The sequence below is a fragment of the Hibiscus syriacus genome, unplaced genomic scaffold (genome assembly GCF_006381635.1).
Source record: "Hibiscus syriacus cultivar Baekdansim isolate YM2019G1 unplaced genomic scaffold, ASM638163v2 tig00109957_pilon, whole genome shotgun sequence".
In the NCBI taxonomy this organism is placed as follows: Eukaryota; Viridiplantae; Streptophyta; class Magnoliopsida; order Malvales; family Malvaceae; genus Hibiscus; species Hibiscus syriacus.
The window spans coordinates 530,792-602,880 of NW_024062539.1; the positions used below are offsets into that span (position 1 = coordinate 530,792).

A 72,089-nucleotide genomic window follows, 5' to 3' on the forward strand; every position below is an offset into this window, starting at 1 on the left:
GCAGATCTATTTTATTCAAAATATGTGACTTCCATTATAATCCTTATTTCAAGCAAGTGAAAGCAAACAAATAAACCAAACAGAAGTGAAGGGAAGTGAACTTAAAGTCATTACATTTTTTGAAGTCATTACAATTTCGCTAATGTTTGTTCTTCTCATTGCATGATCGCTTCTCAATTATTACATAGTTTGAAGTTATTACAATTTCATAATGTTTATTTTTCTCTTTGCATGATCGTAAATATTTTTGAAATGTGTCGAGAAGAGAGAGTATTATTGCTTTGGTATACTATGATGGCAAAATGATATGTGATGCATCTCTTGACGTCGTCTTCTAGTCCGCACATATTGTGACGATAATGTTGTCGAGAAAATTAACATATAGGAAGTTGATGAAGGAAGTCAAGAACAATGTTCCACATTATCGTGGGAAAAAAACTTGAACCTACTCAATATAGAATGTTATGGTAATGATGTGGACATGATGCTCGATTCTCACTTACAGTATTCATTAGGAGGGCACATTAAGTTATATGCAAAATTTTCTGATGATAATGATGTTACAAATTTCAAAAATTGGAGATGGATAGATTTTTACTTCGATCCTAATGTTCAAAGTCTGACAACTAATTTATGTAATGATTTCAACTTATTAAGTACACAAAATGGACTCAATGACTTGGGTGCATCATCGTCTTCGATGCCAAGGCATTCTTGCATAGCTAGCTTCAACTTTGACATGAATATATCATCAATGTAATATTCAATGTACAATCCATACAATATTGGTGTGATTGCATCATCTTCTCAGTAGGACATGAGGTTGCAAGACCATAATCGTTTAACCCATTTGATGATTTCTCGGTATACATGGGGGAGACATTCTTGTGCTGGTGTTGTTGACTTTGATCTTGGTAATACGATTCGTGAGCCTTCTCTTGATCAACGCAGATTTGCTACTCCTGTTATCCCCGCATTTGACGACATAGAACTATTCTGATTTGAGGGGATATTTGTAACCCCCTCAACCTATATCCGACCCAGATACTAATCTGAGGTGTCACATTGACTTTTCAAAACATTTACTTTTTACAAGATAGTTGAAATTCAAACATACGTTTGAAATAAAATGGTGGAATCTCCGATCGAAATTAAATAAACAGATTTCAACTTATATTAAAATTAAAAAACTCACTAATTTATATAAATATAGTAGTGTATGTTTAAAAAAAATCAAAGAAAATATGATTTAAACATTTAGTTACATGTCGACATCTTTAGTACAACAAAATAACATATTGTATAAATCGTTTCTGATCTGATCTTCTTGTATGATTATGTTGTCTTGCCTGATCTTAGCTTTGATCTTCCTGCTTCGTTGAACCTATGTGTGAGACACTCACACGCTAAGTCACTGACTTAATGAGGCATATAAAATGCAAAAAAGACCTTAAACACTTAATATATTCTAAACATTTCATACCATCATATAATACAGAAAATCATAAAACATATGATATAATGAAATGCAAACATGAATACATTTATACATACCATCATTATCATGCAATGATTACTTATATCTTTTATTTTAATAGCCCTTGGTACATCATTGAGAATTTAAGGTATGTGAATGCATTTAGGTTGTTCACAAATGCTGTCACCATAGCTCGTATAAATTGCATCGAAGTGCCACGTAGAAATTGCATCGAAGTGCCACATAGAATGTCTCGAATGACTTCATTGTATTGTCCCGAAGGACCACGTAGAAATGTCTCGAAGAACCACGTAGAATTGTCCCGAAGGACCGCGTAAAGCCTCGACTCTTGGCATGCCAATTATACCTTTAGCTCTCATATCATATACTTTTGGACTTTATTAATTATACCGATTCACATAAGTTATCACATAGACATGTATTCACTTAGCTCATGATCACATAGCTTATATCATTTTCTCATATATCCACGTAGATCTTGTAACACATAGGCTAGCATATAACACAAAGCTCATGTATGTCAATAAATGTAACATATAGACATATGCTTGTACTCATGTACATATAGAAACCATATCAATAACCTACTTGTATTCATGAAATCTTGCAATCAAACATTGAAAATAGACTCATCGCAAGTCTTATTTCCATATGATCATATTTCCTAATAGCATTCACTCACCTTAGCCTCACTTAGTCCAAGCAACGCTTATAACTCTTTATCTCTCTCTTGTTCAAACATATATCTTCGATTCATCCCGAAATGGCTTTCGTTCGATATCTACACAATAATACGATTTTTATAAATATCAGAATTCGTATCACTATAATAAATCCTTAATAACATAGGCTAAATGAATCACTTAATTCAACATTTCACTTTGAATAGTATCGGTACCCAAAGTACAGTACATATACTTCCTTATTGTGGTATTGATATTATACTTCAGTATCGATACTCTTTCTACATTCTGGAATTTGTTTCAAAAAAATGGTATCGATACTTGAACATTGGTATCGATACCCCTAGTACCGATGTTACTACTTTGGTATCATACTCTTTGAAGGATTCATCCACTTTTACCTTATGGTATCGATACTGTTCATCCAGTATCGATACCCAGATACATATATCACCCATTTTTACTTTGAAGTATCGATATTGTTCATCCAATATCGATACCCCTTGCCCAAAACTTACTCATTTTACCTGAAAATTTTCCAAAACTTTGATAACTTCATTACTTTTCTCTTCTTTAAAACCTTTAAACTCAACTACACTTACACAATTCAACTTATATCACTTTAACTCATCTTAACATCCAATATCTAACTAGAAAACTTGAAACTAAAAATCTTACCAAATATTCAACTTTTTTATTAATCATCTCTAACCACTTAAATCTCTTAGTCTGACTGATGACAAGTCAAATATGACTTCAAAATCCATTTACAAACTTTCTCTCAACAATTCACTTAAAACCCCCTTATTTTTAATCTCTCATAACTTGTCAATCTTTTAGTTTTTACTTCTCTTTAACCATTCTTAAGCTTTCCTAACACTTCAAGAATCAAAACCAACTTAAAAATAAAAGGAAACATTAACTTAAGACCAACTTACCTTACCAATGGAGTCACAGGAAGAGAAGAAGATTATAGATGAACCAAAGTCTCCAGATTTTTCTTTACCCTCTATTTCCTTTTTCCACGTGAATTTATATAACACCAACAATGAATTTTTAATAATTTCCTTGTCTAATAACCATTTTTCCATTTCAGCTTTCAATCTTTGTTATTCAACCTACACAAGATATTCCAATTAAGTCCCTAAACTTTTAATTTTTTTGAAATTAGACACAAAGTTTTAAAATCTTACACTTTGGTCACTAACCCGATTTCTAGGATGTTACAATATTTCTAACGAAAAACTGGTAAGAGAGACCAGTCCTGATGGTGACGAGGTAGACATTTTCAATGAAGAACCAGAAGACCTTGACATCCCAGTGAGAGTGAATGATGATGACATTCTACATGTTGTGACTCATGTTTCTTATTACCAGCCAACATCCCACTTCACAACAGTTGATATGGAAGATTTCAACATTCCGGAATTTTCACAATTGCTACAGAGCAATACAACTAACATGTTCATGGTGAGCTTTATATTCAAATAACGTTCATAACAAAAGAATATGTTGTGGTTGTCATTAAGAACTATAATATACGCCGCTCAGTTACGCCCACTATGAAAAAAACATACGCAAAGAAGTACATGGTTGAAATCGACAAATATGTTCTTGTTCTTTTTGTGAGAGAGTGTAAGAGACTAATACAAAAAACTAAAGGAAATAGGAAGAATCAATGATTTAGAGAATAAAACAGAATAAGGAAAGAAGCATAACGACATATAAAAGAAACCATATTCATTTCACTCATATTTTTCTTATATTCTTAACCTCAAACATATTATATTTATAACCTATGAAGCACAAAACTTGAAAGTCCACTATACATTTATTTATTTGTGTGAGCGCCATTTTTTATTTCACAACCGACCTAGAAGTAGACCCAAACTGAACCCAACCCGAACAGCCCCAAACCATACCCAACTAAGACCTGACCCGGGTCTAACTAACCGCCAACCCACCAATCAACCTACACCCTTCCTCTGACCCAACCAGAGGCCACCCCTCTCCGCCCCACTGCTAGAGTCACTCCCACACGCCACAGTCACCCCTCCTGCAAGAAACAACCTAGAAGAAAACAAAATTGATCATTGTAATTGCTTTGTAAATAGGTATAAAGAATTATACGAAAAACCAGAGGACTGGCTGGATTTCGAAAAAAGATTGTAAATGTTTCTTCCAAAGAAATAAACAAACACCAAAGTTTATTTTTTACTTCGAATTTCTTTTGGTCTTATTTATTTGTTTACATTTATTTTTTTCTTTCTTTTCTTCGTTTGTTCTTTACTGTTCGATTTTTAATCTCGGTAAAAAAAGGAAAGATTTTTTTGTTTTTTATTTTCTCCAGCTTCGAAAGCTACAATGATCCATTAGTCTCATTTCAAAAATAGAAACATCATATCAAATAACTAACAAAAACAAATTTTTTGAATCGAATAATATAAGGAAAATCGAGGTTTCCTAACAATAGTCAAACTTTTTTTACAGTAAAAATATGTTAAAAATAAAAGGGATGTATATCGGAGTTACCTTGGGTCGTCGGAGGAGTCACTAGAGCCTAGAAAGTCGAACAGTCTATGTCGTTTTCACGACGATGGAGGCCATTTCATGTGAAACCGAGCCTAGATCCGTGACGAGGAGCCCGAGATGAGTTTGCCCACGAAATTTGGTGGCCAATCGCCACCGGTGACGGAGGTGACGCAGCGACCAGCGAGGGCCCGACTACCAGAGACAGCCGTTTTCTAGAGAGAGAGGCTCTCTCTCTCTCTAACTTTTTTTAAAACAAAAAATGAAAAAATTATAAAAAAGAAAAAATTGTTATTTACGGAAAAGTTTTGGGGGGAAATCACGCAGAGGTCCCCCGAGTTTTCCTATGTTTTTGCAGAGAAGCCACTGACATGGGTCGTTTTTTATAATTTACCTGTTTTTGGTTTATGCTTTATATTTTTTTGGTGAAATTTTTGTTTACTCCACTTACATTTAGAGTGTTTTTGCATTTTAGTCCCTGTAATTTTTCCGTGTTTTTACATTTTAATCTCTAAAATTATTTTTTATTTTGTTTAGATTTAGCCATTTAATTTTGATTTGTTTCATTTTAGCCCCATTATATGTTTAATTTATTCTCTTTTATCTTGGTAATTTGACAATTATGCAATTTGGTCCTTATGCATGCTTATTTTTTTATGTTGTGTTATTTTTCTTTTTTTTATTATTTTAATTTTAATTACTTTTTTTAAAATATTCCTTATTTCGTAATTTAAACATTTTGACTTAGTTCTTAGATTAGATTAACCTTTGAATCGAATTTAGAAATTAGGATGACACTCTAGTTTAATTAGAGAGCAATTCGAGTCGAGTTTTCGTATAAAATGCCCGATTACTCGAATCGATTGCTCAACTTTTTAAAATTTATTGATAATTATTATTTTCTAAAATATACTTTAGGTTTAATAATTTAGATAATACTTAACATTTTGGTTTATTAATGAGTCCTCAACTTTAGAAATTGTTGATTTAGGTCCTTATTCTTTGAAGTCTTTTAGAACTCGATATTTTAGATATTGACCTTTTAGTCCTCCAACCTTAATTAGACCTTTAAAATTGACATAATCAAATAGGTTAAATAGAGCATCCATTTTTAGCTAGATTTTGATTTAGTCTCTTTAATTTAGGGAATAATTCGAGGTGACCCTCACTTAAATGCTTGAGGGACTATCTTGGTTATTCGATTCAATAACTAATTTAAAAATCGAATAGAGTAAATATTAGAGCCTACATTTAGGTTTAACCACCTATGTTCCTTAATTTTCATAATTTGACACTTTAAGCTAGAAAAAGCCTTAATTTACCCTTAGCTTAATTAGGATAAATAAAATATGTTTGATTGCATTTTATTTTTAATCCTAAGGCAATGTTCACTTATTAGGGGATTAATAGTATATATCCCGCAAGTATGCTCAAGGGGTGACTACCGATGATTCACAAAGTAAATCGACATCCTTTTCAAAACCACATCATGATTTTTAAAATTAAGACAATGTCCGATTATTAGGCACAATAGTTGATCTCTCGCTTTTATGCTAGGGGGTGAATGCTATCAACTTTAATAAACGAATACCTCTTTTCAACTTTTTGCATCCATAATGATTTTTAAATTAAATAAAGATCGAACTCAAAATTTTTGATTTTAAAAATAGGGTAATCAACTAGGTATTAATTTTTGGGCGCTTGTGGGGGTGTTAATTCTTCCCTAGGCGTAACCAACCCCCGAACTTGATTTCTGGATTTTCGCAGACCTTAAAACTTGATATTTTGATAAAAATAAAATGTTTTATTAAAATCATCCGGTTTTCACGGTATCCTAATCGCACTTTAAATGATTGGTGACGACTCCTCACATTTCGAAAAATCTTTTCAAAGAGAAAATCCCCGAGTCAGAGAATCAATAATGAAGAGCAGTGACCTACACTGTTCATGGAAAAAAGAAAAGAGGGAAATTGGAAGACACTCTCCAGGGGGCTCGAACTCATCAAACTTCACACAGGGTAACAGAAATTACCGGCCCGATCAAAGAAGCTCGCTTTCTCCTATCAAACATAGAATCCATTCACACAGCTGCAAATAATGGATGATCTGACATCAACTATCGCAATGAAAACTAACACCGGAGATGTTCTTGATTAAGATTGCGTGAAGTCCACGTTATGGCAAGTGGGATTGCATGGATAAGGGCGGTCAATCTGTTTCGATACTTTCCGACCAAAGTACCAATCACCCACGGACTCGGCAATGGTCTGTTTAAAAAACGTAACCCCACAAAAAAAGGGGGGTACTTTTTCTGGGGTTACTAATTAAAACTCCAATTGAAGAACAAATATGAACCTTTAGCATAAGTATTAGACAATCCCAAACCAGACCAGACCAGACTGCAGCATTCATAGATTCAGATTCGTGAGTCCTATAGACCAATCGGTTTTAAGTCCTAATTCTACCTCACCACCATCGTTTTCGATCACGAAAAATAGTGGCAGATCCATAACACTATCATTTTCATCTTCATAATGCAGTACATGGTAAATCATTGCTTACCTTATTGTTGATTCTTGGAGAATGAGGTGAATGCCATGTATCCATCACAGTCAGGCAATGAGCAAAGCAGGAATTTATAAACATTCCCCCTTCCTTGTTTTCCTGAAACATGCTTAATACCTCGAGCATAGAATCACGGAAACCTATACGCCAGAAGCAACACTAAAATCAGGCCATAACATCAGTACTTGGAAATATTAACAGCAAGTCAAATCTCCAATTTTGACTGGAATAGTTAACAATGTCGCCAATTTGAACCAAGTAATGATATTATAAAGATAGAGGGACCAAATTATGCCAAATTAAAGTACAGGGACTAGATCCCAAATTTGAGCATACTAGATTTGATCATATTACATATCCAACCACCTTGTAGTCTTTTGATCTGTGTAGAATCACACTTCTGAATGCTCAGTCTGCAACTGCTCCAGTAGCCCTGAGGATCTGATGCAACAGGGACTAAAATATTTTGTATCTAAAAGGTTAAGTCAGTGTTAGAACATGCAAATGGAAATGCAAATAGCACTAAAAACTTCGCAAATCGATCAGTTTGAACAAGTTACCTGCCAAGAATCATAAGCTGGGTTGACAATGAAAAATGGGGTCCTAACATTTTTTATAATTTCTCGAGGAAAGACACACTGCAATGGTAGTTCACAACAGATCATGGCAGGTACGTGTAAAATTTGTTGAACTTGAACATCAAAGATGAAAAAATAAAAAGAACAAAACCTGCCTTAAACGGTTCCATTATTCCGACACAGTTCTTGCCTAAATTTTTCGCTACGCCCTGAAATTACAGGCAGACGAGAAATTAGCAACTTTCGCTAAATAACTATGATATATGGACATTGAAGAACCACCTGAAGTGTGACAACATCATGGTAGAAAGCAAGTATGGTTCGAATTCCAAGAACATCTGGCCTGCATTGCAATGGAGCAAATAGAAGTAGATGAATTTTAGACATTATGATGCATGAAATATCAAAGGGATAAATGAAGCACTACTTAAATCTAGATGGCTTTAATTCTGTTGTAATGCATGCTTGCATACATAGACTGATAGATACGTTCACATATGGGATACATAGAAGCATAGGAAGAATTGTTAGAACTGAAAGAAACCTACTCGTTAAGGAAAAATCCTGCATCTGCAACACACTTCACGGTAGCAACCTGTGGCAGATGATCTCGAAAATTATCGCAATGTATAAAAGTTGCCAACCCGCCAGTGGAACAGCCTGAAAGCAGTGCCTGCAAAGTCATCAAATCCATCACCATTGCGACAAACCAATTGAAAACAAAGTAGCAAATCACCATTAAATATGAATCTCTAATACCTGTTTCTCCTCAGACAAGCCAAGTGATAAGAGTTCATTCATAATTGCTTCCCAAATCAGTTGGCCTCTGAAGAAAAGTTCTGTTCCATTCTATTAAAAATAACAACACAAAAGTGACGACGACGACGACAACAATGACCAAGAATATCGGAAATGTAAACCGTATATCATTTCATAATTCATAAATAACTAACAAGGTTTACCTTGAACTCACTTTCAGGGTTGCCAGCAAAGGATGCACCATCACAATAACGTATCTGAACTCTGTTCCAATTATAAAAATCTAAAAAAGAAAGCGAGAGAAAATAAGTATACTCATCTTGAAAGCACATTCTTTGAACATTATGAATTTAGAAAAATAAATGAAATGAACAATGCAACAAATAAAAACCAGGATTTTGAGAAGGGTGACGGCTTAAAATCCCATCAAATCGAACTTGGTCCATGTACTTTGAAGAACCTAAAGCTGTTCCTTTTCGAGCATTACACGTTTTTATTGAATTACACCAACCTCCACCCTATACTCCATAAAACGAAAAAAAAAAGGAAACAAAAAGTCAGATTATTGTTTAAAAAAATAGATAGGAAATATTTTAAGCAAAAATAAACCTGAAACGGACTGAAGGTCAGATTATTGTTTTGCTTTCTCTGTTATGCTCAAATTTGGTCTGGTAAAATAAATTGGTAATGTTAATCCAAATGATTACACGTTATACATATTCCGATTAAAATACTACATGATGCTAAAATGGATTTTTAAAAAAAGGTTGAAAATAATATTTTTTTAACAGAAATCCATTATAACATTTTCGATATATGCACTAACTGATGATATTATAAAATAAATGTCCAATAAAAGAATAATATTAAATCTAATTTAAGCATGTTAGAGGAACCAAAACATAATTTGATATTTTTATTTTATAGATTTTTTATTACCGGAGAGGGCTAGGGCTTAAACCCAGTACAGGAAGAGTGTCGATCCACGTAATCCGAGATAGATCCAGAGAGATTTTTAGGGATGCAAATTAGAAAATTTTACAATTAAGTATTTTCTTTATATATTCTACTGCTAAGCTTAATATTTTACATATTGTCACTAAAACTTTATAAGTTCATTCATATATAAAATAGGGTAAAGTATACAAATGGTCCTTTGATGATAGGGTATTACTTTATTAAGTTAATCGACTATAAGTTATTACTTTATTGAATCCCTCAACTATTAAAAGTTATAAAATGATCCTCTGATTATAGAGTGTTGCTTTTTGGGTTCTCTCGACTATTAAAAGTTACAAAATGATCACCCTACTATTCATTATGTTCCAAACTTGTTCTTTTCCGTTAAAAATTGATAGTATTTTGAGTTGAACGGTTAATATGGTGACTGAAAAATGATAGCCGTTTGAGATTTTGGGATCAGATTTTATTATATCACAGGCAGCAAATTAACATTCAACTCAGCATGTTATCAAAATTTTATGGAAAAAAGACGTGTTTAGAATATAATGAATAGTTGGGTGACTATTTTGACTCTTTTAATAGTCAATAGACTCAACAAAGTAACATTATATTGTTATGAACCATTTTATAACTTTTAATAGTCGAATGGCTTAATAAAATAATATCTTATAATCGAGAGATCATTTGTATACTTTATCTTATAAAATATTGAGTATGCCTCACACATAACCACTAGGGGTGTAAACGAGACGAGTCGAGCTCGAATATTGCTGAGCTCGACTCGAAAACTTTGAAATGGAGCTCGACTCGACTCGAAAATTCGCGAGCTTAAAAATTTTAAATTCAACTCGAACTTGAAATCCTAAACTGAAGCTCGTGAGCAGCTCGAAAAGACTCGAAATAAAAAAATCTTAAACTTAACAAGATTGAATCCTCAAACTCGAACCTGAACCTTAAATACATGAAACTCTTATTGTATTTAAAAAAAATCAACACATAAATGTTAATATTATTAATAATTTATTTTTAAAAAAATGAAATCTTAATATATTATATTTTCGAGTTGCTCACGAGCTTTTCGAGTCGAGTATCAAGTAGCTTGTTTCGGCTCTTTAAAAATTTGAGTCGAGCTCGAGTTTGAGTCGAGTCCATTCAATCCGAGTATTTATCGAGCCTTGACCGAGTCGATCTCGAATAGCTCACGATCTGTCTCGTCTTATTTACAGCCCTAATAACCACTTTCAAGGATGTTGTTATTTTATAGTGAAATTGAGTTAAAATTTGGAATGAGAAATGGAGCTATGTTAGAGAAACTTTTAAAATTCTTAAAGAGTAAAATGTAAAATTCTGAAAAATGAAAACAGATTATAAAGAGTAAATTCTAAAATTCTAAAAAGTAAAACAAATTATTAATAAAAAATTACAATAAAATATTTAAAATATAGACTTAATAAACTTTTGAAAATAAAACAGATTATTAATAAAAAATACAAAAACTAAATTCAAATATTAGACTGAACATTGAAACTAAATTCAAATATTAAAATATATTTATATTAAAAAAGTTAACAAAATTACTAAAATAACTTATATAAACAATATGTAAATTCAAATAACTAATATACCAAAAACATCATAAATTTCAAATTAAATCATTAACTTCAAATAAGGGGTGTTTGGTAAACAACCGTTAACTGATTCCAATAGTTGGTTTGACTAACTGGTTTGATTAGTTGATTTGAGAAGTTGATTTGAGAAATTGATTTGATTAACTGTTTATATAGAAGTGTTTGGTAAAATTTAGCTGATAGATGATATATGTAAGGTATGATACATTTAGTTGTTAAGTGCATATACATTTTATAATACTTTAGTCTTTATTAGGGTGAAATTATTCGGATAAAATGTTTTTGACAAGGAATTAAAAATTCCTTAAGAAAATTAGTGAATATTTTAAAAAAAAATTTAAATATATTTTTTAAATTTTATATTTACTAATATTAACCTTGTGGGATTAATACATACTATTAACCTTGTATAAAATATCAACACTACATTTTTTACTATATTTTCTTAACTAAAATATATTTGAGAATATACAACTAAAAAATAAAATAATAAAATAAAATTTCACTAATTCATCATTAGATCAAGTGGTTTAGGATGGAGGGTATTTCATTAGATTAGGTTTTATGGCAAAGATGTAATCATAGAAATAATAAGGTCAAATATGTCATTTAACATCTTATTTTGCAATCAGCTCTCTCAAACCGCTGGTTTTTCCAACGTTTTTATTTTCAGCTTATTTTACACAATCAACTATTTAAAAAATATGTTTACCAAACATTAAAAATGGAGAGTTTGATTGTCAATTAGCTATTTATGCTCAAACAAACTAAAAGTTCTTTAAAAATTGTTACTAAGCTCCCTAAGAACTAAGTGCATCCCATTATTTAGGACCCATCTTAAATTTCTATATCTACCGATGCCCCTATATACCTTTTCTTCAAATATTTGCCATTTTAGACATACAATATTTGCCATTAACTCTTGTTAGAGGGTCATTTTGGCGTGGTCCTTACATTATGTAACCTCTCAAAGGTTGGTGCTATTACTTTATTGGCCTCAAATTTTATATTTATGTCTTCTCTCAAGGTTTGTGCTATTACTCAATTAACCCCAAGTTTTGCATATTTTACTATAATAAATTAATATTTTAAAAAGTTTATATTTATATTTTATTGTACGTTTTATTTTTTTGCATTTTTATATTATATTTTACGAATATCTTTTCAATTATTTACGGCATTATATTTATATAGTGTATTAATTCATCACATATATTGCTTGATTAATTTATTAATATAATATAATTTTGATATTAAATTTTATTTAATTTAAAAATAAATCATTTACATTATTTATTAATTTATTTAAATATAAAATTAAAAGTTTAATAATAGTCAGTTGATTTTATAAAATTGAATATTTATCAATATTTAATTTAAATTAATTGAATTGGATATCAATCTTTAAAAAAAATAATATAATTCTTAAAAACATTCCGACAAGTATATTCCAATTTATTTAATTTCAATCATCTTGATACATTTTAGTATCTATGATTTTACACGTGTTTTGTTCCTTTACAGTTGTAAGCATATTACAATCTGAGTAATGAATCGGAGCATTTGATTATTCACTCGTAAAATTGGTGGTGGCTCGGGAATACAGTAGAGATGAAAAATAGAAAAGATAACGAACAAGTTTCTTAGGCAATCATCTCTCACTACCAAAGAAATAAGAAATATAAGTGAAAATAAAAATACCCAAAGTTTCCAACACTCATCAATTCTTTCAAGATCATTGTCCAAACGACAAGATGAGGGAACCAGAGAAAGAAAAAAAAGATGATGAAACAAAACTATGAAATCGCAAAAAAAAAAAAAATTACTTGCTCAGACAGGGCAGTTTTTGAGGCTCAGCCCATCGTTTCCTCCCCGTGCTCAGAAACACTTCCTATGCACAATTGAAGGGCCAGATTCATCATATTCAGCTTTAGCGATCCACATCTGCAATTACACCAATAGTTCAGTACCGTGTTAGAAAATTGCTCGTAAAATTTTGCCAGGAATGTAAACTTACCTGTTGAAAAGTGCTGAGGGATGCTAATATGGAACCACCGATCCACACACTGTACTTCCTCTCAGGTGGTGCAACCACCTTAATCTTCATGCTGTTAGGAGCCAGTGCTGTAATCTCTTTGCTCATTCTATCGGCAATACCAGGGAACATGGTGGTGCCACCACTGAGCACGATGTTTCCATATAAATCCTTTCTGATATCCACATCACTTCATTATGGAGTTGAAAGTTGTTTCATGGATACCAGCAGCTTCCATACCAATCATAGATGGCTGGAAAAGGACTTCTGGGCATCGGAATCGCTCGGAACCGATGGTTATCACCTGACCATCAGGCAACTCATAGCTTTTCTCAACGGAAGAACTGGTCTTGGCGGTTTCTAGTTCTTGTTCAAAGTCAAGGGCAATGTAAGCCAACTTTTCCTTGACGTCCCTCACGATTTCCCGTTCAGCTGTAGTGGTGAATGAGTAACCACGCTCGGTTAAAATCTTCATCAGAGCATCAGTGAGGTCACGACCGGCAAGATCGAGACGCAAGATTGCATGTGGAAGAGCATATCCCTCGTAAATAGGGACAGTGTGGCTAACACCATCTCCAGAATCAAGCACAATATCTGCACCAAACACACGACAAATATCTCACATCAGATAACTTTGCATTACCATATTAAGTACAGCAAGTCAAGCATAACTATAATTCGATTTGTAATATGATGCAAGAAACAAATACATTTTCTCCTATGCTAAACACAAAATCTTCTTATAAATCATGTTCCATTCTTGAAAGTTCATTTCTCCGAAATTTTAGCTGTCTAACAAGGTACAGTAATAGACCTTCCTGCTGAGAGACCTTCCAACAATGAAATTATTGTTAGTTGGATAAGGCATGTGATCTTCCTTCAATGAGATACCAAAACAAGTTAATGAGTAATGACACAAAACATTGCGAGACGAATTGAAACAGATGATAGTTTAGAGGAAACAAATGGCTTACCAGTTGTTCGACCACTAGCATACAGGGACAGAACAGCCTGAATAGCAACATACATAGCAGGAGCATTGAAGGTTTCAAACATGATTTGGGTCATCTTCTCACGGTTAGCCTTTGGGTTAAGAGGGGCTTCAGTGAGGAGAATCGGATGCTCCACTGGAGCAACACGAAGTTCGTTGTAAAACGTATGATGCGAAATTTTCTCCATGTCATCCCAATTATTGACAATGCCATGCTCAATTGGATACTTCAGAGTTAAAATACCACGCTTAGATTGAGCCTCGTCGCCAACATAGGCATCTTTCTGCCCCATACCGACCATCACTCCAGTATGGCGTGGACGACCGACGATGCTAGGAAACACTGCCCTCGGAGCATCGTCCCCAGCAAATCCAGCCTGAGAAACAATTCTCCAAAACTTGTCATTGGAACAACATTTAAATTAATGAAACCATTCTCAAAACAATGTCAAGCTAAATTTTCAAATTTATAATTGGAACAGCATTAAAATTAATGTTAAGGAATCAAGCCAAGTACCTTAACCATTCCTGTTCCATTATCACAGACAAGGGGCTGAATATCCTCACCATCAGCCATCTTTCACAGTCTGAAACAACAAGCAACAGCATCAGTATCAAGAAACAAATTTCTAGGAACTTAAAGTCGTATCTAACAATACCATAGATTGGTCCGAAATCAGATATTTAAACAATTCAACCATAAATAGTTAATACTCCCAAATTTCCAACTCAAGTATCTGTAAGTTCTGTAAAATCCAATTCCACAAATATATTATAAAATTCAAATCCTTAAATTGTCCGCAATAAATCTGCATATGACTATCCAATCAAAATTAATTAAATCAACTCCATGATATTCAAATCATTTAATGAGTCTAAGAGTATCTTAAAAAAGAAAAGAGGATAATGAATTTTAATATTCCAATCAGTAAGTAAAGAGAATTCGGATAATGCATATCTGAGTGTCAATATCCGCCTTTGCTACTAATCCATTGCAGATAGCAGTTAGAATATTTAGATTCAAACATTAATCCGAATCCTAGGCGCACACAAAAGTCGGATATCAACAAATATCTCATTCCGCACTGTCATCCCTACAGTTAACCAACATTCCAAACCAGAAATTAAAACTGAGTTGGATCAAAAGGTAAACGAATCAAACAAAAGGCGGAAAGAAATAGTGTAAAATCAACTACATTTTGGATATATATTGTTAAAAACTCCATGGATTTGCACAGTTCGTAAGAAAGAGAATTCAGATTCGTGATGAAGAAGAAGAAGAAGAAATTACAAGCTCCAAAGCAAAACGTTACCAAATGCGGGAAACTAATCAAACGAACAACAAAATTGAAGATTGAAGAAGAAAAACCTAAAAACGTATTGAAGATTTAACCTTCTGAGAAAAAAAATCGAATAAAGAGAAGGCGTGTTGAGAGATTTCGGTTGTTTTCTCAACCGCTGCCCGCGTTTGGAGCCTGGCTTTTGATATTTGTGGGCAATTTACAAATGGGGTCATCATTCACCACGTGGAATTATCGAATGTTTGTTATCCGCTACATCTAAGATGTACCGTATATATTACCCACCATTCGTCCATTTGATAACTTTAGACTTACTAAAAATGTTTCAATAAATAAATTTCATAAATACCAAACACAATAAATACAAAGACAGCATTTAAATTTGGGTTCATTCAATAACTAGAAAACAAAATGATGCTCTTCCTATATCACTTTATATTTCCTTCTTTTTCTTTTGCATGCTCTCTAGTGTGATTTTGTTGTTGATTTAATTTAATTTTATAGATCAAATAATGAGAGAATATATTTTAGGTTAGTTCAAGATCCAACGAAACTAGTAAGAGTAATATGAATGGTTTCAATTTAAGCGTTAGTGAAGGTAGATGATGGAAATAGGTCTAGTAGTGGGCACCAAGGGCGGATGCTCGCAGTTCTTTATACGAGTGTATATCCATTATTTAAGATAAATTACTAAAAATACTTTAATAGATTAAGAGAAGTAAAAAAAAATAAAACAATCATACTTATTTTGTTGAAGAAATGAGTACTAAATTTTTTAAATCTACCACTAATGGGTAAGGATGTAGTTTAATATTTTTAGGGTTTAACGAGACAATAACAGGGGTAGGGGTAATTTTGGTTTAAGGGTAACATAAGCAGATGGAAGAGATGGGATAGATGATTGGAAAGGGTGTTGTTTAGGTTGGTTTAGGGTTTAATGATATCAGCAAAGATGGATAGGGGAGATCGCAATTTAAGGGTTATTTGAGATAGACGGGGGTGATGTAGGCAGAGGCAGTGTAAGTAAATTTGGATTCTGACTTTTGATTGAGATTGTGGATATGATTAGGAGCGTGTAAAAAAATCCGATCCGATTAAAAAGTTTGGATATTTAATCTGTTTTTTTATTTTCAGATAGTTTAGATCGAATATCTAAAAGTAAATACTCGATAATCGGATCGGATACGGATCAAAAAAATATCGATTTCGGATTATTCGAATATTCGAAAAATAAATGGGTCCTTAGCCCCTAAGCCCAGCAACCCTGTCTTTCAAATTAAGCCCAGCTAATCTGTCTTTCAAATTAAGCCCAGCTAATCTGTCTTTCAAATTAAGCCCAGCTAATCTGTCTTTCAAATTAAGCTTAGGAAGGTTATCTTTCAAATTTCGGTTCTTTGTAACTTTCCCCGCCATAATACTTTTTTAGAGCTTCTGCAATTAACTTGTTTGATTGTGGGTTTCTCTTTCTAGATTCTATATGCAAAGTGGGAAATATACAGTGTCCACTAAACAAAATTCATTATCGAAAGAAAATTAAAGTAAATAAAGGCACTCTTAATTGGGTTAACATTTGTAATTACATGGCATTAGGATTTAAGTTCTGCAACATACAAACATAATCGAAAATAAAGAGATTAAAATCCCATCGACCTCTGGTACATGGTGATGGTGGGTCACTGGCAACAGCTCTTCCACATCAGCGGTTCATCGGCAACAATCAACGCCCGCGGACGAACGATCACAACGACATTTTAAACTAAAACGGTGATCCATCTCTAACACCGTTAAAGGTTGGATGTTGGATCTTGAGGGGTAACAAGTGGGTGAAGTGACAACCCATCTTCAACGCCTGTGGTTCACCGGCAACAACCAACGTCCGTTGAAGGTTCCCTAATCCCTAAGGTGTGACTTTGAGAATACACTACAGAGATTCACCAGAGAAGAAAAAATCTAAAGAAAGGGAAGGACATATTCGGATACACCAAAATTCGGATATCCGATTTTTTCGAATCAGATTCGGATCACTATTTTAGGTATCCAAAAATTTTGAATATCCGAAATTTCGGATCGGATCCGATATCCGAATGTGCACACCCATAGATGTAACAACAAATTATCAATTTTGAGGTCAATATAAGATATTAGCCGAGAATGTAGGCGATGAAGCAAATGACATTTAGGTTAGAGTAAGTAAGGGTTGATCAGGCTCAGTTTGATGATGTGTGTCGGATTTTCGTTTTGTGAAAGGGTGAGTGGTTGTGAGGTTGGGGTGAGAGCAAAGATTTTTCTTTAAATAATTTAAGATCACTACAATATTTGTTTAAAAAAAATTTAATTACTGAGGTAACTTGATTAATAAATTTTTTAACTCTTAATTTTATGTGATATAAATATTAATAAAATAAGATATATTATAAAAAAAATATTAATAAAATAAATTATGTTATTATACCTTTTATAATTTGTTAGTTGGTGTTTAAAACAAGAGTAATTTAAAAAATGGTAAATTACATCGTTTCTCACTTAACTATACTCTTTCTCCTATTTACCTCACCTAACTTTTAATTTTCTATTTTGCTCACTGAACTTACAAATTGAATCAATTTGTTCACTCCCCGTTTTCTCTCTAACGATAAGATGATGTGGCATTTTTTAAAATTATTTTTAATATAAACTAATTACAAATATTAAATAAAAAAGAAGTTGGTCAAATGCCACCGTGGCCACCATCGACCATTGTAGATGGTGCTCGTTTGGTTTCAAATTTCATAGATCGCTTCGCCTCAACATCGTGAATTTGATATTGAAAGTGAGGAAACCAAAAAATTTCAATCGAGATACACGGGTTTTGGGATATTTTCCGGTGAATCAACCACCAGATTCAGACCAGGGGTCGAGATAAACTAACCCATGAAAGACGGTGGACAATGATTGGAATAAAAATGACACATGGTAGCCGGCGGAGAGAAAATGAAGAAGGAAAAGAAAAATGATAAATTAAATAATTCTTCATTGTATTTTATTCCTTCTCTTATTTTACTCACCAAACTTTTAATATAGGATTCGAAATGACCTCATTTTGGCGTATATTTTATTTTTTTCATAACGACATCGTTTTGATGCTTGAGCCACGTCATAACGTTGTTAAATAGTTAATGGCAGAGTGAGCAAAATGATTCAATTTATAAAGTTCAGTGAGCAAAATAAAAAAAATTAAAAGTTGAATGAAGAAAATAGAAGATAGTATAGTTGAGTGAGGAATGATGTAATTTAACATTTAAAAAAATTTAAACCTTAATGATAAAGGTAAGAGCATAAGAAAATTGGGTAAAAAATGCAAAAAGAAAAAAAATGAAAGATCGAGGAGAAGTGCAATGGTGCATTGCTAATTGGAAAATGAGTAGGGTATGGGTGTATGGTGGGGCAGTCTTAATTGTAAGCCGAGATTTTCTCTCCTTTTCCAGATATGAATCTATCATTATGTTTCTCTTTCATGATGCTCACGTCTTCTTGGATTGGATCCTAAAAAGAAAATGTTTCCCTTTGAATTGAAGCTAAGAATATGGAGTTGGTCATTTCACACCACTGCTTATGAATCCCAACTTGGATCCACCACTACCTCTGCCGCTGCCTCCTCCTGCTTCCACTCCCTGCGCCCGCCATCCTCAAGAGCGTTTCACCGTCTTCTGTACCTCATGCCTTTACGAACGTCTCACTCTTCTCGACCCTTCTTCTTCTTCTTCTTCTCGGAAACCTCCCCTTGTTGCCGCTACTTCCACCACCACCGCTGCCCTTAAATCCATTTTCAAACCTTCTGGAGGAAGCGCTTCCTCCGAGCTCCGGAGAACAAAGTCCTTTTCGGCATCAAAAAGTGACGGTCTTCCTGGATGTTTTGAGCCTCAGAGGAAATCTTGGTCACTCTTTTCTCAAGATTACGAGAGAAATCCACATAAAAAAACAGCAGCAGGAAATTTGGGTTCATCTTCAAGTGTTGTTCAAGGCCCTGTTTTTGAAACCAACGAAGAAGATCAAACCGAGAGGGAAACCAATCATGAGAACGATATAGAGTTCATAGAAGAACGAAGACCCGATTTGGGTGTCGATACAGGGAGTATAATCGAAGAGAAAGTTGAAGAAATCGAGGTGAAGTCCATGAAGGATCATATAGATCACGATTCGCAAACAAAGAAGAAGAGTACCGGAAGCATCTGGTCGGCCGCTTCAGTTTTCAACAAGAAACTGCAACAATGGAGGCAAAAACAGAAGCTCAAAAAGATGAAAAACGGAGGTGGGTCGGTTAGATTGCCAATGGGAAACTCTTTAGGGAGAAGATCTTGTGATATAGATCCGAGGCTTTCATTTGATGATCCAAGGTATTCAGTCGATGAACCAAGAACTTCATGGGATGGGTATTTGATTGGAAGAACAACATTCCCAAGGATCCCAGCAATGGTTTCTCTTATGGAAGATGCTCCAGTTCATCGCGTTATAAGGTCTGATACACAAATCCCTGTCGAGGATCCTTTAGCAATGGATACCATTAATGGTGAATCTCTCCCCGGAGGGTCAGCTCAAACAAGGGATTATTATTCTGATTCCAGGAGAAGAAAGAGTCTCGACAGGTCCCGTTCTATAAGGCAAACTGCAGCAGCTGTAGTAGCTGAGATGGACGACGTGAAATCCATTTCCACTGCAAAGGTTTCCCCTGCTCTTAATGATTGCAGGGACTGGAACTCGAATTCCAACTCTGAGAGTTTAGGGATGAGCTTTACAGACAATGCGTCTATGATCGGCAACGGGGAACGCAAAGGGTCGTCTAAGAAATCTAGGAAATGGAGTAAAGCTTGGAACATTTTCGGGTTTATTCACAGGAGTGGTAACAAAGATCATGAGGATGAAGAAGATAAGTATAGTAGAGCTAGTGCTGTCGAGAGATCGTATTCGTATTCCGAATCTTGGTCCGAGTTGAGAGGAGGTTTTAATCCAAAGCTTGCAAGGAGCAATAGCTGCGTAAGTTGGCGGAGTTCGAGAGATTTCGGTGGTGCAAGAAAGAACAGTGTCGAGTCAAATGGACGGTTAAGTTTGGACTGGACACCGATGAGTGGCAGAGGGGGCAGCCGGAGATGCGGGTCGGGAAAAAGCAAGGTAAACCATGCACATGCTATTTCAAGGTTGTACTGAATTTGAGATGGTGTTTCTTTTGGGTTTTATGGAATATGTTATACACAGGACATTATTCATCTTTGGTCTCATGTTAGCTTGGGATTATCCTACCGCAAATTTCTACTTTTTTTTAAAAATAAATTTAACGTCTTTAAGCTATTTTCATTGTGAAAAACCTTAGCTTTTGAAAGTGTTACTCGAGCTTAAAACTCTAAGCGATGAATGTTCAAAGGCCCCATGCATCAATACGCATTGGCAAAAGCAATGATGATTTCCCCCATTAACAACGTTTTCTTCAAACATTATCAGAGTTAGGGATCATGCTCTGTCCTCCTTTTTCTCTCGGCATGAAAAAGCTCCATCATTAGCTCTCTCCTTTTGCCAGTAAAGTAAAAAAAACATACCCGCATGTTCCTTACCAGAGGATAAAAGAAAGAAATAAAAGTGAAAAGCTCAAAACCAAATGTTTGACAAACAAGGTCACACTTAAAACAAAATAGGTTTTGTTTAATATAATTATGTTATAAATTTAAGTTTTAATATGATTTTGTTGTTGCTTGAGGTCAGGTTCGAACAATAACAACTGCAGCAAGATGATTGAGTCTAAATAAAAAAAGGCCTAATTGCGGATAATTTTCAACGAATATTGTAGTACGATAATGGTAAATGGTCAAAATATGAGTTAGATGTGTATTGGATTCAAAATTAAGGATTTTGAAGATGTTTGGACACTAGACAATAAGGAAAAATAACCAAAATAACACGTGTTTTGAAAATCGGATCGGACCGGTTGGTTCAACCGGGAATCGTTGCTTAATTCGATTCAATCTAGACCGGTTGAACCGCTACTAGTGAACCAGCCGGAACCGCTGAACCGTTCAAATCAGACCGATTGAAAACCAGGAAAAAACAGGGAAAAACCAGAAAAAACTGCCAATTTTATTTTATTTTTAAAAAAATTAAACCAAACGACGTTGTTTGTTAAACGAGCCAAGTCGAACTCGAGTATTGTTGAGCTCGACTCGAACTTGAAAAATTTAAAAGTAAGCTCAACTCGACTCAAATTCACGAGCTAAAAATTATCAAGTTCAACTCGAACTCGAAATATAATATTGAAACTTGAACTCGAAAAGGCTTGAACTCAAAAAAAATTTAAAAGCTCGATTGAATCCTAAAATTCGAGCTTGATTAAAGTGAAAGAATAGTTCACTCAATGCTCACCAAAAGGCTCCATGATTTTGAATGTCAAATTACCTCTATTATTTATAGAAGTTAGTTGGGATGATCTTCTATGTTTCTTAGCCATATGAGATTGTTTTTAAAAAAAAAATTAAACCAAACAATATCATTTTGTTATGATTTTTTTAGCCCCAAATTTATTTTTTTAATTATAGTTATATAATTATATTTAATATTTAATATGTTTTACCTTAAATATTATGTTGTAGTTAATTTGAATCATTTTGTTTCACTTGATTTTATGGTTTTTAACTTATATATGTTATGACTTGCTTTGAATATAAATTGTGATATAAAAAATTATTTTTTATTAAATATTTTTGGTATTTTTATTTAATTTTTTAAATAATTATGACGTCGTTCGGTTCTTCCGACCGGTCGAACCGATTCGACCGGTTGAACCAGTAAAGTTCGACCGGTTGAACCAGTGAAGTTCGACCGGTTGAACCAGTGAACCGATAGCATGGCCGATTCGCTAACAGGTCCGGTTCTAAAAACCATGAAAATAACTTGTAAAGTGTGTCCACAGTGAGTTTACATATTTTTGAACAAGTTTTTCTAATTACATCGAAATTTTATCCTTGTCGATGGGATTAAGATAGTTTAAGAAAGATGTAGTATACAATTTTTAATAAACGATAACATAAATCAAGTATAAATAAATTTAAAATAATAAAAATTAAACATAAATAAATATTTTTTCTTTCAAGTTTCGTTCATTTACGATTTTAACTTTCCTAATCAAATCAAAATTATTATTAGATTAATCAAGTAATTTTTTTATAACTAAGGTAAGAATAAATATGCTTAGTTTGTATGATTTTCATTTCTATTAAAACATAAGGATACATATTATGTTAAAAATGAGATTTACACTTTAAATTTAATAGAAAACATATTTTGACGGTGGCCCAAATTTTCTCATATTTTGATATTGGCTAGTGGCGGTTTTTTTTGGCCCATTGGGGCATTTGAGTTTTTTTTATTTATCCCATTAGAGTATTCGAGTTTTTATTTTGAAGAATACGATAAATGTTATAGTAGAGCTGAAACTCGTTACGTCGAGGTGACACGTTTCAATATAAAATATTTTTTATTCAAACCTATTATCTCGAAGTGATGAGTTTTAATAAAATATAATTTTTATTAAAATTCATCACATCAAAATAAAAAGTTTAAATAAAAAATATTTTTTTATTAAAATTTATCATTTCAACGTGATGGTTCCATGTACCATAAAAAATACGGTAAATCTAAAAAATAAAAATGTTTGTGCCATATTTTGCTTTTTTTGGGTCGTCCCTATTGGGGCAAAAAATCGGCTAGTGGCTTCGTGCTAGCCCAAATTGGCCAATTACGACACTCGTGCAAAAACTTTAGCCTACTAGGGAACCCAAAAATTTAATTTGGGATCTACGGCAAATTTAATTTAGCCGGCGTGACGAGTTCAATGGGATATAATTTTTTAATGGGTTGTGTCAGGTGTGCCCCACAGCAGGAATAAAAAAATTCCAATAAAAAATATTCTTTTTATTGTGTAATTTTTTAAAAGTAAAGTAAAAAAACAATATTTTATTAACATGGAACTCGTCACGCTGGCGTGACGAGTTTTGACGGGTATAATTTTTAAATATTTGACCGTTGGATTAACCGTTGTTAGTATCAATACTACCTTGTGAGTATCGATACTTCCATTACCTTTGGTATCGGTAGCCCTTTGGGTATCGATACCAATTTTACATTCTGGAATTTGAGCAATATTGTTAGTATCGGTACTAAATTATGAGTATCGAGACTTCCGTTACCTTTGGTATCGATACCATATGAACAATATCGGTACTGTGTGTGAGGTATCGATATTGTCAAAACAGTATCGGTACTACGTGTACAAAAAACGTATTTTGTGCTCAATTACAAGTAAAATGAACTTTGAATTATTTTTGAAAACTTTGAAAACCTTGAACAAATTTAATTCAAGTCCAAAAATATTATGCCTTAGTTGTTATATCAAAATATAGTTCAACATTTTGTAACGCTTACTTTAGCGTCCAACACGATATTTGGAAGATGTAGAAAATGTTTTCTGTTATGACCTTCACTTCTGCAGTGGCCACAAAGTTTTGGTTGACCTGGCTCTCTTTGAGGATCATCCATATCGATATGAATTTAGTTAGATTCAAGTCAATCCCGTAACTTCCTACACAATCGAGGATTTGGCAAGCATTCATCAGAAATTGTGCATGTAGGCCAGTATGCTTCATTTAGGAGGTACTTGAAGTCACAACTGTAAATGTTGTGCATAGTGTGCAAGCTACAACAATCATCAACATATAAGTATGGTTCAACATTGATGTGCATACATGTAGCAATATCGTGAGCGTATGGGAACCTAAAAGCTTGAAATCAACCACAATCACACCATCTTCTATTCAGATTAGCAGTGTATGTTGTAGAATTACCTTCTTCATGTGGTCAAACTAGAGCTTGGACAACGAAATCAGAATCAAGTCTATTAAAATTGTGGCCAAACATTGATGTCGCATGTGTTTGCTTATTTTGCATTGCCTTCTCTAAATCTGTAGCCCAATTTCTCCCATCGCTGATCATGGCATCAATTTGTGCACTTTTGTCTGCCAATACTTTACCTAACCTAAAGTAAGTCTCCCTAACAATACTTGCTATCCGGAGATGTCAAGCCCCTTTCAGCACTGAGTTGATACATTCAACAAGGTTAGTAGACATATGGTCGTAACGTCGACCCTCAACATCATATACTTGTGACCATCTTTCCCTTTGTATTTCAGCTGCAAACTCATACATATCATCTCCATATATTCTCAAATTTTCAAGCCGTGCACGGAAGTTTGGTTGGAGTAAAGCATACCCTAAAAAATAGTAACTTAAATGTTATTAAACAAAATATTAATGAAGCAGAAATAATTAATGACAAATGCTAAGGCACTTACCCATGTTGATAATCTTATTTTTTATATTTTTCTTCTTAAACCTCTTCATTGCATTTGACGCGATATGACGTATATAATATGCATGATATGCGTGAGGTGACGTTCATCTATTTTTGGGTCTACCAATTGTGCTTAACAACCTAGGCGCCCGATCTGAGATCATGCAAACCCCTTCTTGAGTGACAACATGGGAACACAAGTTGGAGAGAAAAAAATTCCAAGTTTACTCTGATTCATTTTTAACAATGGCGAAAACAATGGGGAAAATATTTCTGTCTCCATCTTGTGCAACGACTATCATCAAGATGTGTCTGTAGAGTATATACAGAAAAAATGTCATCGACTTGAATCATTTGTTTGCAAAATCTAAACCCTTTGATAGCTGGCTTAAACGCCCAGAACATGCCACCAAAAATTCTCTTCCTTGGGATAACGTCTCCCTCAAGCGTGACTACAGGATGAGTATATTACCTAATAATGGTTCCAGGGATGAAAATTTCATTGCTTGCAGCAGACGTGGTAGCTCATTATATGACTGATCCCAATCACCATACAATAAGGTCATTGCTTTCCGTTTAGCCATCCATGCCTTGTAATAAGTCGGAATATAACCAAATGTATTCCGAATGGATGCCACTAAAACATAAACAGGCACTCTTGGAGTTTTTTCCACCAACAGCTTCACATAAGAGCATATGACATCCGAATCTAAATGTATGTGGTCTTGTGTCAAGGATGTTATTGTACATGTATGCTCTGCATTGAACCTTGTGACTTCCCACAACATCTTCTGTTGTAGGTATGATACTCGTATCCTCCATTTAAAACCAACATCATGGTGTATACACCTTACAAAATAAGTTTTTTGATCCGACTCCGCGACATAGAATTGAAGATGAGCTTTGATACAATACTCCTTGATTGCTAGTTGTGCCTCTTTTTTTTGTTTCAAACTAAGACCCAATAGCCAACTCAGATGACCACTCATCTGAAGAACCCCAGTGGGCAACACATAACTCTGGCATATCAAATATTTCAGGATTCCGCATAGCATCGTAGTTAATGTCATATATTGCAACTGCATGATGATACCGAGGCAAATCATGATGATTGAATTCAGGTTCAGGATCTGTCCTACCCCAAACATTTGGAGCATTCTGCAATCATTGACATCGTGAAACAACTGCCTCCCATACATCCGCCTCAATATCCAAACCTTGTTCCTCTGAAGCAGCCTCAACAATATCGGACTCATCAACTAATGTTGTGTCGTCATCGTCTACCAAGGAAACATTTGTCTTCACCATCCTCTCTAAATTCAGTAATGTTTTCACTGAACCGTCCAACAAGGTTCTCATCACCATAACTTCTATGTAGTTGAGAGGGTCCTGCTTCTTCTGTTCTTCGAGCTGGTACTGATGACGTTGGAATCTCAGTTGCATTCGTTGTTTCCACGTACATCTCCACCATATTATTATCTGATGATTGATGAAGTCCAACCATAACAGAAACATCATCATCATCATCAAGCTGAACTTTTCCATATGTTATTGGATTTGAGGAGATCAGGTGCCGATAACTTAAACATGAAACAGAAGCTCCAAGTTTTCTCTCAATTTTTTGCTTCATTTGGCGATACGATACATCTACAAGGAACATCACATTGATCGGTCTGTCTGACTTAAACACAACACCAACATCAGTTTGTAGAATTTCGCCATCATAATGGACAATTGTGAAGAATTTGTTGCTCATTGTTTGAAATGTTTTTGGCTAAATGAAAAGAGTTTTTTTGCGTAGGAGATTGAAGATGAAATGAGTGTCTAATGTAAGAGATTGAAGATGATTTTTTCCCGTTGGAACTCGTTACACCGACGTGATGAGTTCCACTGATTTTTTTAAAACAATCGATTGTTTAACAACGGTCAATCCAACGGTCAAATATTTGAAAATTATAACCGTCAAAACTCTTCACGCCGATGTTACGAGTTCCATGTCATTAAAATATTATTTTTTTTTATTTTTCTTTTAAAAATGACAAAATAAAAAAAAATTATTTTTTAATTGGTGTGACGAGTCCCTCAAAATTTTTTTAATCAGGCTGTGGGTCCTATATAACATGACCAATTAAAAAAATTATATCCCATTAAACTCGTCATACCGTCGTGACGAATTCTATGAGAACTGTTCAATTTGCTGAAGATACTAAATTAAATGTTTGGGTGCCCTAATGAACTAAATAATTTTTCAACTTGCCGTAATGGGCCAATTTGGCCCAAAATATCCCCATTTTATGTTTTTTTCCCCCGATTTCTGGTCGCCGAAATTCTGCCATTGGCAGCGGAGGTTAGATGATTCGACGATGCGACTAAGAAATTTCTAGCATCCCATCCATGACCACCTTCCCCAAAAACCTCTCACCAAAGCGGCTTCTCAAGCTCCTCAAATTAGAGAGAAACCCACACTCGTCTTTGGCTCTCTTCGACACAGCAACTCGTCATCCAGGTTACACACACTCGCCCGTCGTTTTCCACCACATCCTTTGTCGACTTGTCGACTCCCGACTCATTTCCCACTTGAGTAGGATCGTTCAACTCATCGAAACTCAGAAATGTAACTGCCCAGAAGACGTTGCTTTGACGGTAATAAAAGCTTATGCTAAAAACTCAATGCCTGATAAAGCATTAGATGTCTTCCAGAGAATGATGCAAAGTTTCGGCTGTGAACCTGGTATTCGATCTTACAACACTTTACTTAACGCTTTTGCTGAGTCGAATCGCTGGGAAGAAGCTGAGTCTTTTTTTATGTACTTTGAAACAGTGGGAATGGAGCCGAATTTGCAAACCTATAATATTTCGATTAGGATTGCTTGTAGAAAGAAACATTTTAAGGAAGCGAAGCAGTTATTGGATTGCATGTGCAAAAGGGTTTACGACCAAACGTACGTAGGTATGGGGCTTTGATTAATGAGCTTGTCAAAGGTGGAAACTTGGTTGTTGCTATGGAATTGTTCGACGAATTATTTGAGAGAGAAGTGATCCCTGATGTTATGTCTTACAATATATTAATTGACGGGTTTAAATAGAGATTTTGTGAAGGAAAATGAGATTTGGGAGAGATTGTTGGATGATTCTTCAGCTTATCCAAATTCGGTTACCTATAATGTTATGATTAATGGGTTGTGCAAATGTGGAAAATTTGATGAGTGTCTGAGTATATGGGAGAGGATGAAGAAGAATGAAAGGGAGGATTTGTTTACTTATAGTAGTATGATTCATGGATTATGTGAGGTAGGGAATATTGATGGTGCTGAGAGAGTTTATAAAGAAATGGTTGAAAGTGGCGTCATGATTGATGTGATTACTTATAATGCAATGCTTACTGGATACTGTAAAGCTCGGAATTTAAAGACTGTTATGCGTTGTAGAAATTAATGTAAAAAGAGGGTTGTATTAATGTTGTTAGTTTTAATATATTCATTAGAGGGTTGTTGGAGAATGGAAAGGTAGATGAAGCGATTTCTCTATGGGGGATCTTGCAGCAGAGTGGTTGCAGTGCTGATGCTTCAACTTATGGAGTTTTGATTCATGGGTTGTGTAAGAATGGATACTTAAAAAGGGCATTGGATATATTGCAAGAGGCTGAATTTGGGGAAGGTAAAGTGGATTGCTTTGGATATTCCTCAATGATTGATGGGTTAGGCAAACAAGGGAGACTAGATGAAGTAGCTGGTTTACTTTGTCGGATTGTCCAGGGTGGTCATAAACTGAATCCTTATGTTTACAATCCCTTGATTCAGGCTTTTGTCCGAGCTTTCAGACTTGACGATGAAGTTCAATTTTTCGGGGGAGTGGGCTCAATGGGTTATTCTCCTTCTGTTGTCTCATACAATGCTCTCATTTCTGGCTTGTGTAAAGCTGAAAGATTTGGTGAGGCATACTCTATCTTGAAGGAAATTCTAGAGAAAGGGTGGAAACCTGACATGATTACCTAGAGCTTGTTGATCAAAGGCATGTTCCAAAGGAAGAATGTTGACATGGCGCTTAACTTATGCAACCATGTGCTTGAAAATGCTTTAAAGCCTGATGCAACCATGCACAATATTATCATTCATGGCCTTTGCTCTGTTGGCAAAGTTGAGGATGCTTTACAGCTCTATTTAAAGATTAGGCAAAGGAACTGTGCTACTAATCTCGTAACCTATAATACTATCATGGAGGGGCTGTACAAAACTGGAGAATATGAGAAGGCATCAGAGATCTGGGCACAAATTTCAACTGATGAACTACAGCTAGATATTATTTCTTATAACATTACTCTCAAGGCACTTTGTTCTTGTGGTAAGATATCGGATGCAGTTGGCTTTCTGGATGATGCTTTAGAGCGTGGAATTCTTCCAACTGTTATTACATGGAACATCCTTGTCAGGGCAGTGCTGACCACAGGCTTCAAAACGGCTCTTTCAATTTAGAATTTACTTGCAGTTAAATTCCCATTTCTGGATTTTTGGCTTTAATCTATGTGAGAGTCTTGCTCTTCTAGTTAGCAGTTGAAATGTTTGCACTCTTCACCAGCACAAGAACCCTGGGGACTAGTCTCTTTGAGTTGCGCACCTTAAAGAGATATAAGTTCTTTAGATGTTCTGGGATCAAGAACTGCTATAATTGTCATTTGTTGGAGTCACGGAATGTGCGCTAAGGATGGTTTTTGCCAGAAAAATTCTTTTGAAGTTTAGAGGTATGGATGCATGTCACATGATTACTTAAGGTTCAAAGTCAACTTTTAACCAATTACCTTTTAACAACATGCCAATTCTTGTAGGCTGGATTAACATTGTTTAGAGTTTAAATGACATGAAACCACACACTCTCTTTTGATAAAAGCTTACTCTTTCCCTTTGGGACGTTCACATTTGTTGTTTTCCACTGCAACGAGTCAGAAAAACTTCATAAGGCATCAGATTTTGAAACGCATATCGGTAATAGTGATGGCAGCTATATCACTAAGATCAGATGTTGATGATGCAAAAGAAACATCGCTTGATGTATCAAGCCCAAGTATTAAGTTATTACTTGGGTCTATTGGATCATGCTACATTTAACCTGAAAAATTATGGATAACGATAAGAGCCTTTATTTGTTTTCATCTTTCTTATCTGTTTTTTCTGCTTCTGATAACAATGTCTGTTCATAGATGAACTGGGAAAATAAAGCAACTAATATAGCTCCAAGAACCGCTACTTTTCGCCAATCTGATGCAGAGATGAAAGAGTCTGCAATTCCAAGGGCAAGCAGCGCAATTAGAGCAAGGTAAAGATTCCTCCTTGATTTTGACCCAGCTTTTTCTTTAGTAATCTCCTTAATCTTCTCAGCTTCCTCCTTTGCTTTTTCCTTGTCTATAGTAGGCTTTTTATCTTTCAGGTTCTTAAAGAACAACCCTTCATTCCTTTCTTTCTCTATTTGACCTTCAAACTCAGCTAACTGATCTTCATTCATCTCAATCTCCTGCCTGTTCAATTCTTGGGATTCTTCGAAGGCTTGCATTTGGCTTTCAATGTTCTCCATTATCTGCTTTAATAAAAAATGAATAAGAGCATTATAAGCATAATTACATATCAACCAAGACTCTCTTAAAGAGCTTTTAGTATAGACCCTACCCTTTCACCAGCTTCTTCAAGACCTTTAAGAGCATCTTCTCCAACTTTATCAAACTCAGCGTTGGCTTCTTCAGCAAATTGCGTTAGATAAGCCGATCTTTCGTCCAAGTAGTCGGTGAGGCGAACTTTCTGAGCCTGCAACATTGCTATTTGAGCAAGCAGCTCTTGCTTGCGAGTGTCTCCTTCCGGCGACGACGACCAGTCTGGATCGGAATTAGACTGGGAATCATTCGGCTTGCTGAAACACAGTGTGGAGTTTTTTGTGTATGCAATTCTTGTTGTTTGGAAAAAGGCATGCTTACTACTGGTGCTAAAGCAGGCTTGAATGGCTTTGAGGGCTATCATTTTTCTCTTCAACCAGCGATGGAAGGATGACCCAATGGCGGCTTAATTTTTGTATGTTTCTTCTGTTTACAAGTGCATATGCTTCTTCTTTTGAACCTCTCATTTTTTGTGTACATTATCCCCTTATAATTGGAAATTATAAAGCATTGTGAAATTACCTTTTTCGTCCTTGAATGGGGTATCAAATTGCATCTTTTGCATTTTTGAGAACATTTCCTCGGGTTCTGGGATTTTATGTTTTTTATACTTTGGATAATTCCGATATATCTATAATTTAAAAGGTTCTTCATTATTTGAAGAAGACTTGTTCAAAAAACAATTACTTAAATTATAGGGTAAATTACACATTTCAAAACTGAATTTTATTTTATTTTCTATTTCACTCACTGAACCTTCAATTTTTTCAATTTATTCATTGAGCTTTATAGATTGTTTTTTTACTCCACCGTTTTACTTTTAATATGTGATGAAATGATAATTTTTTTTATTAATTTTTAATAATCTTTCACTCTTATATTCATTGTTTTCTTTTCTCTAAAATAGAAAAGTGAAGCTTTGGTGAGAGAAGGCAACCGAAAAATCATCACCCACCCTCTAATCTCGTGGTCAGATTAATCCCAAACGAAAGTAATTTAGTCCTCTCATTATTGCACTTCTCTTCACCGTTTGGATCTAGAAAACAACCCTTCTAATGTCGATGATTATCTCTAGCTGAACATGGGTGTTAGAGAGCTCTATGCATGGTGGAAATAGATCCAAACAATTGACCACTTAGACAAGAGATTCAAATTGGGATGGGTTGATCTTAGAAGATCCTTATGCATGGTAAGATTTTGATTAAGGGTGTCATCATCAAGAATCTGAGCATTTGCCCTCCATTGTTTCAAGATGATTAAAGTGGTGGGTTATTTTCTTGTATGCTTCACTCCATGTATAGTGGGTTATTTTTCTTCTTTGGGGTTTCTTATAACATTCATGGGTAACTTGTAACATATAATATTTTAGATATAATATTTGTAATGCTCCAGATCTTGGGTTAGGAGTTCGGGCTAACCCGAGATGGGCCTTGAATAAATTCCTTAGCTTATAGGAAGTCTTGACCCAAGAATAAGTGAAATTGGGCTTGAATTAAGCCCAATAGAGAGTAAAAAATGTATTTTTAGTTTGCAACCAAAACCAAGAGGGCTAAGAGAATAATTATACCATTGTTCAAAATAAAGTTTAAAAACCAATTAAAATTGGTGATCTCACGTCTGGCATTCATCTTTTATTTTCTTTATCCCTCTTTGTCTCTTATTCTCCCTTCTTTATTCTCTTGCAATCTTCAAAGGTGAAAACTTGGTAACCTATTAAACCTAGTTAAGCAATTTAAAGGTAAGAACCAAACTCTGCACCTCTAGAGCTTTCATTTGAGACCAAAAGAGTAAGTTTTGACCATGGTTTGTAAAAATGAGTTTTGTAAGGGTTTAAGAAACCTAGAGGATTTAATTCGTTTTCAGGAAATTCTAAGCTTAGATAGTGTGCTTAAAGCCTCATAAACCTCTCCACTCAACTACTAACCTTTGTATTTGATTCTTTTTAGTGAGAGAAGTTGGAGAGAGCTCCAAGGTTAGAGGGAAAGAGAAACTTACTCTTGGTTGAGTTATTAAGAAATTCCAGCAGTTTAAATCATCAGGTATTTCTAACTCAACTCTACCACAAGTAGTTTATTAGGTGAGTTTTGGTAGGCTACATAAGCTTGAAGCATGTTCATGGTAGATTGCATTGTTTGGGTGTTTTCAGCATGTTTGTGGACTCTTTATGACCCATACTATTAGATAAAACACTTAAACATCCATTTGGGACCTCAATAGGGCTTTTGGGAAAGAAAGATAGGATTTTTCGTGCAAAAACAGGGCACATCGTAGCAGGTGTATCGATATTGTTCCCACAATATCGATACTGTTCATTAATTAGGCAAAAAATTAGGTAATTTCTATGGGGTAGTATTGATACTCATTCAGGGAGTATCGATATTGAGGCCTCGTTTTTTATACTGATCGGGCTGGTATCGAGACCAATATTCCAGAATACAATTTTGGTATCGGTACTCACATAGAGTATCGATACCAAGAAAGGGGTATCGATACTAGGGTAATTTTCATCGAACCTAAATTTAGTATCGATACTCAGGCCAGTATTGATACCCCAACACTAGAGTATCTATACTCAGCATAGAGTGTCGATACTACATTACTCAATTAGCCTATATCATTCAAAGAGTATCGATACCAACAGGTGGATATCGATACCCAAGGTTTAGTATCGATATTGAACGGTCAGTATCGGTACCCACGAACAATTTTGGATAAGTAATCCAAGGAGTAAGAGATCATACTCGAGGTACCCCAAATACACCAGATGTAACACCTTAATCCAGTCTAATTCGAAGATCCATGAATTACGATGCCACACGGAACTACCGAAATGGTCAACCCGAAAATTTCTTTTTCAAAACATTTATAATCATCAAAATAATTCATCATAAATTATAGTGGAAATCAATTCAACATTTACAAAATATAGGAGTCCTCCAAAATACGTATATCACAACCATAGGGTTTAAAATCAAAATAGAGTTATGACTCGATTATATAAGGTCTAGAATACATGCCCTCTACAAATACTCAAGACATACTCTACAAATCTTCTGGTCTGGAATGTACGGATGCGATAGGCTCCTCAATGATTCCCTACTAACATGCGCACTGAAACACATTTCATACACCGAGTTCACAAGCTTAGTGCCACAAGAATAACTATGCAGTAATACTACATGCATTCATTACATGAACATGTTGGGGTGCAGAGTCATAAACATGCAAAAGTACATAACTTGTAACATCCCAAAAACTGGGATAGTGACCAAAGTGCAAGATTTTAAAATTTTTGGTCAATTTAGATAAATTAGAAAGTTCAAGGATTTATTTGGAATATTTTTATATAGGATTGTTTAGCAAAGATTAAAAGAGGAAGTGACATTTTGGTCTTTTGATAATTAATTAATTAAAAATTTATGAGGAGTGTATTATAAACTCGAGGAATAGGGAAGATGAGTTATAAGGAAGTCTAGAATTCTCTATCTTCTTCATATTTCTTTTTACTCTCCACCGTGAGTTCCTAGCTAAGGTGAGTATGTTTGTTGTTGATTATTCATTTAATTTTTAAGTTGGTTTTGATTCTTGGAGTGTTAGGAAAGCTTAAGGAAGCTAAAAGAGAAGTAGAAACTAAAAGAATTTCAAGTTATGAGTGATTGAAAAAAAAGTTTTTAAGTGAATTGATGAGAAAATGTTAATAAATGGATTTTGAAGTCATATTTGACTTGTCATAAGCTGAAATAAGAAATCTAAAGTATTATAAATGGATTTAGAACATGTTGAATTTTTGGTAAGATTTTTAGTTTCACGTGAAATTATGAGATTTTGGATGATTAAGTATGTTAGAGTAAAATAAGTTAGTTTTTATAAGTATAATGAAGTTTAAAGGCTTGAGACGAGGTCATAGTGGAAGGTTTCAGGGAGTTTGGTCAAATTTCAAATTGAAACGAACAAGTTCTAGGTAAGGGGTATCGGTACTGGATGAACAATACCGATATTTCAAAGCAAAATAGGTGATATCGGGGTCTGGGTATCGATACTGGATGAGCAGTATCGATACCATAAGGTAAAAGTTGATGAATCATTTTAAGAGTATCGATACTAAATGAATAACATTGATACCAGGGGTATCGATACCAATGTACAAGTATCAGTACCATTTTTATAAGACGAATTCCGATATCTAGGAAGAGTATCGATACTGAAGTAAAGTATCGATACCACAGTAAGAAAGTATTGGTACTGTACCTTGGGTACCGATACTATTCAAAGAGAAATGGTGAATTAAGCGATTCGTTTAGCTTATGTTATTAAGGATTTATTATAGTGATACGAATTACGATATTTATACCAATCACATTATTGTGTAGATATTGAACAAAGGTAAGTTTCGGACGGTTTGAACTTATAAGAGTATGCAAGAGTTATAAGTATTTTGCTTTGACTAGTGAGGCCAAGGTGAGTGCATACTACTATAATATATGGTGATATGAGAAATAAGACTTGCGATGAGTCTATTTCCAATAATTGGATTTTATGATTTATGAATACTAATATGATGTGATATGATTTCTATGTGTCCCTAAATACAAGCATATGCCTATGTATTATATGCATTGTTCTACTTGGTCTATGTGATTACATGAACATGTAAAATATGTTATGTGACCATAATCTATATGTTATGTGATCTATGTGATTACATAAGAATATGATATAAGCTATGTGTTATTGACCTAGGAGATTATATGAACATGTGATATAAGCTAGGTGATAAGGATATATGTACTTATATGTCTATGTGATATTGAATACGTGATTATATGAATATGTGAAATATGAAAATGGTATATGTGAATACATTCCTATGTGATCAGCTATGTGAAATGGTATAAAAGGTAAACCCATAAGTATGTGATATGAGAGCTAATGGTATAATTGGCATGCCAAGAGTCGAGGGTTCTACGCGATCATTCGGGACAATACTATGTGGTCTTTCGGGACATTATTATGTGGCACTTCGGTGCAATTTCTACGCGGCACTTCGATGCAATTTATACGAGTTGTGGTGACAACATTTGTGCACAACCTCAATGCACTCATATATCTTAAGTTCTCAATGATGTACCATGGGTTATTAAAAGAAAAAAAATATAAATGAACAGTGAATGATAATGATAATGATAATGATGATGATGAGGATATGTATAATATATGTGCATATATGTGCTTTCATTATATGATGCGTTCCATGTTTTCTTTACATGATTGCATGAAATACTTAGAATATGATTAAATGATGTAATATTTTATGATACATTTGATCTGCCTCACTAAGTCAACGACTTAGCGTGTGAGTGTTTCACACGTATGTTCGGAGAAGCAAGAAGATTAAAGTTAGGAGCCAAGACAACATAAGCCTTCTGAAGATCATATCAGAAAAGATTTAACAACATATGTTTTGTTATATTAAATATGGTTGACATGTATTTAAAGGTTAAACTGTATATGCTCTGATCATTTTTGGTAAACAAATTTTTTTGTATTTATGTAAATTATTAAGTAGTTTACTTATAGTTGGAATTTGAATTTTCTTTCTATACTTTGATCATAGGATTCCACCATTTTTATATAAATAAAAGTTTAAATTTTCAACTATCTTTCAAAAGTAAACGATTTGAAAAGTCAATGTGACACATCAGATTCGTATCTAGGTCGGATACAGGTTGGGGGTGTTACATAACAAACTTGAGATAGGTCAAGTGATGAGGTCGGAAGAATTTACTTGCATATCAGACAACACACTAGCCTATCTAGAAGTGATAGCTTCGGGGTATGAACAAGAATTTATGTGTATTGGAACTTATAGCCCTTAGTCTACCAGGACTCTCGAGAGGTTGGGGTGAGAACTGAAATTTACGTGCATCGGAAACTCACACCTCGAACTTAGTCGAGCATAAGGTATGAATCCATAATTTACGTGCATCAAAATTCGTACTAATACGATCTAAAATTTACATGCATGGGATGTTTACCATTAAACATTATTTGGATTATTTACAAACAAAGGACGAGCATCATAAAGCTAGAGTAACCCAGTTGTCCTAGCCGTTTCCTGAGCTTCATACAAAGGTAAATCTTATGTCATCCTATCTTTCTTGATTTCCATGTGAGAATTGAGTTAACTTATTTGTTTTCACTTGTATCAGATACTTTAGTTTATACGGACCCAAAACACCTAATCCCGAACACTCAAACCAATTGAACGAAATTGCCCAAAAATCATCGTGGGTACCGATATTGGGCCAACAATATCGATACTCACCCCTTGGGTATCGATACTCAGGCGAGTTCCAATACCAAAATCAGATTCGATGTTTTGAAAAAAAAAATTTGGGTGAATATCGATACTCTACCCTGGGTATCGATACTCACCTGAGTATCGATGCCAAATTTGGCTTCAATGTTTTCAAAATCACTTCAGTTTCGATATTGACCCTCTTATAAATCATCCTGGTTTTGGCCTTTAACAAAGAACAGTATCAGTACTGTTCTTCCAGTACCGAAACTGACAAACCATAATGCTCTCTTTAAGAAAGAAATTCACATCCAAACTCACCCATTCACTCCCCTAAGTCTAGAAAATGATTTTAAAGTCTTATTTGAGATCTTAGAGGTCAAAAGTAATCAACTTTCATGCTTACAAACAATAAATATGAATCTTGCAATGTAATTTACTCTAACATGCTTCATGAACCAAACAAACTATAAGTGCACATAAAATGACCTACACGTGGTATGGTCAAGTTAAAATCATGTTACCTTGAAGCTTGGTGACTGAAAACGTTATTAAATCACCCTAAGACCAACTTTTCCTTGCCTTTAGCCTTTAAGCTCTCCCCTTGCTCTTGCACTAATCAAACCATGGAAAATGAGTTATTAACTCATGAAAATACTTGAAATGAGGTTAGAAACGTTTCTATAACTTAAAACTCTCCCAAAACAAACTGAATCACAAAGTTTTCTAAACCCCACATAAACCAAAATTTTGCTAACTCAACCAAAACTTGCAAATGAGGGCTTGGATTAAAGCTTGAGAGATGGAGATATTAGTTCTTACCTTAAAATTCTCCAATGAAGCTTGAGTTTCTTAAAGTTCCTAGCTTTATCTTGGCTTAGAAAGGAAAAGAATGAAGAAGAAGAGAGAAAAAAGACAAAGCATGGGGTGCAAAGAGATATGAGAAAAATCAGATGTGAAGTCATCACCCTTAATGAGGAATCAAATTTGATTCAAATGAATGAGTTAATTACCCACCTAATCACTCCTCATTTGATGTATGATTAAAATCATCCCCTTTTAAGCTAGTTGGGCTCATCCCAAGCCCAAATCAAATCCACTTGGGTCCAAAGTTTCATATACTAAGGCAAAGTCATTCATAAGCCTGAACGAAATGACCCGAAACTTTTAGTATTTCGAGTCATTAGACCAGAATAACAACAAATAAGACTTCAATCGAGAACAATAATTAATATCAGGTTATTAGAAACAATATCAACTAGAATTATATAAAACTAGCCTTGTTTGAGACTCGAGAAACAGTCAGGGCACCTGAGTCCCTCTTTAGCAGAATACGTCAGTTAGTGGATATCCAAGTCAGTGCCAAGGCACTTCAGCAGCCGACTGGGCGCAGATGCCATAAGACTTGACGGAGTAAGTTGGCTAGGTGTACGTTTCTGATACGGTTCTGGATCTCATCCTAGAATACTCGAGGGTATTCTGGTAGGCTAGAGGGATGCGTGAGCTTCGAGATGCAGAACCTTCAGCCGCAACATGATGCCAACCATAGCTTAGTAGATCGGTATTATCATGATTCAGACATGTGCCACTAGCCAGTTCATTTAGTGAATGCATGTAGTATAATACAATTATTAGTGAGGCACTAAGCTCGTAAGCTCAGTATTCGAAATGTGTTCCTGTGCGCAGGTTTTTAGGAGGCCGTTTGTGGGGAGTTATCGTAACCAGACATTCTAGTGCAGTAGATCAGATCAACATAGATTATCAGAGTATGTCTTGAGTCATTCTTAGAGGGCATGTACTATTTATAGACCCTTGCGTGTATTCAGTAGTAACTTTTGATTTGCACTCAGTATTTTATTATTTTGGATATACTTTGGGAGCTCCCCATATTTTGTAAACTCTATTGCGATGATTTATTTATTTCTATGGATTAATTATTATCGAGCAGGGAAGTTTCCCTCCTCACCCACTATGCTTTACGAATTTTTGAAACTATTTTCAGCATTTGAATCAAAGTAAAATGAATTTCAAATAGCAACTCCATTTGAAGTCAGGATTAGGCTTGTAAACGAACACGAACGGGGTATGTTTGTATTCATTCATTTAATTTTAACCGTAAACGAACGAACACAGATAAAATAAACGAACAAAATTTTTTGTTCGTGTTCGATCATTAAGGAATGTAGCTTGTTCGTGTTTATTAAAATGATAAACGAACATAAACAAAAAAAAACGAACATAAACAAAGATAAACAAACACAATAAACAAACGTAAATAAACATAAACAAACACAAATGAACACAAATGAGCAAACGTAAACGAACATAAACAAGCGTAAACGAACACAAACAAGCGTAAACGAACACAAACAAATCTGCACAAACATAACAAACGAACATAATCAATCACAACAAATGAACGTAAACAAACGTAAACAACAAGAACAATAACCACATAAAATTCATTAATACAACTTACAACTTCAGAGTTAAATTGTTCGAGTACGAAAAAAACATATATAAATCGTAAATAAGCTACATGAAAATAAAAATTTCTTGGAGTTCATTTGTTCAATAAAACAGTCTTGTTAAAATTCAAACATCTTCGTAACATATTCAAGTAGCATTCATGAACAATCATTAATTTACCATCCATCATGATCAGAATCAAACCAATGGAATTATATTAAATTAAAGGAGTCAAGACATATGTAGTTCAACAAAGAGTGCAGTAACAAAAAATTACAAAAAAAAAAAAAAATTAACATAAGATAATTTGTTTAGAGTCACTGTCAGTTTACGGTTCTAAAAAAGGACATCAAATTAGGGTTAAAAGTCAAGGAAGCTGTTAAAGGTATTGGGTAATTTGGTACCGATGAAAGGAAATCGGAATTATACACTAAAACATAATAGCAATGAACAATAGTCTTTATACTATTTGCAAAAATATAAAAACTATCTAACCTTTGCAAAATCAGTGAAGAACTAAAGATGCTAAGAAGATTTGAAATTCTTGAAAGAAAATTTACCTTGAAGCTTCGATCGATTATCGTCTTTGGTGGTTTAGCAAAGAACACTAGATAACAATGGGCAAAGATGCAAACGACTTGAGCTTAGATTGAGATTTGAAAAGAGTTTTTACTTTTCAACTAGTGTTAGGGTTTACATTTTCATTTGGGTTTAAAATTGTTTCGGTTTTAAATAGGCATGGTTTATATTTTCTTTGATTGATTTAGGTTTAAAATTATTTGTGTTTTAAAATATTAATGATTGGGTCTTAATATTTTAAATGAGTATGGAGATTGAGTTAAACATAAACGAACGAGTATAAACATTCATAAACGAACGAATATAAATGAACGGACATAAACGAATATATTACCGAACGTTCACAAATGTAAACGAACGAATGAGCCATTTGTTCATGTTTGTTCATTTAATTAAACGGATATAAAATATTGTTCATGTTCGTTCTTTTAAAAAATAAACGAACATAAACGAATTTCCCGTCGAACGGTTCGCTGAACATTTGGTTCGTTTACAAACCTAACGGGAATTGCTTTGATTAAGGGAAACAATGATTTTGTAGGTTATATGGGTAGAAGTAATATACCAGTAGGTAGAGGTGTAGTGGTTTGGGTGAGTATGTTTAGTGTGAAGATGGTGAAGGTTGATGGTGATTTAGATGGAAGTAGCACAGATAGTATGAAGGGGGTCTCGACGGTGGTTGAAGGTTATCGAAAATGGTAGATAGTAAGATTGTATTGGGATCTTCGATAGCCCCTTTATTCTCTGGTTTGTTCCTTTTGCTACCCCATTTTTTTTCTCTTCGTTTGACCAACAATAGTTAGAGCGACAACCGTTGATGGTCAGAATAATGATGGACGTGGTGATCAAAACTTGGGTTCATTTAAATTGAGGAAAGAAATGAAGAGAAAATGGGAGAAAAAGAAGAAGAAAAAAGAAAAAAAGGAGAAAATTAAGGGGAAGGAAAAAGACTTTTTTATATGTATTTTAAAATAAAAAAGTTATTTAATCGTGTCAAGTTACAATGTCATTACAAGGTTAATGGCCGAGTGACTAAAAAATCAATCTATAAAATTCAGTGAGCAAATTAAAAAAATTAAAAGTTTAGTGAGTGAGTAAGTTTAGTGATGAACTGTGTAATTTATCCTAAATAATATTAATTTTTATCAAACCAGTTAAAGTGTTTTATCAAAATATTTATCAAAATAAATATTTAAAGTATTATTATTTTTCATTCAAGTAATTTAAAGTTTTCTATTAAAATAATTATTTAAATTTAAATATTTAAAAAAAGAATTAAAATGATCATTAAGATAAATATTAAGATAAATAATAGGGGTTAATTTTAACTTTGTACCAAACTAAAATTACAGTCGCAGAAATGCAATATTGATATCAATGACAAAAAACCAACATGGTCACGTGCTTCAGTTAGGGGTGTGTAAATCCGGGTACTAGAAGTGTCGGGTACTAGGATCTTCGGATAATTTATTTCTTGATCCGTATCTTGATCCGGATGTTATGGGTCCGGTAATCGGGTACCCGTACCTGGGTTTTCTCTTCTTCAAATTATTAATTAAAAACACACAAATTTAAATGTTCGAAACTTCGAATTACATAGTCCAACATCCAAACATAATTAAAAAAAATGTCATGTTAGCATCATTGTTCATTTTTAAATATGGGTGACCAAAACAGAATCAAAACGTAACGTTAAGTATAATTTTGAAAAAATAATAATCGAGTGATCAAAAGATAAATTAGAAAATATATAAGTGGCCAAATAGGTAGTTTACCCTAAATAATAATCAAGTGACCAAAAGATAAATTAGAAAATATATAAGTGACCAAATAGGTAGTTTACCCTAAATAATAATCGAATGACCAAAACATAAATTAGATAATATATAAGTGACCAAATAGGTAGTTTATCCTAAATAATAATCGAGTGACTAAAATATAAATTAGATAATATATAAATAACCAAATATGTAGTTTACCCAAAAAATTTAATTTTGTGACCCTGATCCAGAAAATCCCGAGCCTGATCCAAAAAATGTCCGGTTGAGTATCCACCCGGCCGAGTCAGAATTTTTTTTAAAAAAAATACTCGGTTTTTTTTAGGTTCGTGGGTTAGGGTTGGTATTTTTCTTCGGATAAAATGACCAAAGAAACCCCAGCACCCATTTTAGTTGTTCAATTCATGCATTCATTCATTCAGCAAAGCAGGCAGGCAGGGTGAAAAAGCTTCAAAGCCGGTTGGCTATTTGGCTATTGCTCATTATCTCTTTACTGGCGTCGCTTTCAATATATTAGTAACATATACAACTTCGGTTTGGTCCAACCACAGATAGCGCCCACATTCTCCATTCTCACCAATCACAACTCACCACCCTTGACCCCTTTATTTCTTCTTTGCATTTCACTCTCTGCTGCTCATTCTCTGTTTCATACATATAAGCCTTCATTCACGCACTCCTCTCTCTTTGGTCTATTTGCTTTTGCTTTATCTTCCCAGGTGAATATTAAAGCTTACAACTTGGATTTTCAGTGTTTTTCTTTCCACCTTTGTCTTTCAAAGTTCACTCTTTGATTTGGTTTTTTGAATTCTGATCTGGGTTTTGATTTTCAGTTTTTTAAATTTACTGTTGTTGTATGTGGGTTTGGATCTGTTATGGCTGTCTAGGGTTTTTTCCATTCATACATCAAGATCTGTTTTTTACTACAATTTCTCCAAACTTTCCTTGGCTTTTGGAAGTTGGTTCCTTTTTCAGATTCTTCTATTATGTGAAAAAGGGTACTCAGATTCCATTAATGCTTCCTTGGCATTTTTCTGTGTTGGATTCTCTCTCTGTTTGAACATTCAACTCAAAGGAGGAGAAAAAGCGAATTTTTTTTTCTTCATTTTTGGCAGCAATGAGTAGGGGACTTGAAATCCTCTCCCCAGCTTCTTATTACCAGACATCCAATTGGTTTTTTCAAGAGAGCAAAGGTACAAGATGGACTCCCCATGAGAACAAGTGTTTTGAAAATGCTTTGGCTTTATATGACAAAGACACTCCTGATAGATGGTTAAAGGTGGCAGCCATGATTCCTGGGAAAACAGTAGTAGATGTGATCAAACAGTACACAGAATTGGAAGAAGATGTTAGTGATATCGAGGCCGGGCTTATACCAATCCCTAGATATAACACTGAGTCTTTTACATTGGAGTGGGTTGATGTTAGTCAAGCCTTTGATGGATTCAGAAACTATTACACTCCAGGTGGAAAAAGAGGACCTTCTGATCAGGAAAGGAAGAAAGGAGTGCCATGGACTGAAGAAGAACACAGGTGATTGTTTTGTCTTTTGATAAATTTGGATGCTATTCAACTGTGATAGGATAAATCAAGTTATGGTTGGTTTTATCATGTAGAATTTGTAGAGTTAAGTCTTTGATATTTTTTTTTTACCATTTAACTATGATTGGATGAACCAGTCTTTAGGATATCAAGTGTGGAATCCGTAGAGTTGAACTGGGAGTTTGCTTTTTGTTGAAGATTGATAATTTGGATACTTGAAATTACTGTGAATGTAGTCGATTCGGTTTTAAAGCGAAATAATCTGAAACTTATGGTAGGAATGTGCTCTCCAGATTTATCCTTGAAATTGTTATGAATGTTGGAATTTGTTTTAGCTAGCATCCTATAGCAGCTGAGTTTGGTTAATGACAGGCAATTTTTAATGGGGCTTAAAAAGTATGGTAAAGGGGATTGGAAAAACATTTCGCGCAATTTTGTGACGACTAGAACCCCGACACAGGTGGCAAGTCATGCTCAAAAGTACTTCATCAGGCAGCTGACTGGTGGGAAAGATAAGAGAAGGTCAAGTATCCATGATATCACAACAGTTAATGTCCCCGATTCGGCAATTCCTTCACTGGATCATAGCAACCTTTTGTCTCCGAATGATTCTTCCACAGCCATGCAGCCACAAGGGGAACCGAAAGTGGCTGGAGTTACTAAAGAGGCCTTTGATTTTGAATGGAAGCAACAAAATGAAGGAGCAGCTATAGTTTTTGACCAGATGAATGCCTTCCTCTCCCCTGTCTGTGCGATTTCTTCATATGGAGACAAGCTGGAAGAACAGAGTTTGCTAAGAGGAAATCTTCCAAGATCTCAATTCGGATTATACAACACTCCTTTCCCGATGCAGTCGATGCAACATCGGTGAATTCGGTGATGAAGTGCGTAGAATTCCGAAAGTAATCATCAATTAACGAGATGAAGATCAAGCCTAATGTCGGCTACCTTTGGTCCATGCTACATGTGCAAATCTTGAGGATGCAGATTTAATCCATATTTATCACTCTTATGAAAGATCACTTGGTGGTGTTAGTGATTATCATTGGAATTCTGGGTCATTGTAAAAAGAAGCGTATTTACATGAATATTGGGGCTTTTATTAATATAATTGTTCCTGTTTTGGATATTGCAGTAGGTATGTAAATGAACTGAACGTTCAGTGAACCATGCGACGGGAAGTTCGTTTATGTATTAAATGAGCGAACATGAATAAGATTTTGCGTTCGTTTAATTAAATGAACGAACACGAACAAATGACTCGTTTGCTCATTTACGTTCGTGAACGTTCAATTATATGTTCGTTTATGTTTGTTCATTTATGTTCGAATAAAGGGCAAGTTGAATATGTTACGAAGATTATTGAAGTTGTTTGGATTTTAAGAAGAATGTTTTGTTGAACAAATTAACTTTAAGACTTTATTATGTTCATATAGCTTATTTATGATTTATGTATGTTTTTGTCGTATTCGAACAAATTAATTCTAAAGTTGCAGTTTATATTAATGAATTTTAAGTTGTTATTCTTTTTGTTCACTTTTTTTTTACATTCATTTGTTGTGTTCGAATAAGTTTGTTTTTTGTGTTTGTGTTGTTTGTTTATGTTCGTTTATTGTGTTCATTTATTATGTTCGTTCGTTTGTGTTCGTTTATTATGTTCGTTTATTATGTTCGTTTATCATTTAAATGAACGAACATGAACCAACTATATTCCTTAATGAACGAACATGAATAAAAACAATTTGTTCGTTTATGTTCGTTTATTTATTAAATGAACGAACATGAACATACTTTCGTTCGTGTGCGTTCGGTTCATTTACAGGCCTATATTGCAGTGTGCTTCAAGAGTCCTCGGCAAAATATGATAGACTGTACCATGAAGGCTTAAACCTTAACAATGATAATAATAATGGAATCCAATAATTCAGATTTCCCTTACTTATATGCACCTTCACTTCAAATAATGGAGAAAGTGAGGAATCAAAGGATCTTCTTTGGCATTTTAGGCACAAGCCTCTCTTTAATTGTACGTCTTATCAATAGACAAAAGGGGCATCTTTTTTTTTTCGTCTTATAATAAGTTGGTGTTGGAATTTTGATTGATGTTGAAGATCATATGTGACCGCACTTCCATACTTCTCTGTCTTCATTTTCCTTTTGTTGATTGTTAGGGAACAAAAACAATAGCATCAAAGAAATATCAATGCTCATTTCACATTGGTAGAAGCATTTAAAATTTGTTGGAATCTTCTTCTTGGTTAGTGCTGTATGGACTTCTGATGTAAAATGCAACCAATATCACAAGCTTATTATTGCAGCAAATCATCACCTCGACACCGGAATCATCCCGAGAAACCTTTTCGATTTTTTGTTGTACCATTTTTCTGCTATGAAAATGGCAATACCACCGTTGATCTGATTCTGAAATCTGCATATCTGCAATATCAGAAGGAAGAAAGGTTAGAAAAAAATGGTAGTTGGTTTTATAAGATGAGTAATAATTTTAGTTGAGGTGACTGTTCCAATTTGTCTCCTTTCTTTTGTTGTTGAAGTTGCTTCAGCAACCTTTACGAAAAGACTTGTTGCACAATGCACATATAATTTTCGGTCCCACCCACTACACAACTATTTTAAGGGCAACATGAAGCAATATGCAAAATACAATAAAGTTTTTAATTTTCTTTCTTTTTAATGACAAAACTGCCCACTTTCCTTTTTAAAAGGATCACTTTTTTTTCTGCAAGTTGTATGGGAAATGCACCTTGCTCAATTTATTAGTAGTTCATTCAAACAGCTATATATAAATCAGTCTGTCATCTTCATGTCTTTTTTAACCTTCATTTCTGCAACATAGGACAAGCAGTTGAATCCTGAGCTTATAATTACATCAATGGACTTCAAGTTTTTTCTTTCTTCAAGTTTCAACCATCAATCAGAAGCAATTTAGTGGGAGAAGACTGGCGAACTGCAAATCATGGCGTTCTCCAAGTTGTCTTCATACGTATTCCTCTAGCTTTTTCTTGGACATGTATGATGGAACTTATATATAATTGTACCAGCAACTTTAAATCTTGATGTGACTAGTTTTAACAAAAACGTTACTTGGACATGAAGAGACATTTTGTTTGGTCGTTTAAAACCACTTGAAGGTTTGAAAATTGTGTAACATCCACCACAAAAGTTAAGTGAACAACAGGGATGGAGCTATATAGGAGCGGGAGGGACTCTTGTCCCTCCTAAATTTTTTTAGTTTAATAACATTTTAGGTTCTTATAAGTTTAAATTTAAATAAAATTTGACTTTTGCCCCACTAAATTTTTAGAATAAATATATAATAAGTCATTATTTTGAAATTAAGTATCTTGTCCCTCCCAATATTTGATCCCGACCAGAGGCGGAGTTCTGTTGGAGCCCCTTTAGGCCCCTCTAAAAATTTTATATATTCGACTGACTTTGGTCTAATAGTATTTTGATTCATGTAAAAATAAACATATAAATTTAATATATATATATATATATATATATATATATATATATATATATATAAAGATTTATTAAATATTTAATCAAGTATGGGTCGAACTAAAGAATGATAATCTCATGTTCTCATTTTTTTTGGTCTAATAACAATTTAGGTTATTGTAAGTTTAAATATTAGACAAATTAAGTATTGTTTTATGAATTTTAAGTTTAAATACTTTATAAATCATTGTATTTTTTCTTAAAAAATTTAATATTTCTACACCCTACCAATATTTAATCCTAGCTTTGTCTCTGATCCCGACTCCGCCCAGGTGAACAAACATTTTTTCTTCATACTTTTCTTCTTCATATTAAGAATAGACCATGTTCGAATTTTAGAATTTGTAAGGTGAGAAATTTTAGAGATTAAATTTAGTTTTATGAATAATTTTGAAGGATTTGAATGTGGTATCTCAAATCCATCCGGGACAGTTTGACTTGAATTCGAAACATTACATTCATTAATTATAAAAATGACTTCATTCTTATAAAGATACAACACTTCTTAGTTTCCCCCTCCCTTTAACTACGAACGATATAAACGATAGCATGAATCAACTTCATGCAGGTTAATCACACTTACATAAATATTCATTACTATAGACATGATTAATCTAATAAAACAATTAGATGGTACATAAAGGATATTTTAGTTATTTCACACCAGAACCATTTAAAACACTTAAAAACTAAAATATTACGCCACACTTTCATTTGAAATCACTCTTGAAATTACTCAAAAAAGAAAAAATCAGCTCAAACGAATTTATAAAACTCTTTGAATTTTAAAAAATGAGCATTTTAGGGATTAAATTGAAAAACTAAGATTAATTTTAGAATATATATTAAATAGCCAAATTTCTAGATTCATTTTGTAATTAATGTATAAATAAAATTTCAAACCCTTACGAAAACAGTGCCCCTCCCTTACGAGAGTACTGCAATCTACCACCGCCTGTCTTTGTTCCCCCGGGTCCTCCTCCAATTGGCAGTAACCTCGCTGGAAATCAACATGGGATTAAAGTTCTATCATCTCCACCTTTGGAGAGACTGGGTTCCCCTTTCCCCGACGAGGATCAACGTGTTACTAAAAAAGTTCGTAATAAAGAGATGAATGTTGATCGAATGGAGGAAGATCAGAGTGGTATGGAGACGCAATCGGTTGTTAATAGCATTGGAGAGGGAACTCGACAACAGGAGAAGCGATCTTACGCCAGTGCTGTCACAAGTGAATTGAAGCAGACGACGGACGTGGTTTCGCTTCAGGCTATGGATGAGGTAGTGGTTCTGGATGGTGAATGTATCGTGGATATCAATGGTCAGTATCCTGTGATTCAATTCGCTTATCAAGTTCATGACAGAATTGACTATAGCATGAGACGCTCGGTGATAGTCCGGCTCCTGGGACGTGCCATTGGTTTTAAGACGTTGTTGAATCGGATTGGTTTATTATGGCAGCTCCAAGGACAGTACCAAGTCATCGATTTAGAGAATGATTATTTCTTGGTGAAGTTTGAAAGTGAACAGGATTATATTCATGTCTTGATGGAAGGGCCGTGGACGATTTTCGGATGCTATCTAACAGTTCAACCATGGAGTCGTACATTCACCACATCAGAAAAACATACATCGCAGGTAATCATCTGGGTTAGATTATCGAGGCTTCCTTATAGATATTATTCAAAGGCGATTTTTCGTCGTATTGCTATAGTTATTGGTCAGGTGGTGAAGATCGACTATAGTACAAATTCGGGAGAGAGAGGTCATTTTGCTCGTTTGGCGGTGTTGGTGAATCTTAATAAACCATTAATTCCATGCCTAAAGATTGACGGGTTCTAGCAAAAGCTTGAGTATGAAGGACTACAACAAATATGTTTCCAATATGGAGTATATGGGCATTCGAAAGATGTTTGTGGCTCTATTGAAGTGAATACTAGTAAGGGAGGAGTGGCCAGTGGTTCAAGTTTTGACTTGGATAAAGAATTAGGTTGTGAGGAGTCGGGATTTGGACCATGGATGATCGTTGAAACGCGTAGAAGGCGTACGAAGAAAAATCCTAATCCGAATATGAAAACAAGTGGTGATGATACGAGGGGCTCTCGATTTGCAATTCTAGGTGAGGGAAATAATGGCATTGATAAAGATTCCACGGTAATTCCGGAGGTCGCAGTGGATGTAACCAACATGGAGGAAGGTCTGGCAAACACTTCTCGGATAGACTCACGAGTTAAAGGAAAAGGTACTCGTCCGACGGAAAAAACTAAAGAAATTCAGACATTACAGCAGGTGGATAAGGAAAGGCCAAGCAATGGGTCAATGGAGTCTGGTGCTAGTAGGCTGGGTTATCCAGGTCGATCCGAAAAAACTGAAGCAATTCAAAAGTTGCAACAGAATAATGTGATAGCCATGAAGGACGGGGTTATTCCTCAAGTGACGGAACATTAATTATGTTATTTAAAAATTGGATTAAATATAGAAAAGGTGCCCATCGTATGAATTTGGTTCCAGTTTAGTGCCTGATAACTCCGTAAAAAGAATTAATTTATAGTTTTTTCACTTAAGTTATTGCTCGTCTAAACAAAGTATGCATTGCATTTTTAGTTGCATTTAGTTGCATATACGTTATAATTGCTTGTGGTGGATAAGTTTTTCCTAGGCAAGATTTATTTGGCTTAACTAATGCTGCTGAGGAGAAGGGGTTGTTTGAGTTGTGTTTGTGTAGGAACTCTACAGAGGAAGAACATTTCAGTCATGACAATGAAATGTTACAAAGGCCAATGGAGTAGATGAGAACGTGAGGAGCAGATTTATCTCATCGAGGCAAGATTTATCTGAAGAAGTCTGAAGCACATGTGGCGAAACCGCCTATGTCACATGCAAGCTGGATGACCTACTTCACGTGCAAGCAAGACTTGATCATTCTGATATCCGCCAACCGCCTTTCCTCTTTAAGTTTGGGAAATTAATAACGGCTAATTAAGTAAACTCCAAAAGCATGCAAAGCCCTAGGAGATTCTCCTTATAATTACCAGCCGTAGCCGCAAAAAGAAGGAGGCGAGGAAGAAGAAAGAAGAGATTTACCTTAGGCGTGAGCAAGCAGTTGTAGTGCTTTCCCTCTGTCTACCCCCCAGTCTTCCTTGGTGTCCTCCATAACCAGACGTCAACAGAGTGGTGATCAGGCCTCGAGAGAGGGTAATCACCAAAGCAGGCGTGGTGCTGATCAGGATTGTCGTGACAAAGCCCCGATTTTAGGAGTCGTTCTTTCTTTATTCTTAAACTCTTATTTTATTTAGGGTTATATTAAACGGTTTAATCTTGGATGATCTTTAATAACACCATGAATGCTTTACTTGGTGTTAAACTTTGTTTGACTGAACAATATTTTTATGTTTATGTTTATGAATGATGAATTATGTTTGCTTATGACTGTTTTGTTCATAGTTTAAATATTTTGCCTTAACACTGTAAGAGCATCAAGAGATCGCCTGGGGTTTCGGTAAAACATGTCTGGGCATTGTAAGAGCATCGAGAGATAACCTTTTGTCTAGAAAGTGATTCTTGAATTTGAGAGAATTAAGAGAGATCAACGTGAGCAAAGGAATGAATTCGGGATGGTGAAGTTGTAACTTGTCTACCTTAGAGATAAGGAGTGAGTTTCAAATAACTAAAAGGTATAAAGGCTAGAGCAAGTTAAAACAACGTCTATAGTTAACGCCGAGAGGTATTGCCATATCAACCGTCTAAGAATACCTAGTAATCATGTCGGGCAGTTTAGTGAGTCATAATAATTCATTCTGGGCTTAAAATAATTGTTGCCGAAACAATAGTTTAGCATCAGTGCTCTGTGACACGTCTGAATATGTGAGGTTGTTTGCATTATATTTAATCCAATACTTGTTTTGTTTTATCTGTCTGCATATTTTCTTTGTCTCGACCACACTTGTCTACAATCATTGAATTATTATTCTTAGCTCATTAATATTAGTTTTTAGCTTTAATACTTAGTAGGATTAATTTGTGGTATTAGTTCTAGTTGTGGTGGAAAGATATTTCTAATCCAATCCCTGTGGAGACGATACTCACTCACTACTATATTATTTGCATCGATTATGTATACTTGCACATATTAGGTTGCCTTAGCATATAAATTCACAAGCGATCAATGCCTAACGTTTATTTCGTTCCAGTTTGGTACTAATTTTTCATTCCGTAACTCATACCGATACGGGGTGTCACATTAGAGCCACTGGAGCGACCCACTGTAAAAATCGCGGAAAAATCAAAATTTTTGTTAAAACATTTAAAATCATAAAACAATTTATAAACACAAAAGTAAAATTTAACAATATTCATAAATAAAACAGATTCCAGACTCGGATATAAAAACAAAATACCACTTACATTCCCCTTAATTACATGCATCGTACTCCAAAAGCAATACCGGCGAAACTCCTAACTGATGCCGATAGTTACACTGGATCAATCCTTTTAACCTGAAAATGTGAGTAACAGAGTGAGTTTTGGGAAGCTCAATAGTACGGAATTACCAATTGATGTTGAAGAACATACATATAACAAATAAACATATATTTCCATATTGATTCAGACATCTACAAACCTTTATGCTGAGATGAGGTCTCATTGATATCTCAGATAGTCAAAGACAATAAGCTATCAGTTCAGAGGGATTGTTTCGGATGATTGGGTTCAGTAGATCATAATAGTGTGTCTAGTGTGTTCCCACAAAACCAGTGAAAATGTACATATCATTTTTAAATAGTAGCAATTTAAAAGGTATCTTTAAAACTCATAGTAAAACCCTCCAACCGAATGCCATATGTAGTTCCCCATAACTGTATAACCTAAGAGAGCACTTTGGGCCTGAGAGCTTACCCAAGAAAGATTTTCTGGGCCATAAAAAGATTTTCGGGGCCACAAAGCCTACCAATAGGTCGCCTTAGGTCCATAAGAAATTACTAGTTGGTTCTAAACCTATACAAGGATTTACCAGCAGTGACTGAACATGTCAGAGTCTTCATACCAGATCCAGAGTACCCAGTATAAAAAATAATTTTAATCAGTAAACAGAGATATCAGAAATCAGAGCAGAGATAAGAAATCAGAACATAAATCATAGAAAACATCCGTGTGGTCAGGGAACACACTAGAGGTTTCGGATATTATTCAGAGGTACTATGCAATTAGAAAGGAATTCAAAATCTTTATATCAAAATTATTGAAGGTTTATACATAAACTGAGTGTTCTCATTTTTCAGGCAAATCAGGGACATTTTAGACATTTGATTCTTGAAAAGTTATTAGTAATTTAATTCAATAAGAGAGTAACGATGATTCATGACATTTAAGATTCATGTCAATTTATCAGGATATCGAGTTAACTCGAACTGACAACTCCCAACACTGATGCTTGTAAACCGGTCAAATCGTTACACTTCCGGGGTATTCACTTTTCAAATACAGACAACTCTTGTCAAATTGATCATCTTTAGAATCATCAGTGAATGGATCTTAAGGAACTCTCTTATCCTGATGGTATTAGCTCAACTTATGAATTTCAACAGTCTCCAAGATGATCAACATACTTGAGTCATACTCCCCAACTGTAACACCCATTTCGCTTATATGTTTCCATACACATGTCATAGGTGTCACATGACTTTTAAAAACATTCACCCATTTGTAAAACCCATAATTTTTTTTTTGAAATTTAAAACCAAAAACATTTTAATACAACAATAAAACAATCGTTGAAACCTATTACCAGAGTTATCACTTTAAATACATTCTAGAGCAATTTTTCTTAATTTTGATTACATGCCAGTAATTTTTCAAAATAAATCTGATTGTCCTACTGTTACTGATGAGAGCCAACCTTAGATTGATGATAGTTGCTACTGCTCCCAGTACCCAACTAGTCTTTGTTGTTACTTACGTGTGAAATCAACACACGTTAAGTATATACTTACTGCTCCCAGTAATTTTAATGTACCATTATGCATTTCATTTATGGCCTCCTTTCATGCCTTTAATGCACCGTTATGCTTTTCATTTATGTCATCATTTCATGCCTTTAATGTACAATTAGGTATTTTGTCTTTTATTTTAGAACAATTTCTACTCTAATAATTATTCATAATATCAATTAACTCTTTCAATTCATTATAAACTCTATAGTTTGCACACGTAGTGCCCATACGGAAATTCATAAACTTATTATGAATTTCTTAGTTTTTGCACACAGTGCCCATACAAAAATTTATAAACTTATTATGAATTTCTTGGTTCGCACACAGAGTGCCTATATAGTTGTTCATCAATATATGATGAATTCCATGGGTTGCACACTTAGTGCCTAAATAGTTGTTCATCAACTTATGATGAATTCTGTGGGTTGCACACTTAGTGCCTGAACGATTTTTCATCAACTTATGATGAATTTCATGGGTTGCACACTTAGTGCCTGAACGGTTGTTCATCAATTTATGATGAATTCCGTGGTTGCACACTTAGTGCCTGAACAATTTTTCATCAACTTATGATGAATTCCGTGGGTTGCACACTTAGTGCCTGAACGGTTGTTCGTCAACTTATGATGAATTCTGTGGGTTGCACACATAGTGTCTGAACGATTGTTCATCAACTTGTGATGAATTCCGTGGGTTGCACACTTAGTGCCTATTTGGTAATCACCATACATATATTAAACAATCATACATCTATTAATAGTATAATATATAGGTACATAATACATGCACTCAGCTGGCTTATCTCGCTATTATAACCAAAATGCAAATCTGACTACTCAGTTACTTTATCTTTGTCTTTCGTTTTGCTTGACTCGGGAGTTTGATTAATATCTACACAAGCATCCATTAAAGACATATATCATACTAAATATTAGTATATTCCCTAACATCTATACTCTAATAATATTCACAAGTACTATTATTTAAATTTCTATAACAATTTCAGCTTTTCTTATAGTTTTTGTCTCAATTGTATCGGTACCCCTACCATGGTATCGATACTACTATATTGTGGTACCGATATTCTCTTACAGTATCAATATAATTTATGCATTCTGTAATCAATGGTATTCATACCTTCTCCACAGTTTCGATACTCTTTCTCAGTATCGATACCAATTTGTTGAAAACATTTTGATGTTTCGATATAACAAATTAAGATAAATGAATTTTAAGATTTTACAAGTGATTTTCTAAGTATATTCATTACAATTATTCAAATATCAAAATATTACTTCAAAGTATTTCAAAATTCAAATCCAATCCTTACTAAAGTGTAAAATTGTGTTTTATACTTTAAATTTTTTTGAAACAATTTTTCACAAAGTATTTCGAACCAAAAATGAGCCAAAAATCAATTTTATGAAGGGATGTACCGATGCACTAATTTAATGCATCAATGTACACCCATTTCGAATGCAATTTATGCATCGATGCATAGCCATGCATCGATGCACTCTGGATTTTATTAAAACATCGAATTGATTTTGTGCACCGATGCACAAGTAATGCATCAATGCACCCCGGCTATTTTTGAAACATCGAAGCAAATTTGTGCAGCGATGCACACTATAGTGTACCGATGCACTAAGTCCTCCAACGGTCGAAATATTTGAATTTTACACATACTGTACCGATGCACAATGTCTATGCATCGATGCACCATATGCTCTAACCTGTTTTATTAATTGTTTTCGCACACTAACGGCTCTATTGACTCCACTAATGATCCCCAACGTTCATAAGTGTTCCAAGGTGTATTTAAAAAAGCTTAGAATCCATTGATCAAGAACAATTATCAAGAATCAAGAGAGAATCAAAGAGAAAACATCAAACCTCAAGTTTAGGCATTTTCAAGCCTATTTCGTTCAATATTTATTTTTGCTTTCAAGAACACTTATTGTGCTCAATTTTATTATTCTTGAGTGTTCTTTCTTTTTTCTAGAATTGTGCAAACATCTTTCCTTGTGAGGATTTTCTTGTAAGTTTGCAAAATTTGTATTGTTCTCTTTGGGAGAGAGTGTTCTCAAGAATTTGGGGTATAATTCTTGAGGGATTTGTAAGGTTACTCTTTGTCCTTAAAAGAAAGACAAATTAGTGAATTTGTGAAAAATCCTTAGTGTGGATAGCTAAGGTAGTGGACGGAGACTTTGTTTGAGAAAGTCGAACCACTCTAAATCGCTGTGCAAATATTTTCAATTTTCTACAAAATCTTCCACCAAATATTTTAATTGGCCGATTCCATCAATCGATTAACTTAATAATTGGTATCAGAGTCTCACTCATTTGAAGGTTTAATCGCCTTTTGAGACGATTCGGGAAGAGATACATCGATAATCAAGTCATCAATGGCCTCTACTTTAAACCACAACTTTGGTCTTGATTCATTTCCCGTCAATAAGCCTTCTTTCTTCAATGGTGCTAATTATGCTTATTGGAATAATAGAATGATGTATTTCATTCAATCAACTAACATGTGAGCATGGAATATCATAGAAGACGGATATATCAAACCTTTAACTCATCCAAGATTGTGGAGTGAAGGAGAGACAAGAATGTTCCAGCTCAACTCCAAAGCTATCCATATTATCTTTTGTGCTCTTAGACCGGATGAATACGGGAGAGTATCATCTTGTACAACCACCAAGGAAATATGGGATAAACTACAAGTCACTCATGAAGGCACGAGAAAGGTAAAAGAATCCAAAATTAGTCTTCTAACTAATAGCTATGAAAATTTCATGATGAAACCGGATGAAGATATCAAAGCTATAACGGATAGATTTTCCACGATTTTCAGTGGTCTTAAATCATTTGGAGAGATCATTCCAAATGAGAAACTTGTGAGAAAGTTAGTTTACTCTCTTCCAAAATCTTGGCAATAAAAAAAGACGGTGATCATCGAGGCTAAGAATTTAAAATTCTTAACTCTCGATGAGCTAATTGGTTCTCTCCTCACTCATGAAATGATGATTCAAGATGAGGTAGACCTCGAAAATATGGATGAGATAAAGAAAAAGATGAAGAAGAAGAAGAACGTGGGAGTTGCTCTCAAATCCACAAAAGATGAGAGTGATTCGGATGAAAATGACGATGACGAGGATATATTATTATTTGCCAAACGATTCAGAAAATTGATGAAGCCCAACCGAGGAAGAAAATTTAAACGCAATAAAGGCTTCAAAAATAAACCGAATAAGAAAGACCCTATCATTTGCTATGAGTGCAAAATGCCGAGGCATGTTAAATATGATTGCCCACAATTGATGAAAAAGGGCCAATCAAAGAAAAAGCACAAGGCTCATGTGGCTACATGGAGCGATAAAGAAGGTTCCGATGAAGAGGAACAAGAAGTTGCAAACTTGTGCTTGATGGACATCGGGGAAAACTCTCAGGTAACCTCTAACTCATTTGATTTAGATGATTTATCTTATGATGAGTTATTAGAGAATTACAATGGGTTGTCTTCGAATTATAAGACTTTATTTTCAAAATATAAAAATGATATTTCAAAATTGAAAATTGAAAATAGTCTTATGTCCAAAACCAACAATGATCTTGAAAGTAAGATCAAAGAATTGCAAATCAAATTAAATGAATTTGAAAAGAAAAATATTGATTTGCATAACTTACTTTCAAGAGTACATGATGATCATCAAAAGAAAATTGATGATCTTAAAACTTCCTTTAATAAAGTTGGAACAAAACGTTTTGAAAATGGAGAAAATTCAAAATCCAACTTTGTTAGAAAAAGTTTTAAAAACTACAATCATAGAGGTCCCCGAAGAACCTCTAATGAAAAAATCATTAGAAGTATATGGGTTCCTAAAGAACTTATTACTACTAAAGATAAGGATATCCTACACAAATGGATACCTAAGGGGACTAGAATTTTGGAAACTAATGAATATGGATCCAAAAGAAATTGGGTACCAAAAATCAAAAATTAATTTATGTTTGTAGGAAAAGGAGCATTGCTACAAGGCACGAGAAACAAATTCAAATTCATGGTACCTTGATAGTGGATGCTCAAGACACATGACCGGAGACAAAAACCGGTTCATAGAGCTTAACGTCAAAAAATGGAGGAGAAGTGATTTTTGGTGATAATTCAAAAGGTCACATTGAAGGAATAGTCACTATAGGTAATACCTCTTCCATAAAAATTCAAAATGTTTTATATGTGAATGGGTTAAAGAATAATCTATTAAGTATTAGTCAATTTTTTGATAAGGGATTCAATGTCATGTTTGAAACTAATGGTTGTAAAGTCATTGACATTGCATCTAATCGGATTATGATTGTTTGTCATAGAATTGGAAACATATACATGGTACATTTAGATTCTATAGATATGACTAATTTATGTCTAGTTACTAAGGATGACCATTGAAGAAAGGGAAGTCTCTTACCCAAGGGAATACAATTATGTCAAAGATGGTGAAATAATAGGTGATTCATCCAAAGGGGTAACAACTTGATCTTCTCTTAGAAGTATATGTAATTATGTTGCATTTATTTCATGCATAGAGCCTAAGAATATTAAAGAAGCATTAAATGATGAACATTGGATTATGGCTATGCAAGAAGAGTTAAATAAATTTGAGAGAAGTAGAGTATGGACATTAGTTGAAAGACCTAGTAATAAATCTACTGTAGGTACTATATGTGTATATAGGAATAAGCTTGATGAAAGTGGTAATATAGTGAGAAACAAGGCTAGACTTGTTACTCAAGGGTATACTCAAGAAGAAGGCATAGACTATGATGAAACATACGCTCCCGTAGCTAGGATGGAAGCAATTAGAATGTTTTTAGCATTTGCATGTTTCAATGAATTTAAATTATATCAAATGGATGTTAAAAGTGCATTTCTAAATGGTTTTATAAAAGAAGAAGTGTATGTGGAACAACCTCTTGGTTTTGAAGATTCAAAATTTCCAGATCATGCTTTTAAATTGACAAAAGCGCTTTATGGTTTAAAATAAGCTCCTAGAGCTTGGTATTAAAGATTGTCAAAATTTTTAATTAAAAAGGGTTTTTCAAAAGGAAAGGTTGACACTACATTGTTTTTAAAGCATAAAGGTAAAGATTTATTAGTAGTTCAAATTTATGTTGATGATATAATATTTGGTTCTACTAATGATGCTCTTTGTCAAGAATTTTCTAAGCTAATGCATAGTGAATTCGAGATGAGCATGATGGGGGAGCTCTCATTTTTCTTGGGACTCCAAATCAAGCAAAGAAAAGATGGCATCTTCATCAATCAAGCTAAGTATGTCAAGGATATGCTCAAGAAATTTGGACTAGAAAATTGGAAACCTCATGTCACTCCAATGAGCTCATCAACAAAACTTGACAAAGATGAAGAAGGTAAATGTGTGGATGTTAAATTGTATAGGTCAATGATTGGCTCTTTGCTTTATCTAACCGCAAGTAGACCAGACATTATGTTAAGTGTTTGCTTATGTGCTAGATTTCAATCATGCCCTAAGGAATCACATTTACTAGTTGTTAAGAGGATCTTTAGATACCTTAAGAACACTCCTAGTTTAGGACTTTGGTATCCTAGAGACACCAGCTTTAGCTTGCATGCCTTCTCTGATGCGGATTATGGAGGATACAAAATAGATAGGAAAAGCACCTCCGGTACTTGCCAATTCCTAGGAAATATGCTGATTTCTTGGTTTTCAAAGATACAAAATTGTGTTGCATTATCTACCACTGAAGCGGAATACATTTCAGCCGGTAGTTGTTGTGCACAATTTTATGGATGAAACAACAACTTTTTTATTATGGAATTGAAGTAGGTATCACACCTATCAAGTGTGACAATACTAGTGCTATTTGTCTCACTAAAAATCCCATCCAACACTCTAGAACTAAGCACATTGAAATTAGACATCATTTCATTAGAGATCATGTCGCTAAAGAAGATATAGTTCTAGAATATGTTGATACTTTGCACCAATTAGCGGATATTTTTACAAAACCTTTAGATAAAGAAAGATTTTAGACACTTAGAAGAGAATTAGGTTTAACGAAACTTCCTTGACTTGGTGTTTAAAATAATTTTAGCTAATTTAATTAGTTTTGGAAAATGCTTATAAAAATAGAACTTTTGATTGCATTGTTTGCTATTAGTTAGGGGGAGTTTATGATTCTTAGTGAGAATTAATGATATGTTCAAATGTAGTTTAAGAATTTGATTTGATTTATTGAACATAATTAATTTTCAATATATGAGTTACCAATACCACTAGAGCTAATTAATTTAGCTTTTATAAGTGTTTAAAATGGATTTTTGACAATTTTGTGCATAATGCATCGATACACTACCTAGTGCATCGATGCATCCCTTTAATGTGCATCGATTCACCATGAAGGTGCACCAATGCACGCCTTGAATGTGCATCGATGGACTCTGCTGTGTATCGATACACTCATCGGGATTTTGGGTTTAAATCCCTAAAATTCTCTTATTTTCTCAAACCCCTCTTCAAACTCTCTAGCCATCATTTGTCCCTCTCTCACCCCAATATCAAATTTGTCTCAAATACAACTGTTTCAAGTCAGAAATTACTTGCATTTCCACTCCATATCCTGCTACAATCATTAAATCATGCAAAATATCATCACATTCCTCTCAATCCTAAATTTTCAAGGTAATATTTCAAAAACCTCTATTTTATTGATTTTTGAACTTAGGACTAGTTTTGATTAGTTCTAGGATGAACATTACATCGGGCATAAACTTAATATTGATTCTAAACTAGATTTTACAACCAATTTCATCAAAAACACATAATTTTTCAAACCTTCTTTGAATTTTAAAATTAAAAAAATTAAATATTTTGAAATTTATTGTTTTAATTAATGCTTTTGATTTAATTTTGTTGTTTTCATGAAAACTATACATATTATGATCTTTAAACATTATTTTTCAAATAGTTTTCAAAACTTTTCTCATTAGGATTCAGTTTAGAGAACCTTGACTATTGCGGACTCAATTGAGTTTTGGGATTGATTATATTGTATACATGTTCTTAAATTTGCAGGTTACCTATTCCATTCCGATCTTAAACCATGTCTAATCCCAAACGAACTAGGACATCGTCTAGTCACTCAAACCAAAACGACATTCTATTCCTCAACCTAATCCAAATCCAAATCTAAATGGCCCAAATATGACCATTCTAAACTCATGTTTCAACGTAACTTGTTTACGGCTGTCTTCTCAGTAACTTGTTTATCAAACTCGGTCTTAGGGTCAATCTTGATATTCCTATCCCTCTTCAAAACCAAATCAATTTCACTTCCTTAAAGAAAGCGGGATGGAAACAGGATAAGAAAACTGGCCAATGGGTTTATCGTCCCATTGAGCAAACTCCGGGAGCTAGTTCTTCACGAGCTCCACCTCCTCCGGCACCGGCAGTTAATGACGATCCAGAGCTTCTATAGCTTATACAAGATATTGATGAGGTTCTACCCGACGATGATTATCCAGCACCAGAACCGGCACAACAAGAGGAACATATGCCTCCATATTTTCGAACATTTATGGAGTCATTTGATCTAAGGTTTGATTCCATGGAGTCTCAGCTGACTGAGTTTCAATAGGAGAAGCGTGAACGTATGGATTCTCTCACACTCGAAGTGCGAGCACATTATCCTCCTCCTCCCAATCCTCCTATGGACGACTAGACCTACCATGCTGTAGTTTGCTTGAATTGAAACCCGAACTCAAAACTTTGAATTGTGAAACATTTTGATGGATCGTTTTTATTTTGGATGTTTGAATTTGTTGGATGATTGAATGTTTGAACTTAATATATATATTTGGTTTGGTTTAAATTTTCAATTTGAGCTTAACAATTGGTTAGTTTTGCATCATTTATATATAAGTAGCATTATGACCAATTTTTCCATTTCACATTGTTTATGAATATTAAATTATGAAACTAATGGCTAACCTTTTTCTTGATATTTGATCTTAGCAGCTTGAACTTTAAAATTCTAAGTATCAAATGGTTATGTTTTACAGTCTTTTTGATTTAACAAAAAAGGGGAGAAGATATATTATAGTAAGGGGGAGTAATTTCAAAATTGATTTCAAAATTGATTTTCTTAGAAAATCTTAAAATTACTCAAATGTTTTGTTATATCAAAAAGGGGGAGATTGTTTAAAACATTTTGATGTTTCGATATAATAAATTAAGATAAATGAATTTTAAGATTTTACAAATGATTTTCTAAGTATATTCGATACAATTATTCGAATATCAAAATATTACTCCAAAGTATTTCAAAATTCAAATCCAATCCTTACTAAAGTGTAAAATTGCGTTTTATACTTTAAATATTTTTGAAACAATTTTTCACAAAGTATTTCGAACCAAAAACGAGCCAAAAATCAATTTTATGAAGGGATGAACAGATGCACTCATGTAATGCATCGATGCACACCCATTTCGAATACAATTTATGTACCGATGCACAACCATGCATCGATGCACTCTGGATTTTATTAAAACATCGAATTGATTTTATGCACCGATGCACAAGTCATGCATCGATGCACCCCGTCTATTTTTGAAACATCGAAACAAATTTGTGCACCGATGCACACTATAGTGTACTGATGCACACTATAGTGTACCGATGAACTAAGTCCTCCAACGGTCGAAATATTTGAATTTTACACATAGTGTACCGATGCACAAAGCCTATGCATCGATGCACCATACGCTCCCAACTATTTTATTAATTATTTTCACAAACTAAAGACTCTATTGACTCCACTAATGATCCCCAACATTTAGAAGTGATCCAAGGTGTATTTAAACAAGCTTAGAAGCCATTGATCAAGAACAATTATCAAGAATCAAGAGAGAATCAAAGAGAAAGCATCAAACCTCAAGTTTGAGCATTTTCAAGCCTATTTCATTCAATATTTATTTTTTGCTTTCAAGAACACTTATTGTGCGCAATTTTATTATTCTTGAGTGTTCTTTCTTTGTTCTAGAATTGTGCAAACATCTTTCCTTGTGAGGATTTTCTTGTAAGTTTGCAAAATTTGTATTGTTCTCTTTGGGAGAGAGTGTTCTCAAGAATTTGGGGTATAATTTGTTGAGTTAATTGATCGATGGAATCGGCCAAGAGGGGGGTGAATTGGTAATTAAAAATTTCGGTGGAAGCTTTTGCAGAAAATTGAAAAGATTTGCACAGCGATTTAGAGTGGTTCGACTTTCTCAACCAAAGTCTATGTCCACTACCTTAGCTATCCACACTAAGGATTTGCCAACAAATTCACTAATTTGTTCTTTCTTTTGAGGCCAAATAGATAACCTTACAACACCCTCAAGACTATACCCCAATTATTGAGAACACTCTTTCTCAAAGAGAAGATTACAAATTTGCAAACTTACAAGGAAATCCTCACAAGGTAAATTGTTTGCACAATTCTAGAACAAAGAAAAGAACACTGAAGAATGAATACAATTGAGTACAAGTAGTGTTCTTGAAAGAAAAATAAATAGGCTTAAAATGCTCAAACTTGAGGTATGGTGCTTTCTCTTTGATTCTCTCTTGATTCTAGTTGCTTGTTGTTTCTTGTTGTTGATCAATGGCATCTAAGCTTGTTTAAATACACCTTCAAATGATTCTGAATGTTGGGGATGATTAGTGGAGTCAATAGAGTCGTTTAAGTGTGAAAACAATTAATTAAAGCAGTTGGGAGCGTCAGTGCATCGATGCATACCCTAGGTGCATCAGTGTAAAATTCAAATATTTTGACCGTTGGACTCTCAGTGCATCGATGCACTAAGAGTGCAACGATGCATCAAGTGCATTCGATGTTTCAAAATAGCCAGAGTGCATCGATGCATGGCTGGTGCATCTATGCATCAAATGCATTCGATGTTTTCATAAAATCCTCAGTGCATCGGTGCATGGTATGTGCATCGATGCATGAAATGCATTCGATGTTCAATTTAATTCATGGTGCATCTAAGCATGGATTGTTGCATCGGTGCATCACTCTGAAAAATTGATTTTAGGCTTGATTTTGGTTCAAAATACTTTGTGAAAATTGTTTCAAAAATATATTAAGTATAAAACACAATTTTACACATTTAGTAAGGTTTGAAATTGATCTTAAAATACTTGGAGTAATAATTTGATATTCGATTAATTGAATCGAATATACTTAGAAAATCATTTGTAAAATCTTAAAATTTATTTAAACTAATTTGTTATATCGAAACACAAAAATGTTTTCAACAATCTCCCCCTTTTTGATATAACAAAACATTTGTGTTATTTTAAGATTTTCTAAAAAATTGAAATCAATTTTGAAAAATTACTCCCCCTTACTATAACACTTCTCCCTTTTAAAATATTTTAACACTTAACATATCTCCACCTTTTTGTTAAATCAAAAAGACTTAAAAATCGATTTAAACAAGGTTTTAAGAAACATAGCCAATTGATTAAATATATATATATAGCTTAAGCTGCTAAGATCACAATCAAAAGTGAGATTAACCATTAGTTCCATAAACAATATTCATAAGTAAATGTGAAATGGCATAATTGGTCATATATATCTAATGATGCAAAAAATAAAAAAATTCAACCAAACCAAATATATATAAATTAAGTTCAAAATCCAATCATCCAAACCATAACAAATTCAAACATTAAACAATCCAAAACAAACAACTCCATGAAAAAGGTCTAATCCATAGGAGGGTCGGGAGAAGGACGATAATGAGCTCGAACTTCAAGAGTTAGCGCGTTCATACGTTCACGCATCTCCCGCTGAAACTCAGTAATCTGAGACTCCATGGAGGCAAACCTCAGATCAAACAACTCCAAGAAGGATCGAAAATATGGTGGCATTTGATCTTCTTGTCGTGTCGGTTCCGGTGCAGGCTCATCGTCTGGAACGTGATCGTCGATATCTTGCATAAGTTGATGAAACTCAGGATCATCGTCAGCAGCCGGTGCCGTAGGAGGAGGAGGAGCACGAGAAGAGCTAGGAGCAGCTTGTGAAGAGCTAGCTCCCGGGGTTTACTTACCGGGTCGAAATACCCAAAGATCAGTTTCCTCGTCTTGCTTCCAATCCGCTTTCTTCAAGGAAGTAAGATTGATTTGATTTTGGAGTGGGATAGGATTGTCGAGAGAGACGGCTAGACCAAGTTTGATAAAGAGGTTACTAAGAAGACATCCATAATTCAATGTTTCAACATGTTTTGAAGGAGCAATGTTTATGATGTTCACTAGTTGACTGAATATAATGTGGGCATATTTATTTTGATTTTATTTTTAATACAATACATCCACCATAAATCCCTAGCATGAAGTGTGGAGTACCTACCTCCGGATGGTCTAAACCACCAATAGATCATCAAATGGAGAAAACGATCGTGATGAGATCGTAGAGTACTAACACTGGAGTTTGGAACATAGGGATATTCCACATTTTCACTCTCATTATATATACCACTATCATCTAACCCAAATCGAAAAGCTATAGTCTCAGGGTCAATATTAATATATTGGCCTAAAAGATAGGATCTAATAGCTATAGTTCCACATTGAGTTTCATTTTGAATACACACCGCATTGGAATAGAAAATACAGACCAATTGTTGATAGACGATAGGTTTAAGCTGAAACAATTTATCAAACTTCCAAGCTTTAAGAATCAGAAGGTATTCGAAGTCAATATCAACCATGGCTTGAAGCGAAGGAATACGCACTTCACGGATTCTATAAGTTTGGAAAGAATTTCTATACCTAGAGTACAATTCGTCTCTACGACGCTCAGGCATGTTAAAGCAAGATCCTAATAGGCTATTAAGAGGTTGAGAAACGAGATTAGGAGGTTGGTTTGAATGAGAACGACTCGACGAAGTTCTAGGGCGTTTGGGATTAGACATGGTTTAGGAATCGGAATAAGAAATATAACCTGCAAATTGAAACACATGTATGCAATTTAATCAATCCCAAAACTCAATTGAGTCTGCAATAATTCAAGGTTCTCTAAACCAAATTCTAATGGGCATAGTTTTTGAAAAACTATTTAGAAAACAACGTTTGAAAATTATAATATGTATAGTTTTTCATGAAGACAACATAATTAAATCAAAAACATCAAATTTAAAAATTAAATTCAGATTTTCAATTTTTTTAATTTCGAAAATTCAAAAATTTATTGAATATTTGTGAGTTTTTGATGAAATTTGTTGTAAAATATAGTTTATAATCATCAAACAATCAATGTCCGATATAATGTTCATCCTATAACTAACCTAAACTAGTCCTAAGATCAAAAATCAATGAAATAGAGGTTTTTGAAATATTACCTTGAAAATTTTGGATTGATGAGAACGAAATGGTGTTTTGCACGAATTGATGATAAAAGCAGGATAAGGAATTGAAAATCTTGAAGATTCTGATCAAAAACCAAGGATTTAGAGCAATTTTGGTAGTGAAGAGAGAAAGAGGAGTGGCGGCCAAGAGAGAGTTTTAAGAGAGTTTTGAGAAAATAAGGAAGAAATAGGGTTTTTATCCAAAAACCCGATGGATGCATCGATGCACATTCAAGGCGTGCATCGGTGCACCTTCATGGTGTACCGATGCACATTCAAGGATGCATCGATGCATTGTTAGGTGTAACGATGCATGAAGCACAAAAATGTCAAAAATCTGTTTTAAACACTCAAAATGCTAAATTAATTAGCTCTAGTGGTATTGGCAACTCATATAATGAAAATTAATCATGTTCAATCAATCAAATTAATTCTTAAATTTCATTTAAACATAAAATTAATTTTCACTAAGCAACATAAACTCCCCCTAACTAATAGCAATGAATGCAATCAAAAATTACCATTATAAGCATATATTTTATTTATTTATTCTTAAAAGTGCTAAAATTATTTTAAACACTAAGTGAAGATAGGTTAGTTAAACCTAATTCTCTCATAAGTGTCCAAAAACGTTCCTTGTCTAAAGGGTTAGTAAAGATATCCGCTAATTGATGCAAAGTATCAACAAATTCTAGAACTACATCTTCCTTAGTGACATGGTCTCTAATGAAGTGATGTCTAATTTCAATATGCTTAGTTCTAGAGTGTTGGATGGGATTTTTAGTGAGACAAATAGCACTAGTATTGTCACACTTGATAGGAATGGTACCTACTTCAATTCCATAGTCGAAAAGTTGTTGTTTCATCCATAAAACTTGTGCACAACAACTACCAGCTGAAATGCATTTCGCTTCAGTGGTAGATAATGCTACACAATTTTGTTTCTTTGAAAACCAAGAAATCAGCATATTTCCAAGGAATTGGCAAGTACAGGAGGTACTTTTCCTATCTAATTTGCATCCTCCATAATCCACATCAGAGAAGGCATGCAAGCTAAAGCTAGAGTCTCTAGGATACCAAATTCTTAAACTAGGAGTGTCCTTAAGGTATCTAAAGATCCTCTTAACAGCTAGTAAATGTGATTCCTTAGGGCATGATTGAAATCTAGCACATAAGAAAACACTAAACATAATGTCCGGTCTTCTGGCAGTTAGATAAAGCAAAGAACCAATCATTGACATATATAATTTAACATCCACACATTTACCTCCTTCATCTATGTCAAGCTTTGTCGATGAGCTCATTGGAGTGTTATGTGACTTCCCATTTTCCAGTCCAAACTTCTTGAGCATATCTTTGACGTACTTAGCTTGATTGATGAAGATGCCATCTTTTCTTTTACTTGATTTGGAGTCCCAAAAAAAATGAGAGTTCCCCCATCATGCTCATCTCAAATTCACTTTGAATTAGCTTAGAAAATTTTTGGCAAGGAACATTATTAGTAGAACCAAATATTATATCATCAACATAAATTTGAACAACTAATAAATCTTTACCTTTATGCTTTAAAACAATGTAGTGTCAACCTTCCCTTTTGAAAAACCTTTTTCAATTAAAAAATTTGACAATCTTTCATACCAAGCTCTAGGAGCTTGTTTTAAACCATAAAGCGCTTTTGTCAATTTAAGAACATGGTCCAAAAATTTTGAATCTTCAAAACCTGGAGGTTGTTCCACATACACTTCTTCTTTTATAAAACCATTTAAAAATGCAGTTTTAACATCCATTTGATATAATTTAAATTCATGAAAACATGCAAATGCTAATAACATTCTAATTGCTTCTATCCTAGCTACGGGAGCGTATGTTTCATCATAGTCTATGCCTTCTTCTTGAGTATAGCCTTGAGCAACAAGTCTAGCCTTGTTTCTCACTATATTACCACTCTCATCAAGCTTATTCCTAAATACCCATCTAGTACCTACAGTAGATTTATTACTAGGCCTTTCAACTAATGTCCATACTTTACTCCTCTCAAATTGATTTAACTCTTCTTGCATAGCCATAATCCAATGTTCATCTTTTAATGCTTCTTTAATATTCTTAGGCTCTATGCATGAGATATATGCCACATAATTACAAATATTTCTAAGAGATGATCGAGTTGTTACCCCTTTAGATGGATCACCTATAATCTCACCATCCTTGACATAGTTGTATTCCCTTGGGTAAGAGACTTCCCTTTCTTCAATGGTTGGATTCTCGAGAGGATCATGAGTTTCCTCATTTTTCGTTTCTTCCTTTGATGATGGTTCTCCAATGTCATGTCTAACGTTATTTGTATTTATAACACCTACATCATCATTCATACAAGAATCCTTCCTCAGAAGGAGATTATCATCGAAAACAACATGTATAGACTCTTCTATAACCAAAGTTCTTTTATTAAATACTCGATAAGCTTTAGAATTTAAGGAATAACCCAGAAAAATCCCTTCATCACTTTTAGCATCAAATTTACGAAGATTATCTTTACCGTTGTTTAAAACAAAACACTTACATCCAAAAGGAGGAAAATAGCTAATGTTAGGCTTTTTATTTTTGAAAAGTTCATATGGAGTTTTCTTTAAAATATGCCTAATCATTACTCGATTTATAACGTAGCAAGTGATATTTGTGGCTTCCGTCCAAAAATATTTTGGCAAATTATTTTCTCAAAGCATGGTTCTAGTCATTTCTTCTAAAGTTCGATTTTTCCTCTCAACAACTCCATTTTGTTAAGGGGTTCTAAGTGCTGAAAAATTATAGCTAATACCATTAGAATTACAAGAATCAGTAAATCCAAGATTTTTAAATTCAGTTCCATGATCACTCCTAACACTAGTTATAGAATAACCTTTTTCGTTTTGGATTACTTTTGAAAACGTGATGAATTTTTCTAATGCTTCATCTTTAGTACTTAAAAATAGAAACCAAGTATATCTAGAATAGTCATCTACCAAGACAAATGCATATTGTTTTCCACCCAAGCTAGTAGTTCTAGATGGCCCAAAAAGATCTAAATGGATCAATTGTAATACTCTACTAGTTGATACGTCATTAATGGATTTAAAAGAAACTCGCTTTTGTTTTCCTTTAGCACAAGCATCACAGATTTTATCATTATCAAATTTCAGTTTAGGCAGCCCTCTTACTAAGTCTCCTTGAATTAACCGTTGCAAAACACTCATGCTAGCATGTCCTAGTCTCCTATGTCATAACCAACTATCATGCTCATGTTTTGCAACTAGGCATAAATTAGTCACATTAATAGAATCTAAATGCACCATGTAAATGTTTCCTATTCTATGACCAACAAGCATAATTCGATTAGATGCAATGTCAATAACTTTACAACCATTAGTTTCAAACATGACATTGAATCCTTTATCACAAAATTGACTAATACTTAAAAGATTATGCTTTAATCCATTCACATATAAAACATTCTTAATTTGTATGGAAGAAGTATTACCTATAGTACCTATACCTTCAATGTGACCTTTTGAATCATCACCAAAAGTCACTTCTCCTCCATTTTTGGCGTTAAGCTCAATGAACCGGCTTTTGTCACCGGTCATATGTCTCGAGCATCCACTATCATGGTACAATGAATTTGAATTTGTTTCACGTGCCTTGTAGCAATGCTCCTTTTCCTACAAACATAGATTAATTTTTTATTTTTGTTACCCAAATTCTTTTGGGTCCATATTCATTAGTTTCCAAAATCCTAGTCCCCTTAGGTATCCATTTCTGTATGATATCTTTATCTTTAGTAGTAATAAGTTCTTTAGGAACCCACATACTTCTAATGATTTTTCCATTAGAGGTTCTTCGGGGACCTCTATGATTGTAGTTTTTAAAACTTTTTCTAACAAAGTTGGTTTTTGAATTTTTTCCTTTTTCAAAACGTTTTGTTCCAACTTTATCAAAAGAAGCTTTAAGATCATCAATTTTCTTTTGATGATCATCATTGACCTTTGAAAGTAAATTTTGCAAATCCAATTTTTTTTTCAAACTCTTCTAGTTTGAATTGCAAATCTTTGATTTTACTTTCAAGATCGTTGTTGGTTTTGGATATAAGTTTATTTTCATTTTTCAATTTTGAAATATCATTTTTATATTTTAAAAACAATTTCTCATAATCCGAAGCCAACCCATTATATTCCTCTAATAGCTCATCATAAGATAAATCATCAAAATCAGATGAGTTAGAGGTTACCTTAGAATCTTCCCCGAATGCCATCAAGCACAAGTTTGCTACTTCTTATTCCTCTTCATCGGAACCTTCTTCATCGCTCCATGTAGCCACATGAGCCTTGTGCTTATTCTTTGATTGACTCTTTCTCTTTAATTGTGGGCAATCATATTTGACATGCCCCAGTTTTTTGCATTCATAGCAAATGATTGGGTACTTCTCTTTTGGTTCATTTTTTAGGCCTTCATTTCGATTGAATTTTCTTCCTCGGTAAGGTCTCATCATTTTTCTGAACTGTTTGGCAAACAATGCCATCTCCTCGTCATCGTCATCTTCATCTGAATCACTATCATCTTTTGTGGATTTGAGAGCAATTCTAATGTTTTTATTCTTCTCATTCTCCTTTGGTGTCTCTTCAATCTTATCGAGGTCCACATCATCTTCAAGCATCATTTCATGAGTGAGGAGGGAACCGATTAACTCTTCAAGAGTTAAGGATTTTAGGTTCTTAACCTCGATGATTGTCATCTTCTTGGATTGCCATGATTTTGGAAGTGAGTAAACTAACTTCCTCACAAGCTTCTCGTTTGGAATGATCTCTTCATATGATTTGAGACCATTAAAAATCGTTGAGAATCTATCTGTCATAGCTTTGATATCGTTATTTGGTTTCATCCTGAAATTTTCATAGCTATGTGTTAGAAGACTTATTTTAGATTCTTTTACCTCATCGGTGCCTTCATGAGTGACTTGTAGTTTATCCCATATTTCTTTGGCGGTTGTACAAGATGAAACTCTTCCATATTCATCTGGTCCAAGAGCACAAAATATGATATGGATGGCTTTGGAGTTGAGCTGGAACATTCTTGTCTCTCCTTCACTCCACAATCTTGGATGAGTGAGAGGTTTGATATATTCGTCTTCTACAACATTCCATGCTCCCATGTCACTTGCTTGAATGAAATACATCATCCTATTCTTCCAATAGGCATAGTTAGCTCCATTGAAGAAATGAGGCTTGTTGACGGGCATCGAAACGAGACCGGAGTTGACGTTTGAAGTGGAGGCCATTGATGACTTGATTATCGATGTAACTCTCTCTGAATCGACTCAAGAGGCAATTAAACCTTCAAATGAGTGAGGCTCTGATACTAATTGTTAAGTTAATCGATCGACGGGATAGGCCAAGAGGGGGTAAATTGGCAATTAAAAATTTCAGTGGAAGCTTTTGCAGAAAATTGAAAAGATTTGCACAACGATTTAGAGTGATTCGACTTTCTCAACCAAAGTCTACATCCACTACCTTAGCTATCCACATTAAGGATTTTCTAAAAAATTCACTAATTTGTTCTTTCTTTTGAGGCCAAAGAGATAACCTTACAACACCCTCAAGAATATACCCCAATTCTTGAGAACACTCTTTCTCAAAGAGAAGATTACAAATTTGCAAACTTATAAGGAAATCCTCACAAGGTAAATTGTTTGCACAATTCTAGAACAAAGAAAAGAACACTCAAGAATGAATACAATTGAGTACAAGTAGTGTTCTTGAAAGCAAAATAAATAGGCTTGAAATGCTCAAACTTGAGGTTTGATGCTTTCTCTTTGATTCTCTCTTGATTCTAGTTGCTTGTTGTTTCTTGTTGTTGATCAATGGCTTCTAAGCTTGTTTAAATACACCTTCAAATGATTCTGAACGTTGGGGATGATTAGTGGAGTTAATAGAGTCGTTTAAGTGTAAAAACAATTAATTAAAGCAGTTAGGAGCGTCAGTGCATCGATGCAAACCCTAGGTGCATCGGTGCATCAGTGTAAAATTCAAATATTTTGACCGTTGGACTCTCAGTGCATCAGTGCACTAAGAGTGCAACGATGCATCAAGTGCATTCGATGTTTCAAAATAGCCATAGTGCATCGATGCATGTCTGGTGCATCAATGGATCAAATGCATTCGATGTTTTCATAAAATCCTCAGTGCATCGGTGCATGGTATGTGCTTCGATGCATGAAATGCACTCGATGTTCAATTTAATTCATGGCGCATCGATGCATGGATTGGTGCATCAGTACATCACTCTGAAAAATTGATTTTAGGCTTGATTTTGGTTCAAAATACTTTGTGAAAATTGTTTCAAAAATATATTAAGTATAAAAAACAATTTTACACATTTAGTAAGGTTTGAAATTGATCTTAAAAGACTTGGAGTAATAATTTGATATTCAATTAATTGAATCGAATATACTTAGAAAATCATTTGTAAAATCTTAAAATTCATTTAAACTAATTTGTTATATCAAAACACAAAAATGTTTTCAACATAATTCTTGAGGGATTTGTAAGATTGCTCTTTTTCCTCAAAAGAAAGAAAAATTAGTGAATTTGTGGAAAATCCTTAGTGTGGATAGCTAAGGTAGTGGACAGAAACTTTGGTTGAGAAAGTCGAACCACTCTAAATCGCTGTGCAAATATTTTCAATTTTCTGCAAAAGCTTCCACCGAAATTTTTATTGCCAATTCACCCCCCTCTTGGCCGATTCCATCAATCGATGAACTCAACACAATTGCATCAGTATCAATATTGTTCAACTTATTCTTCCAATTTTAAGCCTATAGTATCGATATTGTTCTATCAGTATCGATACCCTTACCTAAATTTTCCATTTTTCAGCCCGATTCTTACCCAAATTTGGTCAAATTTCCTTATG

General features: G+C 34.2%; 4 protein-coding genes and 2 pseudogenes across 4 annotated transcripts; 3 read left to right on the forward strand and 3 right to left on the reverse strand.

Annotated features, from left to right (window-relative positions):
• Nucleotides 1–7,217: 7,217 nt before the first annotated feature.
• LOC120211076 (pectin acetylesterase 5-like) lies at nucleotides 7,218–9,126 on the reverse strand. The gene is made up of 9 exons (XM_039209696.1): nucleotides 9,004–9,126; nucleotides 8,816–8,895; nucleotides 8,613–8,702; nucleotides 8,402–8,526; nucleotides 8,136–8,196; nucleotides 8,009–8,062; nucleotides 7,836–7,913; nucleotides 7,642–7,747; nucleotides 7,218–7,415 (listed from the first exon to the last, which is right to left on the reverse strand). Exons 1-9 carry the CDS (start codon nucleotides 9,056–9,058, stop codon nucleotides 7,240–7,242), a joined length of 825 nt encoding a protein of 274 aa, XP_039065627.1. The 5' UTR covers nucleotides 9,059–9,126; the 3' UTR covers nucleotides 7,218–7,239.
• A 3,951-nt stretch (nucleotides 9,127–13,077) lies between these two features.
• On the reverse strand, nucleotides 13,078–14,824 carry LOC120211075 (annotated as a pseudogene).
• A 4,224-nt stretch (nucleotides 14,825–19,048) lies between these two features.
• Nucleotides 19,049–20,799, forward strand: LOC120211074 (protein OCTOPUS-like). The gene has a single exon (XM_039209694.1). The coding sequence runs from the start codon at nucleotides 19,122–19,124 to the stop codon at nucleotides 20,709–20,711; it is 1,590 nt and encodes a 529-aa protein (XP_039065625.1). The 5' UTR covers nucleotides 19,049–19,121; the 3' UTR covers nucleotides 20,712–20,799.
• Nucleotides 20,800–27,256: 6,457 nt separating this feature from the next.
• LOC120211073 lies at nucleotides 27,257–29,573 on the forward strand (annotated as a pseudogene).
• Nucleotides 29,574–29,913: 340 nt separating this feature from the next.
• LOC120211077 lies at nucleotides 29,914–30,992 on the reverse strand. The gene is made up of 2 exons (XM_039209697.1): nucleotides 30,555–30,992; nucleotides 29,914–30,465 (listed from the first exon to the last, which is right to left on the reverse strand). The coding sequence occupies exons 1-2, from the start codon at nucleotides 30,897–30,899 to the stop codon at nucleotides 30,031–30,033; spliced, it is 780 nt and encodes a 259-aa protein (XP_039065628.1). The 5' UTR covers nucleotides 30,900–30,992; the 3' UTR covers nucleotides 29,914–30,030.
• Nucleotides 30,993–42,386: 11,394 nt separating this feature from the next.
• On the forward strand, nucleotides 42,387–44,307 carry LOC120211078 (transcription factor DIVARICATA-like). The gene is made up of 2 exons (XM_039209698.1): nucleotides 42,387–43,192; nucleotides 43,574–44,307. The coding sequence occupies exons 1-2, from the start codon at nucleotides 42,777–42,779 to the stop codon at nucleotides 44,070–44,072; spliced, it is 915 nt and encodes a 304-aa protein (XP_039065629.1). The 5' UTR covers nucleotides 42,387–42,776; the 3' UTR covers nucleotides 44,073–44,307.
• Nucleotides 44,308–72,089: the final 27,782 nt, after the last annotated feature.

Excerpts from the sequence above, each read along its gene's own strand:
- LOC120211076 (XM_039209696.1), bottom strand. The coding sequence starts at position 9,058 with ATGGACCAAGTTCGATTTGATGGGATTTTAAGCCGTCACCCTTCTCAA. Across the intron at positions 8,527-8,612 it reads GCTTGTCTGAGGAGAAACAG|GCACTGCTTTCAGGCTGTTC; the intron begins GTATTAGAGATT and ends ATGACTTTGCAG. Across the intron at positions 7,914-8,008 it reads GAATAATGGAACCGTTTAAG|TGTGTCTTTCCTCGAGAAAT; the intron begins GCAGGTTTTGTT and ends CTACCATTGCAG.
- LOC120211074 (XM_039209694.1), top strand. The coding sequence starts at position 19,122 with ATGAATCCCAACTTGGATCCACCACTACCTCTGCCGCTGCCTCCTCCT.
- LOC120211077 (XM_039209697.1), bottom strand. The coding sequence starts at position 30,899 with ATGATAGCCCTCAAAGCCATTCAAGCCTGCTTTAGCACCAGTAGTAAG. Across the intron at positions 30,466-30,554 it reads TTGAAGAAGCTGGTGAAAGG|ATAATGGAGAACATTGAAAG; the intron begins GTAGGGTCTATA and ends TTATTAAAGCAG.
- LOC120211078 (XM_039209698.1), top strand. The coding sequence starts at position 42,777 with ATGAGTAGGGGACTTGAAATCCTCTCCCCAGCTTCTTATTACCAGACA. Across the intron at positions 43,193-43,573 it reads TGGACTGAAGAAGAACACAG|GCAATTTTTAATGGGGCTTA; the intron begins GTGATTGTTTTG and ends GGTTAATGACAG.